Genomic DNA, 72,089 nt, shown 5'->3' on the forward strand with positions numbered 1-72,089 from the left:
TGGGGCCTGCTGCCTGCCCCCAGGGCACCAAACCCCACCTGCCTGCAAGATCTCCCAACGGTACCTGCTCCCAGCTTCTCGTTGGGTTCCAACAGCTGTCAGTTATACCACCTCTTTCTGTAGCCACAGCCTTCAGAGACCTCACTCTGTTTCGCAGAGTGTCCCTGCTCTTAGCAAAGGCCTCTCAGTGTGCTCTCCAGGTGCCTGTCCCGTTCGGGTAGGGACCTCTAGTCCCAGGATCTTATCCTTATGCCCCTTCCCATCTGACAGGTAACCAGGTCATGCAAGCCGTGTCCCCGGACAGGACAGTACAGAGAAATGGCTCTAGTCCTGGCTTTCTACTAATTGGCTAAGTAGCTCCAGGCAAGTCATGTGACCTCCCTGAGCCTCCCTCCTCAACCTCAAAATGGCAAGTACTAAATAAAGCTGCTAAAATGGGGGGCAGGTGGGGAGAGTATCTACAGGTCCCCTGGATCATTTGCAATTTGAGGATTTTTTGAATTCCACATTTACACAATTCATTTATATCATGAATAAGATGGAAGGCCCTTGTTCTCAACACATGAACGCACACAGTGATGGTTAACTTTATGTGTCGACCTGACTGGGCTTAGGGATGCCCAGATGGCTGGCAAAACACTCTTTCTGGGTGCGTCTGCAAGTATGTCTCCAGAGGAGACTAGCATTTGAACAGGTTGTCTGAGTAAAGAAGATTGCCCTCACCACTGGGCATGATCCACTCTGTTGAGGGCCTGAATAGAACAAGAACAATAAAAAACACCAGGAAGGGCAAATTTGCTGTCTCTGATGGAGCAGGGACATCATCTCCTGCCCTTGGACATAGGTGCCCCTAGTTCTTGGGCCTTTGGACCAACTGACCCCCAATTCTCAGCCTCCATAACCACACAAGCCAATTCCCATCACATATTTCTTATCTATCTATCTATCTACCTACCTACCTACGTATCTACTTACCTATCTGCATATATTCTTTCTCTATAAAGAACTTTAATATAACACCCTTGCTTTATGCCCAATTCTGGTGTGTTTAAAATAAAACAGGGCTTCCCTGGTGGCGCAGTGGTTGAGAGTCCGCCTGCCGTTGCAGGGGACATGGGTTCGTGCCCCGGTCCGGGAGGATCCCACATGCTGTGGAACGGCTGGGCCTGTGAGCCACGTCCGCTGAGCCTGCGCGTCCGGAGTCTGTGCTCTGCAGCGGGAGAGGCTGCAACAGTGAGAGGCCCGCATACCGCAAAAAAAAAAGAAAGAGTAAAATAAAACAAAGAAGTTCAGTTGCTATAGCCACGATCATCCTAAGGGAGCCTGAGGCTCAGGAGAAAGGATGCAGCTACATGCGATGGGTGCTCGTCACTCTCTGCCCCACCCAGGTCTGGCCTGAGACTCTTTTTTAACGTGGCCCTCCAGGCAGCCTGGATCAATTTGTTGCAAGATGGAACGTATTGGTCTCCTTCCCTGGAGCAAACTCCTCTGTGTGTAACCATTTCCCACAAATCTATGAACTCAGGTGAAATTCCACGCACGCTAGAGACAGCCTGGGAAAGAGAGACTGGCCCCCAAGGACAAGATGCTACCTGGTGGGGGCCTGGAGAGGACCGGGGCTGCTGCCTTTTGTCCAGCCCCTTCCCCAGGGCTGCGCCTGTAGGAGCTTCGAGCCTTTTCAGGCCTGGCTGACATGGCCCCTCCTGCTCGCCTGTGTTACCTGCACAGTCACACACTGTTTTCTGTTTGACAAGGACAAGTCCTCTCCCAGGCCTTTGGTGTGGCAAACCTCTGCCCTAGGCATATTTCAGGGCAAGGAGAAAGGATTCATCAATAATGAATCTACATGACCTATTCTGGGCATTTTCAAAATAAAATGTTTTGAACTGATTTTACTTCTTACACCTGAATAATTTTATAGATCTCAGTTAATAGACCAGAAGAAGACATAATTTCGTATTTGTAAAAATGAACAAAGTAGGTTTGCTTATAAACATGTATTTCAGTTTCTTTGGCCAGCTATCATATTTGTTATTTGTTCTCTGAATCTGAAAAGCTGAGCTTATCTTTCAAAATCAACAACAACAACAAAACCCTGCCTGTGCCCACCAGGAGCCGGTGGAGGGCTGGATGGATGGACGTGTTGGCAGGTTGGGAAGGCTTCCTGCCTGTGGAGACACAGGCCCTTGGGTCTGTCCCGTCCTAGGCTGCAAGTGTAAGAAGGAAAACATCCCCCTCGTTCACAACAGTCTTGGAAGGTAGTTTGGACAAGTGTTACTCTTATTTTGCAAATGAGGAAATTAAGGCTCAGAGAGGGCTTTTCTGGAGATCTCTTGATTAGCTCTGAATGCAAACACAACTCAGTCCCCTGACTCTGCTGCTCTCGCTGGGACCTGAAGCTACGACAATTCTGCTCTGACATACTTGAGCCCCATCCTTTCTCACCTTCCCTAGAGACACACTTCAGGCCCTGAACATCAATGCACACAGGGAGCCAGCCCCAGAGGAAACTGTTGCCTGAACTAAAAGATTCTCCAGGGAAATGGATACAGGCCCACAGTCACAGCTAATGCAGGAGGGACACAGGGGCCTGTGCAAGGAGTTCATGGAGGGGATGTGACTGCCGGTGGACCCATGACCTGGACCCAGGTGACTGGAGGCTCCTCACCCTGTCCCCGTCCTTAGAATGTGCGTTCAGCTTGCCATCCCTGCTCCCAGAAGCTGCCCCAAGGACACAGCCTTGAGATAATGATGTGGGTTGAGACCATCTGGATGACATATGTGACTGAGCCCAGTGAAGGCTTCTATATAAACTTCTAAGATCTGGTGATGGGCATGGAGACCTACTGTCTTTCAGGGCCCAAGACAAGAGTCCTACATCAGTCCCCTTGCTTATTTTCTTTTCTCTTTCTTTTTTTTTTTAAATTTCCTTTTTATTTTTGGCTGCGTTGGAACTTCGTTGGACCTTCGTTGCTGCGTGGGCTCTCTCTAGTTGCGGCGAGCTAGGGCTACTCTTCGTTGCAGTTTGCAGGCTTCTCATTGTGGTGGCTTCTCTTGTTGCAGAGCACGGGCTCTAGGCATGCGGGCTTCAGTAGTTGTGGCACATGGGCTCAGTAGTTGTGGCGCACAGGCTTAGTTGCTCCGTAGCATGTGGGATCTTCCTGGACCAGGGCTCGAACCTGTGTCCCATGCATTGGCAGGTGGACTCTTAACCACTGCGCCACCAGGGAAGCCCCTCCCCTTAATTATTAAACCTGTCACCCACAGATCGGGAGTGTCTGCCTCTTTCTTCAGTCTCTCCTTGCCCTGCTGAGTACAGGGGCCAGTTTGTAAACCAACAGAGAGAGGTTCTCATCCTCCATGTTGCTAGAACATGCCTATGTACGGAGGGAGGAATCAGACTTAGGACTTCAAATGAGGCGAATATTAAAAGTCCATTCAGATGCCTGTAGGTTCCCACTTCAGTGGTCAATCTGACAGTTTCCTTACCTACCACGCCTTGCTAAGTGACAGCAAATCAAGGAACCTAGACCCCTGGGTTCTGGTAAAATGGGGAAAATAAGAAAACTCACCTCATAGGGTCATTATGAGGGCAAACTGAGACAATTAGCTTTGTAAACAGAGAACTTCTACAGCAAAAACACCATGATTATTAGTAGGTATTTGGAGTGTGGACTATATGCAAATAGCAGGTGGTTTCTGCTTCCTCTTAAAGAGATTGTAATCTAGGAGGAGTACAAACTATATTCACAAGATGCTTTAAAGACAACTGCATTCCTGAAGAACTACACCATTCAAAACTTGTCTAATTCAAGTATAATTTTCTTATAGTTATAATCACAAAATGGGTGGGGGGGAACATGTTCTCAGAGTACACAAATCTATAATCATAGTAACATATTTTTGCTTTAATGATGCTTTAAAAAAATGTCTTAATAATATATCCCTTTTAGTTTGCAGTCTTTCTCCCAAATTAACAGCACTGCGGATCACGGCTAGGGCCTTCTTTATCTCTTGCATCTAACTCCATTTCATAGTAATTTACAGCACATTTTCACCAACAGTACTTTTTTTTTTTATAAAAGTTTAGATGGTACTATCATAGGATAGAAAAGATGTCAAACTCTCAAAACGATGAACGTTAAAATAACATCACTATAGTCACCAAAATCACTCACAAAACCCCCTGTGCTTGATTCACAGAGACAAGGCCCTTGGGGGTTTCTGTTTACCGCTAATGTGGGTTGGCCCCCAGACAAGGGATTTTCCCTAAGTTGGTGTTCTGGATTTGTTATGCCCTTCTGGATCGATCATACAAATCTGAAGGAATTTGCACTATTTCAAATATTTTATTACTATTTTACACAGCATGATTTAAAATTTGCATAATTCAAATTCACATGAAATTTGAGTGCATTGTTTCAATGAGAGCAACTCAGCAAAGAGCATTCAAGTGGCTGCTAAGCCCTCCGAAAGGAATAAAGGTAGGAACAACTGGCTGGGGGGAGGAGGGATGCTGGCTAATCGGGAGATACTTTTTGAAGAAGGAACATTCTGAATACGTTGGATTAAAATATATTTTGAATATGTTTGAATGGAAAATCATTTGGAATGTGTTGAATAGAAGACATGCTCTAATTACTACGATATGCCAATTCTTTGGTCCTCCTGGAAATTGCTCAATTTCAGAATCAATAGTTCTTCTGATTGCTGCACTTTTGAAAAGACCTTGGATCCCTTTCTATTTTGAAAAGCTCTGCCATTATCATTTGGGCTTCACTCAGAATCATGGTAAACACCCAGGGGCAGAGAATGAAGCCACCACTAAAGGATAAGGTGTTCTGCCTCAGATTCCGGGGGTGCGGGGGGGGGGGCAGAATTTAAGTCTACTTCTCAAGTTCAGGGTATGGATCATGTGATATTTCTCAATAACTAAGAGTAACCATGAATATCTGCCTGAAAGAAGTTGAGTGGGAGTTCTAGCTTCGGTTGCCAAAGGATACATTAAATGCTCTTTGGTGCTTATTGGAATAATGGAGTAGATAATTTAGGTTGCTTAGAGCAACACAAAGTTTTTTTTGTTTTTTTTCCCTGAATGGACAATTAGAAACCCTGACTTTATAACAGCAACAAAATTCCTTCTCTGCTTGAACTAGCACATCAACAGATTAATCAACAAATATTTAAGTTCCTGCAATGGAACCTCTGACTTCCTTGTTTAATAACTCTTGACGAATTCTCTAATATTCCGTCAAAGAAAATATCTCTTCTACCAAATCATCTTAAAACATTTTTATTTTTCCGTTTCATCCTTAGACTAGCTAAAAGTGGTTTTGGGTTATTACTGTTCATTTCCCCCCACTCCCACAAAGAGATGGATTAATTCAGTCCTCTGTCTCCTTCCAGTTCTAAGTTCTACAACCTCAGGTCAGGAAAGCAAATTTATGTTTTCATGTTATAAAAGATGAACTCATAGGTTAAGATCACCTTGTCCAGTGGTTCCCAAATCTGGTTGTGCATCAAAATCACGTGGAGACTATACAGACATAGAGACACAGATATGTAACTGAATGGTAGCCAATGTTCCATTCATCTATAGCATTTCACTTAGGAACCACTATTCATCTTACAGGCAAGGAAACTGAAGGTCACAACTTGTGGCGGAGCTGAGCCAAGAGACCCCAAGCTCCCGACTCACAGGCTGTTCAAGTTCTACTGAAGCTTCTGTTACATTCAATAACTACAGGGATTAAAGAGAGAAACATCTCTCAGAGAAATTCCGAATGGATTTTTGGGCATATCTATTTTATCTCTTTCCTCTAGATCTCCACTCTTTATAAGAATATTGGGTCTCAAGTTCCTTACTAGTAAGAACCTTAATTAAAAGTGACTAATAGCACATAATCCTATCCCAAGTGCTATTGGAAACAAAAGGCAAAGGCTCAGTTTCAGCCAATTAGGAGCTCGCTGAATCTATCATTCAGCATTTACTGAAGGCTCATTGTGTGCACGGCTCTATGCTAGACTCTCTGGGGTTATAAAAAATTTTCTTTTTAGTTAAAGAAACAATAAAAGGTGGGTTCCAAAGGAATTTGCAGCTTAAGAGAGGGAACCCAAACATATAAAAAGGTAATGACACCAATGTGTGCAATAGTGATTTCTCTTCTTGGGTGTGTTAGGGCAGGTTGACTGCTGTAACATACAAACTCCCAAATGTTTAATATAAATTCTTGGTAGGTGGGCAGCTTTCCTGCAGGTGGGGACTCAGGCTCTCCATCTTTTTCCCATCTTTTAGCTCCGCCATCTTCACCACCAGTTTCCATGCAGTATCAGCTACCTGTTGATAGTGCTTTCAAATGATTAGAACCATAAAGAAGATTCCTCACTGAATCAGTTATAAGGCGGCTCTTCTGTTTGGGATTCTCTTTAAGCATGAAGGAGCTCACGGCTCAATGTCCCACTCAACCTTTGTAACTCAGCATGACCTCATCACAGGCATCCTGTGCACGAATTTCCCATCTAGTCTCCTCCTTCTGTACTTTTAGTTTCCCTTTGCTCTGATTTCTTTCCTTATTTTTAAAAATTTTATGGAGGTATAAATTTTGGTAAACCCCAAAATACAAATGTAATAAGTAAAATCAAACCTAAGAATATAAACGTTGCTATGCCATCTCAAAGCCTTTCTAATGAAGTACAAACTGCACATGAAGATATGATATCCTGCTACTGAATCCAAAGAGGAAAACATGGCAACTTTGCCAGCTTCTGTGATACTTTTTAATCCAAAGAACGAGTAGCAAAACAGAGAAGGTAAGGTTCTCTTCCTAGACTGTGTGGTGACAGCCCTCGGACCCAGCTCCCTGCCCATGGAACACGCGGAGGGGCAGAGATCTTAAACGGGTCCCCCCTTTGTGGCCGGGATATGGGATCCAACCTCACCAACAGAACTGCTTTTAGCACAAAAGACAACAACAAAAACCTTCCTTTTTGTGGGCGTGGGGCAGGGAAGAGAGGAGATAACTGAGAAAACAGACTCAGCAGAGGAAAGCCCATTTTTAAGGATCATGTAATAATAGGCAAATTTTTCACTGCAAATAGGTACACAGCTACTCCTGCTAATCTTTAACAAGATTACACCCACTCGCCTTCCTGGCACCAGGCTGGGCAGAGAATTCAGGGAGCAGATATTTTCTGAGGATTCCTTTTGGCTCTTCCGTGGGCCCTGCACGATCCTGACACAGGCTACCAGCCAAGGCCAAGTGTAAGATGACTCGGGGTTCTCTGGCCAGATGGACTGGTGCTGGACAGACCATATGAGAAAACAGTATATGTATACACACATCTACATATATATTAAGCTTTCGCACACATATATAAAGTGCTTTTTTCCCCTATTTTGCAATATATACTTACAGTTTAAAAAAAAACCTCATGGAAAATTTAGAAAACAAAAATCATTCCTCACCCATCTCTCAGGGGCAAACTGTACTTTTACATACCTCTTTCCTACTTTCATATATATATACATGTATGTGCTTATGTGTGTATTTATATATATATATATCTCACATAATTGGGTTCATATTATATATGTCATCTTGTAGTCTTTTTTGGATTCAACATTATATCATGAGATTTTTGGTCATCTCACTGAAAAATCTTTAAGGACAGTATCAGTAAAAGCTAATATGACTGGACCATGATTTCCCCCATCATTTCATATTATTGAACATTTCTGCTGTGTCCAGTTTTAAGTGTAACAGAAGGAGAGTTGTGTGTACGTGTGTCACTGGCTGAGCTTCTGTGGCATATCTAAAAGGAGGCATGTGCCCAGACGCCCTCCTTTAACCCCCTTGGGGCGGGGACTGCTAAGGATGGATCTGCTTTCAAATATTGTACATCAGTGGCTGTGTGTTTGGTTTGAGCCCTATTTTAAAGACTGCTGTATCTCACTGCCTCTAGATGAGGACCAGCTCTCTAGCTGGAGCTAGAGTCCCCTCATTCCATCTGCCTTATATCCAACTGGGAGCATATATCCTGATTTACCTGGATGGTCCCAGTTGATGCTGGTTATCCCTGTGCAATTAGTAATAGCTCCCCTTTTCACCCTTAAAAGTGTTTACATCTGGAAGATCAATGATATGGTCACCACCTATACCCTGCCTGCTTCACTCACCTAAGTTCCTGCCATGGAAGCATCTGAGGTGACAACATGCTCCTGTGCTCTCTGGGGTGGTGAAGGAGCAGCAGGGCCTTCTGGATCTCCCTAAAACTTCACCCCAAGAACACTGGCCCTGTGGGTGTGATAAAGCTTTCTACCTTCCAAACACATGCAGCATGTGATAAAAGCATTTCTATTGAGGTTGGTGGAAATTCGATTTTAGATCTTATATTTTTAGGTATATTACATGGATTTATTACAACAACTCAAGAGAATAAATATTTACCCATCTTATTTGTAGTTTTCTAACACAGCATTATGCACACAATAGATGCTCAATTAATGCCACAAATTCACTGTCTTTAAGATTGACATTAAAAAACAAACCTTAATAAAATTTGTGACAATTCTGATGTAGAAAAACTTCCTGCTAGACAAAGCTAGAAGAAGGGACAGTTGAACTGGAATGTTAACAATGTATTTTGAAACAAGCACTAAAGTAGAATACTTTGTTATTTTTTTAATCTGAGTAATCAACCTGGCATCTATTTTTTAAAAACAGAAATAGTTCTATTTTTGTGTAATATGAAAGTAAATATCACCAATAACGCCATCCTCCAAAATGAGCACTGCAAACACTTTGGTTCATATCTTTCCAGATTATGTACTATAAATGCAATCACCAAACAGGTGTGGGATGGGTAGCCCCATCTCCTCTGGGGGCGGGGGGGGGGGGTTGGGCAGCATTCTCTACACAGAGAAGTAACTGGAAACTGGCCACACTTTCTCTCCTGCAAATGTCCCTGCTGGATGACCCTCTGCCATCATGGGTTTCTACCATTGCCCATGTTGCTGTGTGGGACTCTGAGCTGTGGTCCTTCCAGCTGGAACCTGGGCAGAGGTTCTAGGTGAGAGTAGAGGGCTAGGACCTCCTCTATGCCACCTGACCCTTTTCATCTCCACCAGAGTAGCCCACCAGACTGCAAGGTGAGGGCAATTGTAAAAAGGAATTACAATGACTTTCCCACCAATGTTCATAGCAGCACTATTCACAATAGCCAAAAGGCGCAAACAACGCACATGTCCGTCAACAGATGAATGCATAAAATGTGGCATATACTTACAACAGCATAGTATTCATCCTTAAAAGGAGTGAAGTTCTGATGCAGGCTGCAACATACATGAACCTTAAAGACATTATGCTAAGTATGCTAAGTGAAAAAAGTCAGACACAAATGGACAAATACTGTATGATTCCGTTTATATGAGATACCTGGAAGGGGCAAATTCATAGTGACAGACAGCAGAACAGAGATTACCAGGGGCTGGGGAAAGGAGGACTGGGGAGTTGTCGTTTAATGGGTACAAAGTTTCTGTTTGGGATGATGAAATAGTTCTGGAAATTGATAGTGATGATGGTTGCACAACAGTGCGAATATACTTAACGCCACTGAATTCTACACTTAGAAAGGGTTAAAATGGTAAATTTTATGTTATGTATATTTTATTACCAAAAAAAAGAGGCTTTGAAAAAAAGAAGAATTACAATGTGAGAGAGTGAGTGTTAAGGTTCTACACATGGACAGTCGTCCTTGGGGCCCCTGGTGACCTAGTCTCCTGGGGGGGATGCCCAGGGCCCTTCCTACCCCTGCAAACCTGATTTTCTCATCCTCAGTTTGCATCCATGATCCTCTCATTCCAACACAAGCCCCCACTGCTGCCAGTGTCTCTGTTCATAAGTTCACCCCACCCTCTGAAAAACTCCACTCCTTCCCATAGGGTGCACCCTCATTCATGGGTTCTTCTCCCCACTCAGGGCACCAAGAGGGCTGCAGGCCTGTTGGGATTTTTCTAGCTGATCTAGTAAGCAAACACACCTCTTAGAGACAAATGATTATTCTTCCTGGAGACGGTGGAGTTGAACCCATCCTGAGGAGCTCCTCGATTAGCAAGGCACTCGCTCGGCTCCTAAGGCTAGTGGTCTCCAGCCTTAAATGGAGGAGAGTTTGGTTTTTGATGTTCTTCTAAGGAATCTCTTGCTGGAATCACGAAAGGGTCTTTTTCCCCTGTAACATCTGCTCTCTCATCCCCTAGGAGCCATTTCATATAAATGACTCCAGAGCCATTTCATATAAAAGGTGGGGAGAGGGTGGCAGTTTCTCCTGTCACGTAAACATAGAAACTCCAGCAACAGAGTTTTGATTGTGCCAAAGACTCAGATACACTGAAATGGGGAGATGCAGAGACAGTCCAGGTGCCGGGGACAGGCCAAGCTCCTTAAAAATCAAGGGATGTTAAAGGACATGTGAGCAATCATCTAGGCACACCCTTGATTTGCCAGAAGCTCCACGGGAAGGAACTTGTATCCTGTCCAGAGCTGGGATCCCAGTGCACATGGAGAAAATCTGATGGGCTCGGTGGGCCCTGACAGACACGAGGTCCGAGCACCGGGTCCCCAGGAGGCTACCTCCGCACAGGTGAGGAAGGAGGGTTGAAAGAGCCAGACTCAGCAGCAGAATGGGCCTTGGGCTCTGACTCTCCAAGGTCATAGGTGATGTGCCCTGCCTCATTTCTAAGGTGGGGCACAGGCACCCCAGGAAGGAGAGTACTTGTAAAGAAGTAACTAAACTAAATTAAAGGACGATCTTCTTGGGAGCTTAAATCACCGGGATAAGGAACCTGCTCAAAAGGCTAGACTGGAGCAGTGGAAGGGTCTTCCCACAGGCTGGAGACAGCTGAAAGCCAGCAGGGGTGGAGCAGGTGAGGGGAGAACAGACACCCCAGGACCAGCAGAAGTCATGGGCGGCTGGACCACGTGAGCAGCTCAAGAGTCAGGAGGAAGCTGGCCTCACTGGGGGCACCAAGGGCTGTGAGACGGGCAGAGCTGCAGGGGCATCAGCTTGCCTATTTGCGAAAGACCCCTGTCTCCCATCACCATGCTTCCCTTATCCTCAGAGAAGCTGGACGAAGGATATTGCTTCTTTCAGAGGTTAAATGTTGAACCAGGTGTGATCTTGATAAAAACTAAACATCCTTCTGCTCTCTGCTCCACCTGCCCCTTTATCCATCCAAATAAACAAAAGCAAAAGTAAAAGACAATAATAGCAATCAGGTATATGAAAGGCCTGATCTAGACTCTTCTCCAAGGAGAAAGTCTCTTTCAATGGCTACCAATTTCTGTCACCCAGATCACCACCACCTGAGTGCTACCTTCACAAGAAAAGACACCCATTGTCCTCCATGTTTTCATCATTGGGTTATCATGTCACTTCTTTGGGAAGATTACATGATGTTCCTATTTCAATGTGGATTTGAACAAACAGCCCAAGGGGAGAAATAATGTATTCTTTAAGGGGGGGGGGGGTAAGTGTACTTCTTTTCTCAAGCACCTTGAAAACAGACTGCCTTCTGTGTGAGAACTGCCAATAAGCAGCAAGACACACAAGGAAGAATCAAGTAAACAGAAGCCTTTGAACATGCCACACATACTCTGCTCCCAACTGGTCTGACCACAGTGTTACAAGCCACGGCTTGGGCAGCCCTCTCCCCAGTCAGATAAGGGACATGTTAAACCAACAGTGCCAACAGTTTGCAAGAGAGGGAAGAGCACGGAGGGCATGATTTCATCCCAGAATTTCATTGCTCATTAGCCAACCTGCATAGCTGGCATGAGACCCTACCTACAGCAGGCCTGGCTGAGCCACAGGCAGTTTCTAGAAACTCCAGGGTACAGTTATTGTGTTAATTTCTCCCCATACCAATGCCCACGTGGGGCCTCTGCTCTCTGACTTCTCAAACTGGACTGACAGCCAGGGCCCAGAAGTTGGCCAAAGGGGTCATGGGAACAAGTACCTAATACAGTTGATATAAGCTGGTGCACATGGAGCCCATTCACAAGCACATTGGGATCTATTCCATTCCACCATTCAAGACCCCTGCCTTTGACTGGCACTCAGGAGAGAGCATGGCTTCCACCCATGTTTCAGCATCACGTCTCCCATAACCCCTGGGTTGCCAGATGTTGGTGGGTTGCCAGATGTTGGTGTCCTAGTGGAGTTACCCTGATGTCTTAAAAAGGTTTTATTCCTCATTCTAGAGGAGAAAGGGACTGTGGTTATAGGAACAAGAAATGTACCAAGTGGAGAAGGTAGCAGGGGTCCCCAAGAACTGAACAGTGACATCTACTGTGTCAGTACTGGCTACAGAACTTGTATTCATTCATTCATTCACTCATTCACTCATTATTTTATTTTTCTAAATTGTGTATATGTGTGTGCATGTGTGTGTGTGCGCATGTGTTTGCGTGCGTGTGCATGTGTGTGTGTGTGAGGCACAGCGTGCAAAGGTGACTTCTTTCTGCCCTGTTTACCGGTTTACTTGAGGCCGCAAGACTTTAAGTAGATGGATAAGTGGCGAGCTGGACTAAAGGAGTGCTTAAGGCACAGTGGCTTACCTTTGGGCTGAAGACAGAGTTAGGCTTTACTGAACTCTGTTCCAGTGCAGTTTTAGGTAATGCAGATGGAGGAGTGGGCCTAGAAAGGCTGAAAGAGACGTTTTAAAAAGACTGAGGTCAGCCCTAAAAAAGGGTGAAATCCTGCCATTTGCAACAACGTGGATGGACCTCAAGGACATTATGTGAAGTGAAATTTGTGAAGACAAATCCGGACGACCTCACTTATATGGGATATTTAGAAAAAAGAAAAGAAAAAACAAAAAAACCCCAGCTCACAGATGCAGAGAATAGACTGATGGTTGTCAGAGGCGGGGTTGGGGGAATTGGATGAAAATTGTCAGAAGTACAAACTTGCGGTTATAAAATAAATAAGAAACAGGGATATAAGGTACAGCTTGGCAACTATAGTTAATAATATGTAGTGCACATTTGAAAGTTGCTAGTAGTAGATCTTAAAGGTTCTCATCATGGGGAAAAAAATTATACCTATGTATGGTGATGGATATTAACGAGACCTTGTGGTGGGCATTTCACAATATATATAAATATTGAATCATCATGTTGTGCACTAAAATTAATGTAATGTTGTACGTCGATCTTACCTCAATTAAAAATTATTTTTAGCAAGTTATTAAAAAGGAAGAGAGACTGAGGCGGGCACAGCTGCCATAGGGAATGGAAATTTGGGAGAAGAGGGTATGGCTTTTGTGATTCGCAGTTCCCACCTGTGCTGGGGCACTGCCAAGCCTGGGACCATGACCGATCCCAGGTGAGCCCTGTGCTGCCTGGACCCTCTCTCCCACCATGTCTACCCACACCGGTGGTCTACGCCATTTTCAGTGACCATCAGCTGCAGATAGGGATTTTCTGTTCGGAGAAGCCTAGGTTTCTCAGAAGGGTTTTAAGGGGCTTTAGGGATCTGTGGTATTACTCCCTCTTCCACAGGCCCAAGAAACTGCCATTAAAATTCCATGTATTTTACACTGTAACAAAGATATAGACAAGGGGATAGGGCCTACCTCTGACCTGGGGAGTCAGGAAAGACTCAAGAAGCAGCTTTCAAACTTGATCTTGTAGGGTGAGTGGGAATTTTCTAGAAAGAAGAAGATGGGTAGGGAAGTGGGTCTCAAAAGCAAGCCCAGGACAGATGCTGGTGATTAATTTTTTCACTGGCCCGGGAAAAATGAGAAAAATAAGGGCAAGGTAGTAAGTTTTTCAAAATGTAGATTTATTCAATTTGAAGAAATTTTAGTTTGAGATGAGGTTTCTTCCTACTTTTGGAGGGTTGCAGTTTTTCGTTTTCTTATGAAATCAAGATGGTAACAAATTATATCATTATGATTTCAAGCATCTCTTGTTTGGCCCAATAAAAATAACACACATTAAAAAAAAAAAGGTACTGGTCTTTGAAATTCCAAGACCTGAGAAGGGTGGGTAACCGTAGTCCAGGTTGAGGGAATTGATAATGCAGAGGCCGGCCTGCTGAGAAATACCAGGGCGCTTGTGGAGAAGTGGGAGGAGTCCAGCATGTGGTGGACGATGGGGTCAGAGCAGTGGTTTCGGGTTAGATGGGGGAGGGCCTTTTATAAGAAGCTCAGACTTTATCTTTTAGGAAGCAGGAACCAGTAGGGGTTTATAAGTGGAGGAGACAGCTGACTATATATCTTCTGTTGGAAGATGAACAATGCTCCAGTACAGCACATAGACTGCAGAAGAAAGAAATGAGACAGTGATATAATATAAGATGAGGGTGTTAATTATAACCCATAGCCATAGGAATGAGGAAACAGAACAAGACTTTAGAGACTATCCTAGGATGGAATTGGTCTCAAAGACATTCAGGGGAAGGCTATAAAGAATGCTTTAAGGCACGATCAACCAACAGAAATGACCAGTGTATCCGAGCATATCTGAGGATGTCTCAAAGCTGAGTTGTACAGCCTGCAAATAGCCTATCAATCCTCTAGGCTCACAACTCCCAGTTGCTAAACCAACCTGAACAGTTAAGAGCACCAGGGTTACCACAAATCCACACCACCTAAAAAAAGTGTGCTTTTGGGGCCACTGGCCACTGGCCAGGACTTAAATGTGGCATTTTTGAGAATAAGAGATGACAGGTTCAAAAGACTTTGGGGGCCAGGCAAATTTAAGGAGCAGAATGGATTTGTAAGTGCGATGATGAACTACAGCTGACACTAGGTCCCAGTGAAAGGGCTGCAATAGGGAACAGTGGAGACTGTGGCAGACCAGAGCCCACATGCCCTGCCTAAGGCTGGGCAGCTGCTATTCTGCACCAGCCTATCGTTGCAAAGTGGGAAAGAGGTCAGATCTTCTGGTATGTTTTAACAAAGCTGGAAATCTGGATTTTTGTTGTCAGCTAATTCAAGTTTAAAAAATAACCACAACATTATGGGAGTCAAAATCCACTCTGTTTGTAAGCTGAATGTATTCCATTGACCTCCAATCTGAGACCTTTAGACCAGGGATTAGATAACTATTAAGCTAATAGAGATCCACAACAAGACCTCACACAAGAAAGAAAAATGTGAAGCCATTTAGCAATAAGGGTAAGCTCTGAATCATCTGTGGGAAGAAAGAAAAGGATATGAAATATTTTTTAAATTCAGAATTAACAAACAGTAATCTTGATTCTCCACTTCTATTCCCAGTGGACACAACAATGGGTTTTGGAAACTACTTGTAACCTCCAAGCAATGCTAGGCGACTGTCACATTTGTTTTTCACAATTGCTTTCTATGAAGGAAGAACTAATATTATTATTCTCATTTGACTGATGAGAAAACGGAGGCAGGATGAGGTCTGCAGCTGCTCTAAAGCCGCCGAGTATGGTGGGAGCAGAGCTGAGGCCGGAACCTCGTCTACTGTCACTACCCCAGACGTCAGGCTACACAGCCACTCTGATGGGCTCCCCTGGTGTATGGGGATAATCAGGTTTATCCCCTCTCCGAACAGAAAATCCCTATCTGCAGCTGATGGTCGCTGAAAAGTGGCATAGACCATCGGTGTGGGTAGACATGGTGGGAGAGAGGGTCCAGGCAGCACAGAGCTCACCTGGGATCACTCATGGTCCCAGGCTTGGCAGTGCCCCAGCAAAGGTAGGAACCATGAATCATAATCCAGGTGTGTGAAGAGCGACCTCTCTTGTCTGCATCATCCCACAGGGGCTGCCCTGGGGGACTTTCTTTCTTCAGTTCTCTCCACCTGCAGGATGTCAACAGGATTGCTTTCCTGTCCTCAATGCTGTCTTCAGAACTGTTGCAGGGGCTGGATGTAGGCCTGATGGATTTTCTCCTAGGTTCCTAACTCTAGGAACTCTATTTTTTTTAATTAATTAATTTTTTTATTGACATATAGTTGATTTACAATGTTGTGTTAGTTTCAGCAAAGTGATTCAGATATATATATATATGTTATACATATATATATTCTTTTTCAGATTCTTTTCTCATATAGGTTATTACAAAATATTGAGCTAAAGTTCCCTCTGCTATACAGTAGGTCCTTGTTGTCTGTCTATTTTATATATAGTAGTGTGTATATGTAAGGTAACTTATTTTGAAAGTCATTTTGGGGGGTCTATTTTATTTATTTATTTTTAAAATTTATTTATTTAATTTAATTTTGGCTGTGTTGGGTCTTTGTTGCTGCACGCGGGCCTTCTCTAGTTGCGGTGAGTGGGGGCTACTCTTTGTTGCGGTGCACAGGCTTCTCATTGCGGTGGCTTCTCTTTGCTGTAGAGCATGGGCTTTAGGCACGTGGGCTTCAGCAGTTGTGGCATGTGAGCTCAGTAGTTGTGGCACACGGGCTCAGTTGCTCCGTGGCATGTGGGATCTTCCTGGAACAGGGCTCGAACCCGCGTCCCCTGCATTGGCAGGCGGATTCTTAACCACTGCGCCACCAGGGAAGCCCTGGGGGTCTATTTTAAAACTTCCATTCACTTTTGTAAACTAACATGAAAACATATGCAATACTTGGAAAATATGTGTGTAGTTAAGCAGTGATTCATAAATGTACACTTGAGGAAACTTGTATAAAATCTAAGAAATGAATGAGAAATCAAGGGGGCAAAATATTATAGTAGCTTAGAACAGGGATCGTGGAGCCAGGAAGCCTGGGTTTAAATCCTGGCTCTACCCTTTCCTAGAAAGGTTACTGTGGAAACTTACTCCACAAGTTCCCTAATATTTGTATCTACCTCGTAATGTCCTTGGGAGGGTTAAGTGAATGAACGGGTTGACTACCTGGGAAACAGAGTCGGAATGGAGATTAGCGTGCAGGGCTTTGAATGGGGGCTGCTCTCAGAATCAGCTCAGGTGAGGGAAGACGAGGAAGCGAGTCTGGACACAGGGAGACGCTGGATTGTGATGTAGTCTCTTCAAAGGCCTCAGCCAACCCCACAAGGAGCTCTGAACCTCGTAGAACCTTTCAGAGCTGTCCCGAGTTGGGGTAGAGGGCCTAGACCTTTGTACCCCACACGGGTCGGTCAACGGATACAGGCTGCACCAGGGAAGGCAGGATGCCTCAGGCAAAGTGGGGCTCTTCAGCCAAGAACAAGTCCCTGAGAGGGGCTGACACTGGAGAGCTGTCTGCAGGCAACACCCCAGCAGCTGCAGGAGCAAGTCCTTCACTCTGGCATGAAGATCTGAGCCACGCAATGAAGCATCCGCTACAATGAGACCACCCACCCACCAAGGCAAATTCTATCTAAGTGTGGAAAACACAGTAGAAGTGATCAATGCATAACTTTCAAGTATTTAGGTCACTTCCTTATTTTCAAAGCACAAACAAACATAAATATATAATCAGAGAATTACAGTCATAGAAGATAGTGGGCATTTTACTGTTTATCTCCTCCAGTTTCTTTATTTACGGATGAAGCAAATTGAAGAACAGAGAGGTTTAATGATTTCCCCAGGTCATGGCAGAGTCTAGATTTAAATTCAGGTCATTGGACTTCAGGTTCAGTGCCCCTGCCACCATGTCACAATAAGGCACATTGTAACAGGAACAGCAAAGAGACTCCATCTTTCATGCCAACTCTGATGAATTCGTAGTGGCTGCCTGGATGAATATGTTGAGAAGGAGATTTCAAATTAGAGCTTCAACAGAATAATCTCACTAGAGTCCTATTCTGGGTTTTATAACTTCCTTGGCCTAATGATGAACACAAAAATGACAAGCAAGTTAAACATAGGACTTTTAGAGGAAAGTAGACTATTACCCTAGAAAGAAGAATGCCAAATTTGGTTTATTTATAACTTGAAGGTATCTAGCTGGATTACTTTTTTCCCCACAGAAGGTGGTTCCTTAAGTTATATTTCCTCTTTCCTCACTTGCAAAGTGAGGGAGTTGAGCCACCTAATTTTGGAGGCTCTTTTCAGCATCCGGAAATCTCTGTTGGTGAATGACCGGGTTGTCTCTTGGGACCACTGAGAAGGCTGAGGACATTTCCAGCTCCCTGTAGGTGACTGCATGAAGGTGAGCAAGGGTACACATCCTCATTCCTCACAACAATGAGAGGCCTAGGGCTCCAGTGCCAAAGCTTATGGGAATAAAACTTTTTTTAAAATTGTTTTTATTGTGGTAAAATATACATGTCATAAAAGTTAGCATTTTAACCATTTTTATTTTATTGTTTTTTAAAATGTATTTATTTTATTTATTTATTTTTGGCTGCATTGGGTCTTCGTTGCTGCACACGGGCTTTCTCTAGTTGTGGCGAGAGGGGGCTACTGTTTGCTGTGGTGAGCGGGCTTGTCACTGCAGTGGCTTCTCTTGTTGCGGAGCATGGGCTCTAGGTGTGTGGGCTTCAGTAGTTGTGGCACGTGGGCTCAGTAGTTGTGGCACACAGGCTCTAGAGTGCAGACTCAGTAGTTGTGGCACACAGGCTCTAGAGCGCAGGCTCAGTAGTTGTGGCGCACGGGCTTAGTTGCTCTGCAGCATGTGGGATCTTCCCGGACCAGGGCTCGAACCTGTGCCCCTGCGTTGGCAGACGGATTCTTAACCACTGTGCCACCAGGGAAGCCCTTAACCATTTTTAAATGTATAATTCAGTGGCATAAATCCATGCACAGTGTTGCTCAACCATGTACAGAATTGTTTCACCCTCTCATGCTGAAACTCTGTACCCAATCAACACGAACTCCCCTGTCCCTTCTCTCAGCCCCTCATAACCTCCGTTTCACTCTCTGTGTCTATGAGTTTGCCTATTCTAGGTACCCCATTCAATTGGAGTCATATAATATTTTTCCTTTTGTGTCTGGCTTATTTCACTCAGGATGTTTTCAAGATTCATCCATGCTGTAGCATGTGTCAGTACTTCATTCCTTTTTTGGGCCAAATACTATTCTGTTGTATGTCTATGTCACATTTTGTTTATCTTATTGTGTTTGGCTAGTGTGAATAATGCTATCAAACTTGGTGTGGAAATAATACTTTTTGCACCCAGTTCATGCCTGACACCTTAGAATCATGAAATCATTAGGGATTACCTATTGCTCATCTTATAGATAAAGAAACAAAGGCCCAGAAAGACCCACCCCTCACTCATGGCAGCCTTAACAGGAGACACCAGTACCATGAGATCTAAAACTTAGATTCACCATTGGGTGCAATCATGGTAAAATGAGTGCCCTGTTTTTTACAATCTTTGTTTGGTTTATCTGCAGCAGATAGGAGAGGTATGATTTTAAAATAACAGGACTTACTTTAATAGCTATCCAGTACTTGTCATACTAAGTGCTCAACTTACCTACTGTTTTACAACTAGCTTAAATTTAGCAGCACACTATTTTGTTATGTTCACAAATTTGGGGGGTCTGGAATTTAGACAGAGTATGGCAGGGGTTGCCTGTCTCTGCTCCACAATGTCTCGGGCCTCAGTCGGGGAGACTCAAATACCTGGGAGCAACTTGAACAGCTGGGCACTAAAATCATCTGAAATGTCTTTGCTCGTATGTCGGATGCCTGAGCTGGAATGCCTCAAAGGCTGGGCTGTTGACTAGTGCATCTACACTTGACCTCTCCTGGTGTGCTGGGCTTCCTCACAACATGGTGGAACCAGGGTAATCATGCTTCTTACATGGCCGCTCAAGGCTCTAAAAATGCGTATCCAGTCAACAAGGCAGGAACGGCATTTATGCCCTTTCAGGACCTGGCCTTGGTAGTCACATAGTACCACTTCTATTGAATTCTGTTGGTCAGAGAAGTCACAGGACTACTCACTTTCAAGGTAGGGGACACAAACCCCATCTTTCACGGGAAAAGTATCAAAGAAGTTGTGGCCATGATTTAAAACCACTGCAACAATATAAACTATTATATATAGAATGAATAAACAACAAGGTCCTACTGTGTAGTACAGGGAACTACATTCAATATCCTGTGATAAACCATAATGGAAAAGAATATATATATATATACACACATGTATATATATATGTGCATATATATATACATATATATATGTATCTGAATCACTTTGCTGTACAGAAGTTAACACAACGTTGTAAATGCACTATATTTCAATAAAAAAAAACCCACCGCACCTAGTGAATATTGCCCCCTTCAAAGAAGACACCAACTGAATACTGTCTCCATTGGGATACCATGTAACTGACCCAGTGCTGCCGTCCTTGCTTACAGCTTTCTAGGGTGCCCTTTTGGAAATCCAGCTAGACTCTACTGAATATCCTTTTGACTTACTGGTGCTGGTGAGTCTTTAAAGGTGGATTTGATTTGGGGAAAATCCAGTGATGGAGGTGGACGGTTAACTGAAGATTCATCAAACATTTCGTGAACTACCAGTATGTGCTGGGCACTAGGGAGACACATCGATATATAGTTCATTTTTTAGTTAAAAACTACCAGACTTGGAGTGTGACCGCCCGCCCCCCCAAATCTAACCAGATTGATTGTCTCGTATGTCTAGCAAATGCCCATGAAGGTACTGCCCCAAAAGGAGCACATTCAGAACCACTTATATTTTGGGCAGTAGTCGTGCCCCCTCTCCACCCCACGTCTTTGAAGGAAAGCCATCACGTGAAGAGGTAAATTCTGGTGTGTTTGTTTAAAAGATCACGTCCCATTTTCTAAGTCATAATTTTCAGGAGGGTGGTAAGCTAACTGGACGAGAGCTATGACTGCACGCGCCTTTTTCTTCTGGAGTCATCCAAATGGTGGAGCTGTGAAAGGGAAAACAGGAATATGTGTTCTTCTACTCAGGCGATCACACCAGATCTGTTTAGGTCTCCTGTTGACTGTCAGGCAGCCTTCCTGAACATAGCCTTGGGGCTTTCATGTTTCAGATATAAACGTTGTCAGGGAAGGCTTAATCACAGAAAGCCGTCTTCCTACAGACATCGGCCTTGCTGTCCGCTCCTCCTGTCCTAGAGGGCTGTTAGGTTGCCAAGGCAACCAGCAGTCCTCTGTGAAATGTTCCCAGCCTTTCCCATGAATACAGAATTTGAATCTGTAGCTTATCATCTGACTTTTTACGTAAGTGCACAGTAGGTTGAAGAGGGGAATTTCCACCTTGAAAACTAAGTGATAGCCTAGAGACCAGGCCAGTAAACAGGGCACACAGGGATGGCAAACCCTACACTTCCCCACCCTAAAAGTGATTGCCGTCTCTATGGTTTTCAAGGGAGCTCAAGCTCTCTCACATTTTGTATCTGACTTGCCCAAAAACCCATGCCTGTGAAAGAACTGTTTAATGTGGGTATCTCTTCAACTATACCAACTTATCTCCTTCTTTTAAATGCCATAGAGCAGTCCAACTAATGTTCTGAGTATCAGTCCTAAATGAAATGGGGTCACAGAAAACAAAAAACTGGAAGAGCCAAGACATGTGCTTTTCTAAGATGGCGATCTGGCTAGCACATTAGCCTGAGCTCTTGACCTGTATGATGCTTCTAGAAAAAAGGTGTTTCATTGTGCTAAGAGCACTGGGCTAAGAATGAGAGTCCTGGCCTTCTCTTACTGCATGACATTCTCATCCGAACCTCAGACACATCATCAATAAGATGAGAATCATAACATACTTCACAAGGTTGCTTTAAAAGTCCCTTGTAATATTTGATACAGTCTACAGATATTTTTTTAAAACCTCTAAGATTGTTCATTTTAAAAACAGTGTTAACCAAAATTTTCCAAGTATAAAACAAAACAGGAAACCCCCAAATTATTTTTACAACTTAAGTCAAGGACAAGATGGTTGAGATTCTCACAGATCTTGAACAAACTACCATCCTCTGAATATCAGAATCAGAAACTAAAATGCAGAGATTGATCCATAAGAATTAAGTATCTGTGAAACAGAAGGGAAGGAGGCAGGGCACAAGCTTTGAAAGAATGACACAGCCCGAGGACATGACATAAACTGATTAGACCCAAATGGGTCCAAGATGGCGGACAAGTCAACTTCCAGTAGACCTTGAGCCTCAGTATACGCTCACATCAGCAAGCTAAATGACACACCCACAGAAGCCATGACAGTTCCAAGACACCATAAGGATCAAAAGTGGGCGGTGGCCCAATTCCTGGAAATCCCCGCCCCTTCCTAAAATAGCTGGAACACTCCTCCCACTCATTAGCCTATGAAATTACCCGCTCCTATAAAAACTGACAGCCCCATACCCTGGTGCCTGTCTCACCTTCTGAGATGGCCCACACTCTGTCTGTGGAGTGTGTTTCTCTCTAAATAAATCCACTTCTTACCTATCACTTGGTCTCTCAGTGAATTCTTTCTGCAATGAGACATCAAGAACCTGAGCTTCATTAAGTCCTGAAACCAGGTGTGTGATCTCAGTTGGAAGACTGTGGGTTTTGGCCTGCTTTGAGTCCCAGCTGCATGGGTTTGAGTTCCAATCTGAGTTCTGGCCGGGTTTGAGTCCCAGCACGTGGGTTCAAGTCCCAGTCTGAAGTGTACACTTTCATCTGAGCTTTACTTACTATGTGGGGGCAGCCCGGGAGCTGGCTTAGACTTTATTTGGCAATAAGCGAACCAGGTTACATACACCTTTAGACATTGGACACAGAGCACAAACAGAGCAAGGCATGTGTGCAAACCAGACTCCTTAAACAATTTTGAATTAGGTGAACCTATAACACGGTCTGGAAGATCTCAAGCAAATTATTTTCTTTATTTAGGGGAAAAAACTCTGCATAATAAGACTAGTATCACCAGCCTACTTGAATCCACTTAAGAAATACAAATACCTCCTTAAGTCAAAAGAGTCATAGCTGTCCCTTGGATATAGAATGAAAAATTAAAGATTTTTAAAAATTAAGTTCATTTACTATGCAATGTTCTCATGTATATTTTCCCGGCAAGTAAGGTGAGGTCACTTAACGCTCTGACTTCCGGGTTCTTCCTCCTCTCCCCAGCATCTCAATACTGGACTGCCCAAGGGTCTTGGTTCTCCTTCTTTCTCTATATTCTCATTTCCTTGGTGATCTCACATAATCCGTGGCTTTAAATACCGTGCATTTCCCCTATGCTGACAGCATCCAAATGTATATCTCCAGCTCAGACCTCTCTCCTAAATGCCAAGCTGAGATGTATCCACTTGGATGTCAAGGAGAAATTTCAAAGTTCACATGTTTAACACTGCTTCCACCCTTAGCATTCTCACATCCCAGTTAGTGGCAACTCCATGTTCCAAATGCCAAATACATTCTTTTTTTTCATTTTTTTTTTTTTTTTGGCTGTGTCAGGTCTTAGTTGTGGCGCGCGGGCTCAGTTGCCCCACGGCATGTGGGATCTTAGTTCCCCGACCAGGGATCAAACCAACATCCCCTGCACTGGAAGGTGGATTCTTAACCACTGGACCCCACCAGGGAAGCCCCCTGCCAAATATATTCTTGACTCCTTTATCTCACACACATCACGCAGTCATTAGGAAGTCGTGTTGGCTCTACCTTCAAAATATACCACGGATCTAAACACTTCTCACTCCCTTCCCTGTTACCGCTCTAGTTCACGCTACCGCCCTCTGTCTCCTCAAGCACTGCTACAGCTACATCCTCCTCCTGGGTATCCCTGCATCCATCCTTTAGTCTACCATTGACACAGTTTACATTTATTTTCAACACATAAGTTAGATCATGTCACTTCTCTGTTCAAAGTTCTCCAATGGTTCCTCATTTCACACCGAGGAAAACCCAAAGTCTTTACGATTGCTTCCATGTCAGACACTAAGATCGGTTCCCGTGAGCTCCCTGAGCTCATTCCCCCGCCACTAACATCGTCCTCGCACCCGAGGATGCGCCCCTCTTTTCTACGGTGTAAGCTCTGTGAGGCAGGGAGCTTGGTATGTGCTGTTCTCTGTTGCATCCTAAACTAACGTTATGGAGCTTGGCATGGCAGCAGACCGCTGGGTAAGCATTTGCTGAATGGATACGCGAATCAACGAACGCATAAGTCTCAGGCATCCCTTGAAAACAGGGAAGGAGGGTGAATATCCTCACCTCTTTGACTCCAGAGCAGGGCTGGGCAACCTAGAGCCTGCAGGCCCAAATCAAGCCTGCCACCTGTTTTTGCAAATAAAGGTTTACTGTAACCATGGCCAGGCCCATTTGTTTGCATGCTACCTGTGGCTGCTTACCCACACACTATACCAGCAGAGTTGAGCAGTTGCTACGGAAAGTGTATGGTCAACAGAGCCTAAAATATATACTATCTGGTTCTTTACAGAAAAAGTTTGCTGTCCCTTGATCTAGAGGGTGCAAACTGAAAGGGAGAATTCAGCTACTCCTTGCTGTTCATGCAAAAATCCAGCCACCAAACCCAAAGAATGAAACACACTCAGATTTGGGTGAGCCAGTCAGTCGGTAAGTACCATACAAATTCCACAACCTCACTTTGGGGGAATGGCTAGCCTAGAAATGCTCCTATCCCACGCACAGGCAGTATTCGGTCTGTCAAGGCGGCAAAAAGTAGCCCTGTCTGCCCACACACATCACTAATGGGAAGATGAGGCAAGTTAGTCTATTTTTTTACATCTACATCCATTAATGTCTCAAGAGTTGAAAAATTTCCTGTAACTGCCTATTTTTAATCATGTTGCCACAGAAAGGTCATTTGTATCACATGCTTTGACTCAAAGACGCACTTCATTTCCTTAAAATAGAGTCAGCTCTCATCCACCTTGAAGACAGGGCTGCTCAGAACCCTGACTGGCACAGTGGGTGGGCTGGGGGCTCAGCAGGTGCTGCTTCGGGATACAAACATCTGTGCCTGGAAGAGGCGAAGGGGGCCTGTGGGACCCTGTCTGAAATGAGGCCGTCCAGCAGGTGGGCCCTGGCTGGAGGGCTTCCCTGGGAAGTTGTTGGCCACAGGATGACTCAGGTTTGGGACTGCTGTGGGCCTGCCCCGGCTTCCCTGGGGATTCCTGGGATGTGGAAGGACTCTGTATAGAGGAGGCGACTGAGAACTGGGCAAAGTGTAGATTATACCCTTGGTAATGGCTAGAATCACACCAACCATCAGTAGCCGTGACCCCGGACCCATGAAATGTGGAATTTTGCTGCCTTTGCTCTAGTCACTGGGGAAAAACATTCCTACTTCTCCACTTCCCAGGCAGAACTGTCCCATGGGCTGGGGTCCTCCCTTAAGGAGAAAAATAAAAATCTGCGACGTGAATAAGAGAAGGCTGCTGAGAAGTGGAATATTTCCTACCCTATCAGTAAACAAAGGATGTCAGTCAGTCATCAGCAACTGCAGCCCTCCAATGTGAGCTGGTGAGCCCTGAGGGAATTCAGGAAGGAAAGAATACCTGCCATCTAGCAGCCATCAGACTGCAGCCACTCCTTACCATAAGCCCTGAGGAAACACAGGAGGTGAAAACACAGGATACTGGCCCAGATAGCTGAGATACTTATCAAAGGAATGATTTCAGTGAGCCCAGACTCTTGCGTCTTCCCATACATACAAAAGTGCTAAATTCCTTAACTTGGGATATCTGGTTTTCTTTAATTAACAATAATCTTTTGATGTTCCAACTACCTGCCCTTTGCTGCAAAACTCCTACATAACCTGGCTCCCCCCTCACCTCCTCGGAGCAGTCTCTCAGAGTTACTTGAGATGCTGCCCCCTGGGCTTGAAGTCCTAAGAATTCTCACCAAATAAAATATAACTCTCAGCTTTTAGGTTGTGTGTATTTTTTAAGTCGACATTGCGGGGGGGATCAATCAATCAAGTGGTCCCCAAAGACGGTGCCGGTCACTTTGTAAAACAAAACAAAACTCACTAGAATTCAATGCAAGGTGAGGACCTTCATTCAGGGGTAAATTCCACCTGATAGCCAAGGAAAACGCCAGATTGAAAGTTGATTTGAGGAACCCTCAGAATTGTTTGCATACTAGTAAGACAAGCCTTGATCCGCAGCAACCGATTTCTGAGCTCAGGTCCCTCTAGGTGGTGACAGGATTTTTATTCTTTGAAGAATGTTAAGACCTGGTTGGTTCTGTTAAGACTTATCCAAATCCAGAGAGCTGGGTTGTAGAAACCTCTAAACTTCTCTCCATGATTCCAGGAATGATTAAAGTGAAAAGGAAATTCAAGGACAAAGAACAGGCTGAGGGCCCTGGTGGATCTCTAGCCTCAGCCTCCCAGCTCTCTGCCCTGGAGCCTACGTCTCCCCAGGGGACAAATCAAGACCCAAGTGGCTACTGCCATTGTTATTAACAGCATTACTTACCTGGAGACGGCTTATCTTCTACAGGAATGCAGGGGAACCAGAGGTACTTCCGCAGGATATTTCAAAGGCACCTTGGACTAGACCTTTGCCAGGTGGCTGTCTCTTTTCCTCAGCTTGGATGAAGGGAGACGAATGAGGGGAAATAACTCAGTGGACGACTCTTTCTTGGATGCATTACCTGAAAGTCAAGAAGGGAATACTCCTGAGGCTCTGTTCTGACTACTTTTCAGGCTCCACAAGGAAATAATAAGAATCCACAATAATCTACTAATTGATACAAAGGAAAGTTATTTCGTTGTGAGCCTCGACTTAGTATGTGTTAAATAATAGTGAAACCGTGCACCTCAGACTGGGACTTGAACCCACACAGGCGGGACTCGAACCCGGCCAACACCCAGTCTTCCAACTGAGATCACACACCTGGTTTCAGGACTTAATGAAGCTCAGGTTCTTGATGTCTCATCGCAGAAAGAATTCACTGAGAGACCAAGTGATAGGTAAGAAGTGGATTTATTTAGAGAGAAACACACTCCACAGACAGAGTGTGGGCCATCTCAAGGTGAGACAGGCACCAGGGTATGGGGCTGTCAGTTTTTATAGGAGCGGGTAATTTCATAGGCTAATGAGTGGGAGGAGTGTTCCAGCTATTTTAGGAAGGGGCGGGGATTTCCAGGAATTGGGCCACCGCCCACTTTTGATCCTTATGGTGTCTTGGAACTGTCATGGCTCCTGTGGGTGTATCATTTAGCTTGCTGATGTGAGCGAATACTGAGGCTCAAGGTCTACTGGAAGTTGACTTGTCCGCCATCTTGGACCCATTTGGGTCTAATCAGTTTATGTCATGTCCTCGGGCTGTGTCATTCTTTCAAAGGTTGTGCCCTGCCTCCTTCCCTCCTGTTTCTTTTTTTTTTTTTTTTTTTTACCGATACGCGGGCCTCTCACTGTTGTGGCCTCTCCCGTTGCGGAACACAGGCTCCGGACGCGCAGGCTCAGTGGCCATGGCTCACGGGCCCAGCCGCTCCGCGGCATGTGGGAATCTTCCCGGACCGGGGCATGAACCCGTGTCCCCTGCATCGGCAGGCGGACTCTCAACCACTGCGCCACCAGGGAAGCCCCCTCCTGTTTCAATAGAGTTTACAACCTTTACAGAGTAAGTCACCAAACACTGTGAGGGGAGAAAGTAGAAAAGACCCATGAGGGAATACGCACAGGGATACACAGATAATTCTATTTTCCAAAAATATTTATTTATTTATTTGCCTGCACCGGCTCTTAGTTGTGGCACATGGAATCTTTAGTTGCGGCATGTGGGATCTTAGATCCCCGACCAGGGATCGAACCCGGGCCCCCTGCATTGAGAGTGCATAGTCTTAGCCACTGGACCACCAGGGAATTCCCTCTATTTTTAAATAAGGTGTTGAAGTGTCAGTTGCCTTTGACCTCAGGAAAAATACCCATACACAAAGTCACATCGAATTTGGGCCTGAAACTAGGGTCCTCACATGATTACTTGAATGTACCCCATCGCCTTCAACACCACAAGGGCAAGACTGCTACGGACGCTGCTGCCTGTGGGGGGCGCCTCCTCGCTCCTGGGAAGGGCACTGGCCCTCAGAGAAGGCCACCATAGCATTCAACATGAGCATTTTTTAAGGAATGGTGGCCTCTCCTAAAGACATCTCTCCCTGCAGCGCCACCCTGTTTCTGTGCTCCCCCAGGTATTGATATATCTCGTCCAGCCCAGGTGCCAGAACCTTCTCTGGGGAAACCCAGCCCCTCCCCTAACGCGAAGGGAGTCCCTGTCCCTTTGGAATCTGGCAAACACAGCCGCCTGGGGCTGTGGCCACCTACTGGTGTGCTTCTGCTGGCTTCCAGGGGGCTGGGAAGTAACGAAGGAACAGGATGGGGCCTGTGGAGGGCTTACTTCCAAACCAGTCTCTCCACCAACAAACAGTGCTGCTGGCTGCCTCTGAGTTTACCTCATTACCGTGAGAACTGCCTTCTTCGGAAAGTCACACTGTTCAGTCTCACAGGAGGAAGGGACATATCTCTAATTAACTTGACTTCTACCTACTGTGCCCATTTTAATTTCAAAACACACTCCCCTCCATCCAATTATCGGCGGTTCCTCTGAGTCCTCTGAAAGGCAGGCCCCAGCCCAAGATGGTAGGGGCATGTGGTCTCGGTTTTCCCACCACATAGGACTTTCTGTTTATGTCTGGTGTCTCCTGACCACGCCCGGTTTGCCCGGAGTCCTGTGCTGACCTACAGGACGCAGGGCTGCCTGACTTCAGACTGTCTTCCTGGGTCTGGTTCCTGTCGGCTCCGTGCTGAGGTTTCTCCCCTGTGAGGCTGTCAGCTCCACCACTCTCACCGAGAACAAGCCTGCAAACAGTGCAGTGGGCATGCAGACCCTGGATGTGGGTGAGGGCAGGAGAGGCGGGCAGCCGCCTTGGCTAGAGAAGAGCGGAGGTCCCCTCTCACCTCGTCATCTAGGCTGGAGTGGGGCTACCCCCTCCCAGACTCAGATGTGACTGGAATCCTGGTACCTGTGAGCTGGAAGAAAACTTTGCTCATGAGTGAGTAAACCAAAGCCCACAGCTCAGGTCAAAGAGCTGAACTTGGCCTCTTGACTCTCAATCCACACTCTTTCCACTGCAGTGAACTGCCTCAAGCTTTCATTTCTGGTCAATTAATCTCTTCATTCTAAACTCTTCAGGCGCACAGAGGGAGAAAAATCTTCCAGTGGGTCCTCTGGAAGGGGTGGGGGGAGTTGGACAGAGGCAAGGTAGGTTTCTCCCTGCTCTGTGCTAACCCCTGAAGAGCTCTTCTAAAGTCACCATCTCTGAGCCTGGCCCCAGCTGCCTGGCATCTCATACCTACCGTCCTGAGCTGGAGGCCTGGGAGCATTTCCCAGGTCTTGGCCGCTGTCCCAGGAGGAAGTGGGGCTTCATAGCTGGTGAGATAACATCAGTATTAAAAATGCCTTCTTAGTGATACGCTATGTCTGTTTCCTAGAGAATGACCCGTGTGCTCTTGGGGATCTACTAATATTTTCCTTGTCTGTCCTGTGACCCACGACCTTGCGTGAACCTGGCTATGTGTTTCCTGGACTCCTGATTGCCCAGCAGATGACACCTTTGACCCACTGACCCCCTGATCTTCTGTATGTCTCTGGCCTCACTCTGGACACTCATGCTCTGACTGCCCACATCTGGGTCCTCCTCCAGGCCTGCTCTGTACCTGTGTCTGCCTCTAGCACAGCTCTCCCTGCCCTGCCAAGTTCTGAGACCTGGTTGATCTCTATATGGGTTTAAACCAGCCTGACCTTAAATACAGAAGCCTGAGAAACAAGCTCGTTGCTGTTTTGCCCATGATTATGTCACTGTACAGTACCATGGAACCACCCTGCACAAAACTTGACATATGAAATGCAAACTTTCCAAGCAAATACACCAAGAGGTGTTTGAGATTTTTTTACAAAGAGACTGGAAACATTGAAAAGTTAGATTTGGAAGGGACATTAACAATATTTCAGTCCAGCATTTCCCAAAGTGAGTTCTAGGAAAAACAAAGGAATATACGTTCATATATTATTCAATGAAAAAGACTTCTGTGCTCAAATGAATTGGGAAGACACGACATATGACAGCCCTCTCACAGGGATTAAAAATATATGTTAGCAAATTAAAGACTCTGGAAAATCCTCCCTCAGTGAAACCTCTTGAACTTTAACTCAATATTTCCCACGTTAATTTCTATAAAGAACGCTCTCTTCTTCCATACATCTTAATCCTGTAGATCTAGTGTTCTGTGGACGATATGCCAGGAGATATGGCTGAAGTGAGTCCAAACCTTCTTCCAGCAGAGGAAGAGGGGCAGCCTTAATGTGGATTCGGAGACTTGCTCAAGGTCACACACTTAGGACCAGGTAGAACTGTTTCCAGAACAGGACTTCCAAATTCCTATTCCAGTACTCTTTCCTCTAAACCCTGTTGATTCCTTTTTAACAAATGTATTCCTCTGAGAATTCCTCAAAATATTAAGCATTCTCAGTGCTCTTGAAATTAAATTCAAGGATCACAACTGTATTCACACAATGCTTCTGGAATATACATTTTTTATGAAGTGAGAAGAAAGCTTGCTTTTTTATTTAAGGCAACCAGTAGAGACTAGATTAACTATTCTCATTCATCACAGGGACTAGTTGGCAACACTGGTTATCAATCATTTAAAACAGCAGCTAGCTGTCTCCATAATTTGCATTTTTCAGGTTCCTGAGGCCTGGGACGAGGCACTTTTGTGATCTCTTTAGGCTCTTTGGTAAGTGATAATACAAATACAGAAAGTAGGGAAATCAAGGTAATGTTTCTTCAAACTGAGCTTTCTTCTTTTTCTTTTTTTTTTTTTTTTTTGTCGGTATCACTGTTGTGGCCTCTCCCGTTGTGGAGCACAGGCTCCGGACGCGCAGGCTCAGCGGCCATGGCTCACAGGCCCAGCCGCTCCGCGGCATGTGGGATCTTCCCGGACCGGGGCACAAACCTGCGTCCCCTGCATCAGCAGGCGGACTCTCAACCACTGTGCCACCAGGGAAGCCCTCTTTTTTTTTTTTTAATTCAAAATCTATCCTGGCAAATGCAAATTAAAGCAATGAGATACCATAGATACCATTTTGCATCTACTAGAATGGCTAAGGACAACAACAAATACCAAGTGCTGACATGGATGAGGCGCAACTAATTAGAAGCCTCAGACATTGCTGATGCGAATGCAAATGGTGCAGCCTCTTTGGAAAACAGTTTAGTAGTTTCTCATAAGGATAAACATTCACTTACTATATGACTCAGCCATTCCTAAGTATTACCCCAGAGAAATAAAAACTTACGTTCACATAAAAATTCGTAGGCAAACATTTATAGAACCTTTCTTCATAAACTTATGTTCACATAAAAATTCGTATTCAGGGCTTCCCTTGTGGCTCAGTGGTTAAGAATCCACCTGCCAATGCAGGGGACACGGGCTCGAGCCCTGGTCCAGGAAGATCCCACATGCCACGGAACAACCAAGCCTGTGAGCCACAACTACTGAGCCCGCGTGCCACAACTACTGAGCCCGTGTGCCACAACTACTGAAGCCTGTGCACCTAGAGCCCATGCTCCACAACAAGAGAAGCCACCGCAATGAGAAGCCCGCACACGACGATGAAGAGTAGCCCCCGCTCGCTGCAACTAGAGAAAGCCCGCGCACAGCGATAAAGACCCAACACAGCCAAAAATAAATATAAATTAATTAATTAATTAAAAAAATTCGTATGCAAATATTTATAGAACCTTTCTTGATAATTGCCAAACACTGGAAACAACCTAAATGTCTATCAACAGGTGAATGTATAAACAAACTCTCATAAATACATACAATGGAATACACCCCAGTAATAAAAAGGAATGACGTTTTGATAAATGGAACTTCTCCGGGGCTTTGTGCTGAGGGAAAAAACAAAACAAAACAAAACAAAAACTAATCTCCAGAGGTCACGGACTATATGACTCAATTTATACAACTTCTTGAAATGACAAAATTGTAGAGATGGAGAACAGGTTAGTGGTTGCCATGGGTGAGGAATGGTGGGAGGGGGTGGGGGAAGGGGGCGACTATAAAGGAATTGTTCTAGGGAGGTCTCTGTGGTGTTGGGATAGCTCTGTATGTTGGTTGAGGTGGTGGTTACACAACTCTGTGCCTGTGATAAAATGGCAAACATTGTATCAAGTCAGTTTCCTGCTTCTGATCTTGTACTATAGTTTTGCAAGATGCAACCACTGGAGGAAACTGGTTGAGGGTATAGGGGACCCCTTGGCACTATCTTTGCAACTTCCTGTGACCCTATTTCAAAATGAAAAGTTTATACACACACATATATACACACATGCATCCATGCACACACATATATGATACACACAATAACATGGATAAATCTCAAATACATTATGCTAAGCAAAGTAAGGTAGGCACAAAAGGCTGCATGCATTCTGAATGATTTCATTTATATGACATTCTGGAAAAGGCAAAACTTTAGGGTGGAGAACAGATTAGTGGTTTCCAGGGATTACGTGGGAGGCAGCAATGGGGAGTTGGGGATGATGAGACTGTTCTGTATCCTGATTGCTCTGGGGTCACATGAATCTAGACATGTGTTAAAACGTATGGAACTGCACATCAAAAAAATGTTACTGTTTGTAAATTTTTAAATAAACATTAAAAAATAAATTGTCAGTAAAAGACAGAAAATTATAATTTCTATTCCAAGAAACTATTGTAATTGCTTTTGCATAAATTACACATCTGGTTTTCACAATGTAAATGTTCATAGTGACACTACCCAAAGGGGAAACACATTCCCTGAGATTGTGTGATTAAGTAAGGAGTTATCTTTGCATGCATTTAATCTCTTCAGTGTTTTAGATGTTAACAATACAAATGAGAAGCTGTGATGACTTTTGTTTTATTGACCAGCCAGCTCAAATTACAGCTGGATGTTTACCAAAGCTTGAATGATTATACCATGAAATTAAAGTCTGAACAGGGTATGGGAAAGCTAACCTGAAACCAAAAGAGAGTTTTGGGAAAAAAAAGAAAGGAAGGAAGGAAGGAGGGCGGGAGAGAGAGAGAGAAACGAAAGAAAGAAAGAAAGAGAAAGAAAGGAGGGAGGGAGGGAGGGAGAGAGAGAGAGAGAAAGAAAGAAAGAAAGAAATGAAAGAAAAGAAAGAAAGAGAAAGAAAGGAGGGAGGGAGGGGGAGAGAGAGAGAGAAAGAAAGAAAGAAAGAAAGAAAGAAAGAAAGAAAGAAAGAAAGAAAGAAAGAAAGAAAGAAAGAAAGAAAGAAAGGGAAAGAGAAAAAGAAAGAAGGAAGGAAGGAAAGAAAGAAAAAGAGAGAAGGAAAGAACTCAGGTGTACATTCCGTATTTAGCAGTTGATTCTTTGGACTCATTGGGAGATTTGGAATGTAATATGTTTGCTCTCCACCGCACCCCACCCCTGAGAGTCTCTCCCAGCAGGTTTATTTACTCATTGCTTAACTTCTGTGGAATGCTTTCTCACCTGAGTATATCAACAACAGGATAAGACTAGAGGATAGGCAACCAGAGCTGAATCAGTGGGACAGGTGACTGATAGATCAACAACTGTGAATTTCAAGTCACCACTGTTGTGCTCAGGTATTTTCTTCATGTTATTTTTGGCTTGGTTCCACATCAGAAAGTTTAAACGCTGAAGTTTAAACAGCTTTTAAGAAAAATCTTTTGATGTCCAATCATCTTTTCGTAGTTCTCAAGATTTCTTTCTCAGCATCATGACATATAAACATTAAAAACTGAAATCCCCAGCTGGTGTTTAGTCACCAATAAAAATGGAATTTCAACTCTGGCGTGTGCCTTCTCCCACCTCTGGGAAGGTGCTGCTTCCCATTCTCTCTGTGTCTATCACACCAGTGCTAAGCTTCTCTTCACATTTAAAAATGGAAATTTCTGACTCTGAGCTCAAAGTGCCTCAAATGATGTTGGTGGGAACTGAGCTTTAAAATACTTATCACTTAATTTCCTTTACTATTATAGCTCAGAGAGGCATGCCATGTGGGCCTTTTGCTGTTTGTTTACATTTCTAAACTTTTTATTAAAGTAATAAAAGCATGAATTTTAAAGAGTCTAATAGTTCTACAACGTTTGTTTTGACAAACAGTAATTCCCCCACCAACTCTTCTCCAGAAGAAACACTTTCCAGCGTCTGAGCTGAAGCTTTTGGTATTGACCTCTACATCTCTAAATAAGATGCTCACGTATTGCTTTTGAAGGGTAGCAGGATAAAACGCCCCAAAATATGCTGCTTTGGTGTATTTGTTATTTTGAGATGTAAACACTTGAAAAACAGCAATGAAGGGAGGGGCTTTCTCTGAACTCCCTTATCTGCCTAAAGACAGATCCTCCAAAAAGAACCAATGGTCACAGATCCCCTCTGGGAGTTTCATCAACCAGGAAAGAGGGACTCTTATCACCAGAAAGGAGACTAGAAGTTGACACCACACCCAGACACACATCATCACAATCTATCACACCTTCTGTCTACTCTTCCAAAGGCCCATTCATTGTCCTAAATATCACTTACTCTTCCCTCAGAGGCCCACGTCCCCCCTCCCCTTTCCCTATGAAGATGGCAGTTAAGTTTGAATTCTAAGGCACTTCGGGAGTTTCTCAGTTTTCCTGTATATCTTCCACGCAAACATGAGGTACACATATTAATAAACTTCTATTTGTTTTTCTTCGTTCATCTTTTAGAACAGAGGTCTTAGATAACAACTCAGAAGAGTAGAGGAAACATTATTTTTCTTCCCACACGGTTTCCCTGATTTTTCACTTTTAGGCATTATCTATTGACTTACCACTTTGCAAGCTAGGAAGAGATTTGACTCTCTCTCCTCCCCAGACTCCCACGGAACACATACACCCTTCCCATCCCCTTATCTTTCCAGCACAGTAATATCGTAATTTTTGTTAGATCTTTATTCGGTGTTTATATCTTTACAACCACGTAAATGCTACACTGAGCAAAGTCTTGTAATAAACTACAATGACTTTTCCTCTCCTGAACAGCTTTTTATTTCCCTGGATAGTAACTTTGTTATGATGATGATGGTGATTAGTGCTTATCACAAATGCAAACACGAAGTCTCACTGAATTACATAAGCATGCACCCTCTCAAGACATTTGGAACATCACATATTTCATCCATTTGGCCTTCTCAAAGAAATATCTCCCTCATTCTCTGACAGGCTCCAGTCTGAACTGTTTGTTCCCAACAACCGGGGTAGAACCACCATCCAGGGATTTTCCTTCACCATCTTCCTGGGGGTTCCCTTCACTTCACTCTTGTGTTGGATCTCCTGTTTCCTGGATCTTGTGACTTCTTCCTTGGTTTACTCCCTTGTTTTGGCAAAACATATCCTTTAGTAGCTTCCTCATAAAGACACGTGGGAAATACAAGTTTTGAAACATTCTCTTTCTAGAAATGTCCTTATTCAGTCCTCATGCATAATTGATGTTGTGCCTATGCATAGAATTCTAAGGTAGGAGCCATGTTTCTTCAGAGTTTTGAAGGCATTGCTTTATTGTCTTCTAGCCTCTGGTATTACTGCCGAGAAACCTGATGCCGTTTTAATCTGACCCATCCATCCTTTCATCATCTAAGATCTTCTCTTTATCCCAGGAGTTCTAAGGTCTCACCATGACACACCTTGGTTTGTGTCTGTTTTCCTCCCTGCGTGTCAGCCTGGAAACGTACCATTCTAACCTGAAAAACAGTTTTGGATTATTTTGTCCATGATTTCTTCCACTCCAGTTTGTCTGTTCTCTCTTTCTGAATCTCTTATTATTTAGATAATGTGACCTCACATAGGTTTTGGGTTTTTGCTCTACTTTTTGGAAGAGTTCCTCAGTTTTATCTTCCAATTTATAAAATTTCTATTATCATGCTTCAGAATTTGTTTAAAGCTCCTTTTTCTTCAAAAGTTCTGGTTTTATACCATTCAGCTACTGTTTCAAGGTTGAAATATCTTTTCTTGTATCCTGGAAGATACTAACCAACCCTGATTTTTTTTTTTTAAGCTTCTGTTCTTTGAATATCTCTGTTGTTTTCATGTTGCTTTCATGATGTTGGTTTGTCTTGGTCTGGATCTTTCACATCAGGGTTCTCCTCACATGTGGTAAATCTTGACCATATGCTCATTAGGGTGATATGTGGCAGGGGCTTATCAACAGTGAACTTCACCCTAGAGTGGTCTGGCTGAGTTGTTTCATTGGGAAACTCATCATCAGTATCTCTAAGATTTGCTTCTTGGGCTGGTCAGATTCCCAGAGGACTTTTCCAGTCTCATACCTGGAGGACAAAGGCCTGGCTGCCAGTATGCTCAAATATCATCAAATGAATGATAGAGTAATCCTTCAGAAAACATTATGGTGTCTATAAATTAGGCAGCCTGATGTAGTAGAGCTCTGGATTGAGAGTTTGAAGTCTGGGTTCTACTAACATTTTGGCTATAATCTATCTGGTGACCTTAAGCAAATCCCTTTATATCTTGGAGGCTCAATTTTCTCATCTAAAAAATGAGTGCCACTTCTCAACTTTAATGTACATGAAAATTGACATTACTGTGTTCTGGGTCCCACCTCCAGCGACTCTAATTTGGTTCTTCTGAGATGAGGCCAAGAACCTGCATCTCTAAGAAGCAACTTGAGTGATTCTGATACAAGTGGGCTGGCGACCACACCAAATGGAGCATCGATTTAGACCTTTGTTTATGTATCCAACGAACATTTACTGAGCACCTCCTATATGTTTTAGGAGCTGGAGAAGCAAGAAGGGCCCTGCTCTCTGGAGTTTACACTCTCGTGGGGGAGACAGCCAAAAATACATAAATAAATAGATAAATAGCACCATACAATACTAAGTGATAACTACTGCGTAGAAAAAGAAATGAAGCCTAGGGACAGAGAAGGGTTGGAACGAGCAGTCGAGCCTTCCAGCTGAAAGACGATCGACTCATCTAGCACGTGTACACCACAGTGTCCAAACAGCAAGTTGTATTAGACACTTGTCCTGGCCCGATTGCTTCTAGAGGCCACGGATGACACCAGAGAAGTGTGGCGTGCAGCTGCCTGCTTATTCTTCAGCAAAGAATGTCACTGGCAAGCAAGCAGCAAACAGTTCCAGAAAATGTGCAATTATGTGCCCCACAGTGTGGTGCTGATTCTAAGTGCAGTGGAAGTTTTCCAAGGATGGGGATCAGCCTGGGCTGAAGTGGATAAAGAAGCTTCTTGGAAGACGGTTCTGAGACAGCGCTCAGAAGATGTGTTGGTTTGAGAGATGGAAACCAGTACCCCAGTGGGCTTTATAAAGATTTTTAGGTTGTTGATGAGGTTGGCAAAGATGTTCAAACCTAGAGAGGTTTGATACCTGCAGCTGTCAAAGGAGAAGCACAACCCTGGAGGAAAAGTAGGGATGTAATCTACAAATGATAAATGTAATTAACACTGCTGTATGTTATATATGAAAATTGTTAAGAGAGCAAATCCGGGCTTCCCTGGTGGCGCAGTGGTTGAGAGTCCGCCTGCCGATGCAGAGGACACGGGTTCGTGCCCCGGTTTGGGAAGATCCCACATGCCGCGGAGCGGCTGGGCCTGTGAGCCATGGCCGCTGAACCTGCGTGTCCGGAGCCTGTGCTCCGCAACGGGAGAGGCCACAACATTGAGAGGCCCGCGTACCGCAAAAAAAAAAAAAAAAAAAAAAAAGAGAGAGCAAATCCTATAAGTTCTCATAACAAGGAAGAAAATTTCTTTTCTTTTTCTTGAATTTTATATCTATATGAGATGATGGATGTTCACTAAACTTATTGTGGTAATTACTTCATGATGTATGCAAGTCAAATCATTATGTTATTCACCTTAAACTTAACCAGTGCTGTATGTCAATTAGATCTCAATAAAGCTGGAAGAAAAAAATTTTAATAAATAAATAAAAGTTTAATAAATAAATAAAATTTTAAAAGGAGAAGCACAACCTTGGAGAAAAAGCAGGGGACACAAGCTCTCACCTTGCCTTAGCCACAGATTAATTTTAGGGCCTTGGACATATCATTTAATCTCTCTGAGCTTTAATTTCTTCACTCATAAGAGAGGGATAATAACTTACGTCAACCTCTTCCACGGGCATAGAGTAAGCGGAAAAAGGAGCTGATAGCTGGGAAGACAGTTAGGATAATAAAGAATAGTTGGAAGAAGGCTATTAGTAAGTATGATCTTCAGGATTTTACAGCTCACAATTGGAAATCTCTCTGTAACTGCACCATGGAGAGTCTCGAAGCTATGAACTCCCTGTGGGCGCCTTACCTTCAAACCCATCAGATTCCATGGATACTAAACCCAGTTTTTATGGTTTTATCTTCCACTATATAGATTTAATATTCACCACTGGCTTAGATCCCTGTATCTCCTTCCAAGCAGCCCCTGACTCACTGCTTGGGGTGGCCTAGGCACACAGGAGAATAGCGACCCAAGATCCCTGCTCTGACTTAAGCTACATAAAAATGGAATACATGGCACACTTTAAAATCAAATTTCTCATATTTTGAGCGAAAGATCAAATCCGTAATTTGTGATCAGCCCAGGGCTCTGGGTCTCCAACTGGCCCATGAGGAGTGGGTGGGTGGAGGGCCACACGCGGCACGTCTTCCATGAGCATCAGCTCTGGTTCATGGAAAGGAACTTTAAATCTCATTGTCATATTAAGTCAAACATGCTTAACTTGGTATCTTTGGTCTCACAAGCCTGTGTCTAAAAAGGAAATTCTAATCCTCTTTTAATACTAAAATTACGATGTCATGAGCTCACACCAGGCTGCTCACTGGAATTTCTAAGAATTCCCAACGGCACTGCCTCACATATTCTAGGACATATTACTTTGCTTTTGCTACCCTTACCCTTTGTTTCTTCAAGTTGTTGCCATAATGGAGTCTCTGATCTCTACAGTTCCGGGAGCTATCTGCCCCTTTGGGCCCAGCTGTCCTTAGCTGGTGACCACCACTGCCACCCACACTCAGCCTCATGGAAAGGACAGTCCCCTCTCTCAATCCCTGCAGCTCAACTGAGCTGGTGTGCTGTGAGCCTAGGGGTAACTGAAGGGCCATACAGAGGTGACGCACCTGCACTGGAAGGGTTTAGCGGTCGCCCCCCCACCCCGTCTTGGTCACCCTCACGATCACCATTCTGCCCTCAACAGGCTTCGTGGGGCACAGGGCGCCATATCACCACCCACTGCTCACAGCCCACCAGTTAGAATCCCCATGTAGCTCCATACCTTGGAATCGAAGCCAAATAAACCCCAGAGGAAAAAAATCCTACTTCCCCCAGTCTCAGTTCCCCTCTTTTCCTACTCTGGGATTAAGCTTTTTTCAGGATGACCAACGGTAGGAACGTCCATTTGTTCAGAAGAAAACACTCACTCCCACCCACAAGGTCTGGTCACCACCGGCCAATACCACTCAGTAGAGTAATTAACAATGCATTTCACAAAATCCAGCCCAGTCAGTTTCTGGCGCGGTCAAGAATCAGTCCAAGAGGACAAATATTGTGTGATTTCACATACAAGGTTCCTAGAGTGGTCAAATTCCTAGGGATAGAGAATAGAATGAGGGTTGCCAGGGGCTGGGGGAGGGGGCATGAGGTGTTAAGATGTAATGGGCATGAGAGTTTCACTGGGAGGAGCTAAAGCTGTTCCGAATGGCGGGGATGGCTGCACAATAATGTGAATGTACTTAATGCCACATTTTACAAAACGGTTAAAATGATAATTTTTTTTGGAATTTTAGAATTTTATTTATTTTTTTATACAGCAGGTTCTTATTAGTTAGCCATTTTATACATATTAGCGTATATATGTCAATCCCAATCTCCCAATAAAATGATAATTTTTATGTTATGTATATTTTACCACAATTTAAAAAGAATCAGCTCAGGCTGCACTGTGCCAGTCGGCCAGTTCTTGTCACCGGTTTCCTTCCGGCGTGAGGTGACATGGAGACCAGGCCCTCGGGGCAGAGCCCAGCTCTCCTGTGCGCATGACTGGACTGAAAGGCGTACAACCATTTCCCAAGAACAACAGATTTTTCCTGCTCAGGCTAAATCCACATTTGGAGAGAAAAAAATTTTTCTTCTAACTCTTCAGGGGTGCAGTTGGCTGGTACTCACAACTGCCCTCAGGGCATCGGGGGCTCCCTGAGAACATTGAGCTTGTGCGTGCTTCATGGTTCTGTGACCCAAAGGCCCCTCTGGAATGACTTTCTCAAAACAGAAAAGTCTCTCCAGGGTATGTAGAGCCTCAGCTTCCGGTGCAGAACACTGCTGGCAACTTTTAAATGGCAGAGAGTAAACTAGCCAGGCTCTATAAGCACCTGTTTGCACACAGGGAGACACTGGTGCGTGATCAAAATTTGCACGGATTTGACAGTGCAAACTTGAGTTCAAAGACATTTTAGTCTTCCCTCTGGCTACACCCTCCTTCCTTTTTGGATTATTTGTTCTCTGGCTCTCAGCCCTCAGGAGCGTTTTTATGGAAAGGTTTGGGAATCCCGATCCAGTTGTAGCTTTGGCTGGAACTGCCTGCTTCAAGGAAGTCCCAGGTTGAAGCCCTCCTGGATGGAGGACCCACCCAGACACCTGGGAAACACACACTGTTGAACAGCATAATATTCTCCACGGGTACGCATTGTGATTACAGGGACTGTAAAGGGAGTTTACACAGGAGGAAGGAAAAAAGAACTACTTTTTGTGCTTCAGTGAAATCTCCCAAGAATTCCCCAGTGTGGTTTACAGGCCCCCCCTGGAAGAGTGTACTGCACACCCGTCTGGCCCGGGAATGCCAAACCCCTCATCAGCTCTCGGTAGGCCTCAGTGGGGCTCTGGAGTCCAACACACTCACCCAAGAAAAACAGAATTCCAAGATGTCGCTATGAATTACCCTAAAGTGGTCATAACAGGTTCTCTTAAGATAGGATTCTGTTCAGCAAGAAAAAATATTTGAGTGCCGATCAAACCTGGACCTAAGCTGATAGATTTTGTTTACTACCATTAAAAAGGCTGTCTGCTGCCCCCACTTTCTGAGAAGTTTTGTAAGGAAATTCACTGTTATTCTGCTTGTCTGCCCAGCATCTAAACTTTGCATTTCAGAAACCTCCCCACCCCACCCCCTTACTGAGGCAAAGTTTGCCTTACACGACAAAGGAAGAAAATGCCAGAGACTCACTTCCCCAGACTCCCTTGAAGGTCAGGTAGTGACCTAGTCTCTGCCCATCAGAGGGCCCCAGCCCAGGTTTTCCACTAGAAGCTACTGATGTGAAGGAAGAGGCAGAGGCAGCACCCGCAGTGATGCTGGGTGGAGGCAGCCGCAGGAGCTCTAGGAGCACCAGCCAGCACTCCTGGTAGCCTCTAGTCCTACCAGAGGCAGCAGGGTTTCTGCGTGTGCTTTCGGCAGTTGTTCCTGGCTGTGCAGTCCCCAAGCCTAATTCTCCAGCCTTCCTGGCCATTCTATCAGCTATGCAATATCCTTTTTCAGAAAATCCCTTTCTAGTAAAATAAACCAGAGTCACTTCCTGCTACTTAAAGCTAAAATTCCCAAATGAAGTATTCTGTTTGCATTATACACAGTGTTGTGTAAAAGAGAATCTTCGTTTTGTTTTATTTTATTCTTTAAAGATTTTTTGATGTGGACCATTTTTAAAGTCTTTCATTGAATTTGTTACAATGTTGCTTCTGTTTTATGTTTCGTTTTTTTTGGCCCCAAGCCATGTGGGATCTTAGCTCCTAGACCAGAGATCGAACCTGCACCCTCTGCATTGGAAGGTGAAGTCTTAACCACTGAACCACCAGGGAAGTCCCACCTTTGTTTTATTTTAGATTAAACCCTCATTTTGACACAAAACATGGAACATAGCAGGGTGCTTTTAAATTGATACTCAATTCTCTAAAAACATCAGCAGTAAGGCTATATTTCCTAAAGCACAGGTCTTTATAGAGGAGAGGATAGGCAGAGGAATGGACATTATAAAGAATCTGTAGTGCACAAAATATTTCCCAGTGGTCTGAGGAATCCATGTACCTAACAAAGATACCTAAAACTCCAAGAGTGCCAGATAGTAGGAAGCTCCTAGGCCAGGGCATGCAGGACCCAGAGGGAGGATCAAGAAGGAAGAGGCTCCTGGTTCTCCTTCTTTCTCCCTCATCCATCCTCTCCCAGTGTTCCCAGGGCAGTACATTACCCATCAGTATAAAAAGAGCAGTGGGGCCCTTGCTGACCCCTGCATGGACTCGTGGGAACAAGGCAGAGAGCGATGCATAGGACTTGCTTTCAAAACCTTTGGCCCTATGCAGCCACTATAGAAAACAGTATGGAGGTTCCTCAGAAAACTAAAAATAAAATTACCATATGATCCAGCAATCCCACTCCTGGGTATACATCCAGACAAAACTATAATTCAAAAAGATATATGCACCCCCAAGTTCATAGCAGCACTATTCATAACAGCTGACAAGGAAACAACCTAAATGTCCATCGACAGATGAATGGATAAGGAAGGTGTGGTACATATATACAATGGAATACTACTCAGCCATAAAAAAGAATGAAATAATGCCATCTGCAGCAACGTGGACGCAACTAGAGATTATCATACTAAGTGAAATAAGTCAGAAAGAGAAAGACAAATACCATATGATATCACTTATATGTGGAATCTAAAATATGGCACAAATGATCCTGTCTACAGAACAGAAACAGGCTCACAGACATAGAGAACAGACTTGTGGTTGCCAAGAGGGGGCAGAGAGGGGGAGGGATCGACTGGGAGTTTGGGGTTGGTAGATGCAAACTATTACATTTAGAATGGATAAACAACAAGGTCCTACTGTAGAGCACAGGGAATTACATCTAATCTCCTGGGATAAAACATAATGGAAAAGAATATAGAAAAGAATGTGTATATATGTATAACTGAGTCACTCTGCTGTACAGAAGAAATTAACACAACATTGTAAAACAACTATATTTCAGTTAAAGAAAACAAAACAAAACTTTGGCCCTAAGCAGGGCTGTTCCCAGCTGTGAGCTGGTTCCTGTGATTGGTTCATGCTCATGGTCATGTGGGGCTTCGGGTTCCTCACTTGTAAAATGGGGGGAGGGGTGTGAGTTAAATCAGTGGTTCTCAAATCCCAGCTCCAGAACTGGTTCTGGACTGGGAAGAAGTCTTCGTTTTTCACAGGTCCATGTAGAAATGAGAAAACACTCCCTAAAAATCTAATGAGTTTTTCATAAAGCTAATTTATTTCTATCAAAACACTAAGTTATATTTCGTTTAATGTATAATTATAGTATGTAATGTAATTATAATATATAACGTAACAGGGTGACAGTGAATAATAGGTGCTTTAAATTATTTTATTTGAATAAATTAAAAGTTGGCAACTCTGTACAGGTCTTCCAAATCCTTTTTAGGAATTTTATCAGTCTGTGAAATCCAAATATCTGGAAACTGTTAGGTTAACTAAACTCTAGTTTCCCTCCTGCTCTAAACTTCTTTGTGTCTATGCATTTGACTCAGTGAAATACCTGGGGAGTAAATAGTTGAGAGTCAGATTTTAATTTAATATTAAACTGAGCGTAATACTCATGCAATAATATATTCCTTTTATTTAAGAGATTTTATTCATTTTATTTTATTTATTTATTTTCGACTGCGTTGGGTCTTTGTTGCTGCGCGCGGGCTTTCTCTCAGTTGCGGCAAGCGGGGTCTACTCTTCCTTCTGTTATGTGGGCTTCTTGTTGCAGTAGCTTCTCTTGTTGCGGAGCACAGGCTCTAGGTGCGTGGGCTTCAGTAGTTGTGGCACGCAGACTCAGTAGTTGTGGTGCACGGGCTTAGTTGCTCCGTGGCATGTGGGATCTTCCCAGACCAGGGCTCAAACCCGTGTCCCCTGTGTTGGCATGCGGATTCTTAACCACTGCGCCACCAGGGAAGCCCAATAATATATTCTTATGGCATTGGTTGAATTTAATTAATACCCCTGCCTTAGTCCCTAATATCTACTATAAATGGATTTCAGCAAAGACTGTATGCCTCCCTTTAGCCAGTGGTGAACAGTTAACTCTGACTGCAGCTAGCCGCCTGCCTCCTTTCAGAAAACCTTGAGCGAAGGACAATATTCTGACCTTTTACCTAGTTAGCAGTCAGCATTCGCACTATTACTAGTTCTGCCCACTGCTTCCCAGGCATGACTTGCTGCCAAAACTGGGCCCATGCTCAGCACGTGTCACCTGGATCCATTTCAGAAACAGTTGGGGGGTGACTTCGACTGGCAGGGCCCTACACAGGTGAGTCTGTGCTTTGAGAACAGCTGGTTATTTCTAAGTCTCAGTCTGTGAGTTGCTTAGAGTGTTGATTTCCATTCACCCCAGGACGTGCTGGGGATAGAAATGGCAGGAATCTTAATTTATGCTGGTATTTAACTATCACTATGCTTACAATATGAAGCTTTACTAACTGAAAAGTAGCTCTATTGTTTAGTTTCTCGTTTTTGCCCGAGTATCCCAGTTCCCACTCAAGGTATAAAAATACCCAACCTCTTCCTGAGTCCTACTCTAAGCTAGGTTCTTTTTTTTCATGAAATTGTGTCCCTTTCATCCTGAGGCCTTATCTCAATCTGTAAAGGGATATAATTACAGTTGGCCTCCATACCTGTGAGTTCTGCATCTGCAGACTCAACCTCCTTGGATACAGATGGCCTACTGGACCACCCCATATTACATAAGGGACTTGAGCATCTGTGGGTTTTGGTACCAAGGGCGACCTGGAACCAATTCCCCACGGATACCAAGGGAGGACTGTACATGTTTATTTGTGTGATTATTTGAATAACAGCCACCATTTGCTCTGGGTGCAAAATACTAAGAGATCCAGGATCAGGTACAATTTTGTTTACCATTTTACACCCAGCACCATATGCCCAGCACACAGCAGGCATTCAGTAAATGTTTACTGACTGAATAAGCAAGATGAAGTGCCCTGGAACGTGTCTCTGCTTAAGGGCAAGTTGTCAAAAAATACTTGTTCATTCTCAACAACCAACTTTCTGCTACTCTGTGGCTTTGAATCTAATGACTTGGGCTTCCCTGGTGGCGCAATGGTTGAGAGTCCGCCTGCCGATGCAGGGGATACGGGTTCGCGCCCCGGTCCGGGAAGATCGCACATGCTGCGGAGCGGCTGGGCGGGTGAGCTATGGCCGCTGAGCCTGCGCATCCGGAGCCTGTGCTCAGCAACGGGAGAGGCCACAACAGTGAGAGGCCCGCGTGCAGCAAAAAAAAAAAAAAAAAAAAAATCTAATGACTTTAAGTATATACTAAAACCAAGTCAAAGTGCTGATACTAACCACTTGGAAGCTGATTCTTGGGGGAAAATCAACTGACAATAGTGGCTATGCTCCCTGTGTTGTACAATATATCCTTGTAGCTTATTTTATACCTAATACTTTGTCCTTAATCCCCTACCCCTATATTGCCCCCCCTTCCCTCTCCCCACTGGCAACCACTAGTTTGTTCTCTATATCTGTGAGCCTGCTTCTTTTTTGTTACATTCAGTAGTTTGTTGTATTTTTAAAATTCCACACATAAGTGGTATCATACAGTATCTGTCTTTCTCTGTCTGGTTTAATCCACTTAGCATAATGGGTAGGCTCCTTTTAGAACCATAGGCTGGAGGAGGAGGTGCCTCCTTTGTCCTGCAAGCAAGGAGCAGCCCTATGCCAGGGACAAGAAGGTTCTGGGAACAGGCGCAAAGGTTCTTCCAGGTCCCTGAGCAGTCAGGTGCTAAAACAAGTCCTGGCACTGGCTTGGTCTTAGGGTACAGAGTATGTGCTAACCAAAGGAGATGATTTCTAGCGCAAAGCAACTTGTCCTCCAGGTCATGAGGACCTCGTGGCCGGCCATGACTCGGCTGGGAATTTAGCTTTCCCTTCAAGTGCTGGCATGAGGGCCCCATTCCAGAGTTCGAAGTGGCGAAGCTGCCCCGGGCACACCTTGTCAAGGACACCTTCTCCTTAGCTGCCTCAGGACAGGATGGAGCCAGACCACCCCCCCTGGGCTTGACAGTCTGAAGGCACGAGGGGTCACCCCAGGTACCTGACATCATTATGGGACTCGGGGAGACTCTTCTTGTCCCTGTGCACGTTATCAAAGTCTCGTGCTCCCACCTGGTCTTTCCCCATTAGCGATGGGGTACAGCCCAGCAGGTAAACAATCGGGGAGTTTGATTTGGTTTGCTGTTTGTTGTTTTGAGGGAGAAGTGAACTGACACTGGGGTTCCCTCACCACCTCTTTCCCCCTCTCTCCACTGAAATGGGGCACTTCCGAATTGTCTATCCTTTGCCCTGTTTGTCACACAGAAGGCTCATATACTCGGGACTTCTTTGGTGCCCCTCCCCCCATTTATACCACCTGCGGGGGCTCCATCCCACATCTGCTGAGTACTTCCTCCCAGTGTGCCCCATCACCTCAGACTCAAGTTCAAAGCTTACTTCTTCATCTGTCCTCCAACAACCTTCCCCTGTGGAATCCTGTATTTCCCTCACTGATGCTAATATTCCCTCATCACCCAGGCTGAAAGTCACCTGCCTCCGACCTGTGCCCCTGCCATCAGTGACAGGCCTTCCCAGTCTTCCTCTGCAGCCCCTCTTGTCTACCCTCTCCTTCCACTGCAGACCCTGGGCGACACCTCTATGACCCAATGACCCCCCATCACCAGCACATCCTGAATGGTCTCACCTCCATCCTCTCCATTCTTTAACCTATGGGCCCATGGATTGGGCCTCCCGAGTCTCCCAGGGAACTTGTTAGAACACGGAGGCCTGAACCTCACTGCAGCCTGACTAAAATGGAACCTTTGGAGGTGGGACAGTGGCATCTGCCTTCAAACTGAAAGCCTGACACTCAATCATATTCTGAACTCATCCGGGATGTCATGGTGATGACACAGACTTTGGAGTCACACGCTCCTTGGGTTCAGATCCCAGGTTGATCACTTACTGGTTTTGTGATCTTTAACAAACTATTTAACCTCTTGCTGCCTCAGTTTCCTCCTCTGTAGAATGGGGGTCGACGTGAGGATTAAATGTCATGATACATGAGACACACCTAGATCAGCAGAAACACTATTTACGGTTAAGATTCTCCCACCTAGTACACCAGCCATGGATGAACCTTCCACTTCAAAGCACCACTTTCATTAAGTCACTGTCCTTACTCAAAAACGTCCAACATTTGCTTTCAAAGAGTAGAGTTTGGAAAGCAGGAAAAAATAATTTTATGGTGAAGAAACCTGACAAAGAGTAGCTTGGCCAGGGGGTCGAGAATAACATCAACCATGATGTCACGTTGACAGTATGTGGCCCCTAATAGGGTGAGATTACAGGGCGTTTTACCTCTGTGGTCTCCCTCCAAAAACCCAGATCCCCAGTGTAACCACGAGGAAAATATCAGACAAACCCAAATTAAGGGACCGTCTACAAAATACCTGACCAGTACTCCTCAGAACTGTCTGGGTCACCAATCTCAAGGAAAGTCTGAGAAACTGTCACAACCAAGAGGCACTTAAGGAGATATGACATCTAAATGTAATGTGTCCTGATATGATTCTGGAATAGGAAAAGGACACTAGGTAAAAATTAAGGAAATCTGAATACAGCAGGGACTTCAGTTAACAGTAATGTATCAACATTTGTTCATTAATTATAATAAGTGTACCATACTAACATAAGATATCAGTAATCAGGGAAACAATGTCAAGTTTGTGAGAACCCTCTGTACTATCTTTGCGCTTTTGGATGGGTACAGATTTGGATGGGTATCATGATGGAATGAATCATGGATGAGAAAAGGGGCATTAGGGGAAATCTGAGTAAAGAGTGGACTTCAGTTAAAAATAACGTATCAGTGTTGGCTCACTAATTGTGACAAATACACCATAGTAATATAACATCTTAACATCGGGGAAACTGGGTGAGGGCTATATGGGAACTCTTTGTATTGTCTTTGCAACTTTTTGGTAAATCTAAAACTATTCTAAAATTAAAAATTTATTCAAATAAAAAAGGAAAGTCCAATGACTCCCACCGTCTACACCACCAGCTCATTAGTCTGACATCCAACCCCGTCTCCCACCGCTCTCAATGGGAACCCTCCACTCTACCTCGCTGGGTCTTCCAGGGACTCACCACCCAACCCCCAGCAAGCACTGTGCTCTGAGCCCCTACCATGCGGAGCTCGGCCTCACTCCCACCTCCTTTCAATACTCAAGATCCTACCAGACTTTTTGGGCCCAGGTGGGGTGGCCCTTCTTCACAATTCCTGCCGTGACCCAGACTGCTTCCTCCTCTGAATTCTTACACTGCTTCCTTCTTTCCCTCCCTCTGTATTTGCATTTTGCCTGGTAGTGTGGTTGAATCCATCTCTCCCCCACCAAATGAGACAGCACTCAGTGGCAGGACTACCTGGCCTTTCTCTGTGTCCCTGTGTTACCTATCATGTTCCTCTAACCCTCCAGACCACTCTCCTCCTCCTAAGAGAGTCTTTGCAAGTGCTTTTTAAAAAACTGTGGTAAAATATACACAACATAAAATTTACCATTTTAGCCATTTTTAAGTATACAATCTGAGGCATGAAGCATATCCACATTGCTGTGCAACCATCAATACCATCCATCTTCAGAACTTTCATCTTCTCAAACTGAAACTCTATCCCATTAAACACCCACCTTTCCCATTGAGTCCTCCCTCCGGCCCCTGACCTTTGTGTTATATTTGCCAACATCCGTTTACAGACATAAGTAACACCAGCATCAATAATCAGATTAAAAAGCTCTTGGCCAAGCCTCAGATGGATTAATATATAAAGGTGACTACCGTATCCACCTCTCGTCCATCCTCTGCAGATGTTATAAGCTTGCTCTTTGCTCCAAAGAAAGGAGAATCAAGGAAATCAAGCATTCTACATGTGATAATGTTAATAGTATCCACTGGAGGATAGCCCATTCCTCCCATTTGGCCCCCAACAATATCAATTTCTACCTGGCTGACTGAAATCTAAGCCTTAGTTTACATTTCCTCTGACCACATATTTATTAGTAATAGTGTTGCTGCTGTCATATGCTATTGGAAATAACACTTGATTGTATTGGTCAGAGTAAGCAAAGGTAACAGCCCTAAGGACAAATCCTTAAATCCCAATAGCTTAATACAGCTAAGATTTATTTCTTGCCCTTGTAAGTCAGGTGGCTCTCCTGCATGGCACTCCTCCAAAAGGTGACTCAGAGTCACCTTCCTTCTTGTGATTCCACTGTCTTGGAGTCCTTTTCTTCTAGCCATGCATGTAAATGGCAGAGAGAGAAAAAGCAGAGAAGGAACCCTGATCTAAACAGCCTCAGACTGGAAATGACGTTTCACTTCTGTCCACATTCCATTAGTAAGAACCAGTCATATGACACCACGTGCAAGCGGGGAACATACCCTTCCTGTGTGCCAGGAGGAAAAGAAAATGGTTTGATGATCGCATAGCATTGTCTCAGCTATAATAACATCACAGATACCTTGAGCTTGGTGATCCTCTTTGAGACCAGTAAGGTCTTTGGTTAATTCTCTGGAGAGATTTGTCCAGAAAATTCTGTTGTCGGGCTTCATGATAATAATACCCATCATTTACTGAAAGGTTACTGCACGTGAGACAACAAACTAAATGTTTTACATGCATCACTCTACTTAATCCTGTAGCTACTTTAGAAGCAAATATAATTGTTCAGATTCTTATTTTACACATGAGATAAATAGTTTTGGTCCCCTGTACTAGTTTAGCTTGCCGATGGCCGCCTTCTCGTTGCGTCTTCACATGGTTTTCCTGTGTGCATATGCATATCTGTGTCCATATTCCTTCTTATTATAAGGACACCAGTCATCATATTAGGGCTCACCCTAGAGACCTTATTTTAACTTAGTTACCTCTTTAAATGATTTGTCTCCAAATACAGTTACATTCTGAGGTACTAGAGGTTAGGACTTCAACATATAAATTTTGGGAGGACACAATTCAGTCCCTAACATCTCCCAAGTTTTCTTATGTGAATTTATCCTATAAAAATAATGAAGAATGTATGTAAAAATTTCACAAGTTGTTTTGTGCAACCTTGCTTCTAATAACAAAAATGTTCAGCTGCAATGAACAGAAAACCCAACTTAAAGTGGCTTAAACATAACAAGGAGTTCGGATGTAGGTGGTTATTGATATTGGGTTAAAGGCTCTCTGAAACCCTATTACTGTTTTCTTATGCCCATCACCTGATGGTTACATAATGGCTACTGCAGCTCCAGACATCGTGTCTGTGTTTAAGGTAGGGGAAAAGGGAAAGAAGAATTGCATTTTCTATCTCTTTTCATCAGGAAAGAAAAACTCCCAGAAATCTCCACAGTAAACTTTCTCTAATGTTTCCTGGGTTAGAACTGGGTCCCTTATCTAGCTCTAGCTGAACAAGGAAGAGAGAGAGCTTTAGGGTGAGTTTAGAGTGTATAAAGCTCCAGGGTGCCAGGTTGGAGAGAAGGAAAATCTGCATCAGGGCCACTGAGGCTCCCTTTTAAGGATTAACATTACTAGAACATTCTGGGTGAATCAGGACTGCTCCACTTCATTGGGGAAGAAGTTAGGATCATTGATGTGGGCTCAGCAAGTAGTTCCATGATATATGGCTGACACTCACCCAGGGTGTGGCTCCAGCGGGTCTCCCTTACAGACTTAGCACCCTCTTTTGGAAGCAGTGGTTAAGTTTATGAGCATAAGCTTATAAACTTGGAAATCTGATTGTAGGCATCACTGTTGCTTGTGTGGCAATCTAGCGCACAAGAGGCAAACCAATTTTCTACAAGGGCACTATGGCTGGTAAGAGAACAAAGCCAGTGAATCACCCAGGATCTGGAGGGCTGTGTAGCCTCTCCATCATCGTCTCCAGTTGCATTTAGAATAAGAACCAAGCCTTCTGGACACCTGGGATTATTAGACAATTGAGGGGCAGGGAGGCCCAACCGCTATGAGCAAGGTTTCCATTAACTGGAAGAATAAAAGGAGAGTCTGTGACTGCAGGCCAGGTGGGTCATAAACACCCCGAGTAGCTTATTTTTTCTAAAACGTCTACAATGAATATGTTCTAGTTTTGTAACTAGGGAACAAAACATAATAAAATGGTCTTAAAAAGAATAAAGATAGGTATTACTATTGACCAAAAAAAAAAAAAAGCCAAATTCTTAATTATTTCAAGGTATATTTTACATAATAGCAAAAAAATTGTAAACAATCCAAATGCATAATGTACTGTCATACATTCATCTGAAAGAATATAGAGCCATTAAAACAGTAAATATATGGACTGTGTCAACACACGGAAAGTGCACAGGAATAAAAAGAACAAAGGCACACACGATCATTGAATGCTGCCATGGAAAGTCATGTTTAGACAGTGATAAGAATGAAAAATAATAGAGTTAGGTCAATAGTTGGCGTTTTCAAGCAAAAAGATTCTTTGTGTTTAGGAGAGGTGTGAGGTATAAGTCTCCATAGAAAGATTTTTCTTTTTTAAATAGCAAATCTAGTTGATATGGTCTCTGTTAGGGACAGTGTGACCACATTTTCCCTGGGGTTCACGTGTTCAGGGCTGTCTCAGGCAAAAGAAGAATGTACATTTATGCCCCAGCCCTCTTGCCTAGCTTTGCCCGACTCAGGGCTCCTCTCTCTCCTGCTCTCTCTCTGTCTCTGTCTCTGTCTCTCTCTCTCTCTCTCTTTCTCTCTCTGTCTATCTCTATCTCTCTCTTTAATCTCTCTATCTCTTTCCCTATCTCTCTGCCTATCTTTCTGTCTCTCTATCTCTCTATCTTTATCTCTCTCTTTATCTCTCTATCTCTCTATCTCTATGTCTCTCTTTATCTCTCTCTATCTCTCTTTCTATCTCTCTCCTTCTCTCTCTCTCTCTCTCTCTCTCTACCTGTATATCTCTTTCTCTGTCTCTGTCTCTTGCCAAAGACCAAATTCGTTAAGTCCATTCGCTCAGGCCTTGCCCTTTGCTCCTTGGTAGGCAGCCAATGTGGACGAATTAACCTCTGCTTATATATAATCAGTTGGGACACAGCAGAATGTTTCCCTTCTTAGAAAACAGTTTTTTTTCTATACAATATTATTTTCTACTCCCCCTTTCCTCCGATTAAAAAAGTAACAGGTACCCATTACAACAAATTTCTAAAGTTTACAAATTATATTGGGGAACACTGTTATGTTTGTGGGGCCTGCCACATTCACAGCCGTTCCTAGGGGTTCCTTACCCACAGCTGGCCGTGCTGTGTGCTGTGTGGCTCTGCCCTCCGCCCCCACCCCAGCCACGGCTGGCTGGACCACGGTGGATACCGGGCTCAAGGGCAGCCAAACCACGGGCTGGCCGCGGTCCACGGGGTGGGCTCCTGTGAAAGCCTTCCCCTGGTTTCACCGTGACTCACTGAGCCCATCAGGTCCTCTCTTGGGGAGTTTAAATGGGAGGCACACAGGAGTGGAAAGTGTGTAGGAGGAACGTTAGTCTGAGGACATTCGGAGAGAGAAGGAAGGAAGCGAAAGCTGGAGGAAGCGGACTCGCACACAGACAGGAGGCATGGAGGACAGGCGGAGTTTAGCTGGTGGTAGGAGAAGAGAGAGAGAGACTAAGGCAACGTTAGACTCCTGGCTTCATGAGGGAAGGGAGCACGTTTGTATTCTGTCTGGAGAGAAACAGGGCCTGGCACATGGAAGTCATCCAGTGAGAGTCTGGATTGACTGACAGGATGAGAGACGAAGACAGGGAGGGGCAGATGGACGTCTGAGGGCAGCAACCTGCTGCCTCTGCAGACCTCTGAGCAGGCGACTGCCTCCATCTCACCCCCAAGGTCCCCATTCCAGTCTCCCCTGTGGACAAGGTCTTCTGTATTGCCTTACAGTTCCTCACAGTAAACCTCATCCTTCCAGTTCTTAGAAGCTCAGAGAGGCCAACAGAGAAATGTACAACAAAGAACAAAACAAAACTCCTCCATGAGCCAGGGGTGATCACTGTTCACTCTCATCCTGAAAACCTATTTTGTGTTCCATTATTTTAATATTAAACAAGTGAAATATCTCCACACCACAAATAATCCTCTCAAAACATGGTTTCAGTGGCTGCACTTAGTCCCTTCACTCTAAGGAGTATTAGGTGTTAGGTGTCAGACACTGAGGCTATTTCTGACAGCTTGCTTCGTGAATAACGCCCTGCTGTCCACACAGAGTCTTGTACGTGAATGTTTGTAGCAGCTTTATTCCTAGTGTCTGCCAAACACTAGAAACAACCCAAACACACAACAACAGGAACATGGATAAACAAACTATGGTACATCCATATGGTGGGATACTACCCAGCAACACAAAGGTACAAACGACTGATGGGCACAATACCATGGATGCATCTCAGAAACACCATGCCAAGTGAAGTAGCCAGACAGAAAAGGCTACACACTTGTGTGATTCCACTTATATGATCTTCATGGAAAGGCAAAACTATAGGATGAAAAGCACATCAGCGGTTGCCAGGGGCTGGGGCTTGCGGGAGGGAACTGATGACAAAGGGCAGCACAGGTGAACTTCTTGGAATGATGGAAAAACTTTTGGTTGTGCTGGTGTTTACAGGACTATATACATTGACATAACTCATCCAGCTGTATACCTAATAAGAGTAAATTTTATGGTATGTAAATGATACCCGCAATAAATATGACCTCCCAAAAGTAATAGTGTCATGAAGAAAGTCCCTTCTACAGGTCTCTTTGAATAGCTATGAGTTTATCCTTTGGATAGATTTCCAGAAGCAGACTCACTGGGTCAAAGTGTATGCACATTTTAACTTTAGTTAATTAACAATTAAATTTAAATAGCCACGTGAGGCTAGTGGCTACCGTGTGGGCCAGCACAACTCTAGAGCACATCTGGTCCCTCACTGCAGGAGCAATGGCACCAGCGTCCAGTCGGCCTCACTGCAGGGCCCAGGCCTGATTACTCTCTGCCTCCTACTCCAGAGTCAGGACACAGGGTCCTGTTTTGCTCCTGGTGCTGGAGTACCTGCCTCTGTGCACTCCCTGGATTCTCTCCCCCGCTCCTGGGCGCCTGCCCTACTCGACACAGCCCTCTGGGGACTAGAATCCTGCACTCAGCACCTTGGCAGGTGGATGCCAGGGCTTCAGGTACCACGCTCTATTCACCTGCATCTACCTCCAACCCTCCTAGGCTGTCTGTCTTCCTACCTGTCTGGGCTTCTGCCTTGTTTACTGCTAGGACTTGCCTCTCTAGAAGCCTGGCTCATCCATGGTCATCACTGGAAGGAGAATCTTGATAATCTTTTTTTTTTTGCGGTACGCGGGCCTCTCACTGTTGTGGCCTCTCCCGTTGTGGAGCACAGGCTCCAGACGCGCAGGCTCAGCGGCCATGGCTCACAGGCCCAGCCGCTCCGCGGCATGTGGGATCTTCCCGGACCGGGGCACGAACCTGAGTCCCCTGCCTCGGCAGGCGGACTCTCAACCACTGCGCCACCAGGGAAGCCCTCTTTTTTTTTCTTAATTTATTTAGTTGGTTGCGCCGGGTCTTAGTTGCGCTAGGCAGGCTCCTTAGTTGCGGCAGGCAGGCTCCTTAGTTGCAGCTTGCCGGCTCCTTAGTTGTAGCATGCAAACTCTTAGTTGTGGCATGTATGTGGGATCTAGTTCCCTGACCAGGGATCGAACCTGGGCCCCCTGCAGTGGGAGTGTGGAGTCTTAACCACCGTGCTGCCAGGGAAGTCCTTATTGTCTTTTTTATGATCTCTCTCTCTCTGTCTCTCTCTTTTATCTTTTATTCCGAGTCTCAGCACTTATCTTTGAAAACTGACCTTGCCCTTGGAATCTCCTCCTAAATACTGGTGCCATCCACGTCCAGGTGTGTCAGAGGGCTGGGTGGAGAGAGGGGAAGCATGTGGAGATCAGCAGCTGTACACACAATGCTCTCCTTCATCCCCACCGAAGCCAGGCTTTGCTAAAAGGGAAACATGAACAGATGCACCTGGATGCTCTGGTTTAAAAGGTATACCTTAGTCATATCAGTGTGGAGTCCCCCAGAGGCACCTCCCTGCCCAGCTCCCAGCCTGCCTTCCCCACAACAGGGGCCATCAGTCCCCAATCCCTGGGCACATGGTCAGAATCCTCAAGAGAGAGGGAGGGAGGGCTTCCCTGGTGGCGCAGTGGTTTAGAATCCGCCTGCCAATGCAGGAGACACGGGTTCGAGCTCTGGTCCAGGAAGATCCCACATGCCGCGGAGCAACTAAGCCCATGTGCCACAACTACTGAGCCTGTGCTCTAGAGCCCACGAGCCACAACTACTGAAGCCCGCACACCTAGAGCCTGTGCTCTGCAACAAGAGAAGCCACCGCAATGAGAAGCCCGCGCACCGCAACGAAGAGTAGCCCCTGCTGGCCGCAACCAGAGAAAAACCTGCACACAGCAACAAAGACCCAACGCAGCCAAAAGTAAAATAAATTTTTAAAAATTAATTAATTTTTAAAAATTAAAAAAGAGAGAGAGAGAGGGAGGGAGAGGCTCCCTTTCCTAACTCGGCCAAGGTCAACACCCACCTTCAGAGCTTCGTTTCTGACAGAGGGCATGGGTCTTCCCCAGATGATAACACTGGAAAAGCCCCCTTCCTCAGAGAAGACCAGCTCTGCCCACAGGCTGTGACCTTGCCTCGTAGTCTCTCCAGTACAAGGCAACAGAGCACAACGGTCACCTCCCATCCCTAGGAGAATTGGGATACCCTTGGGGTTGGGGTGTGGGTGGGATATGAATGGGGGCCATTTGCTCACACTGCCTCAGTCCCACCCTGTCCCCCTGGACCACAGCCTCCCTGGTTCTGCTCTTCCAACGTCAGCTGAGCCGAACTGGGCAGGAGGCCTCTCATTCCTCTGTGTCAGGACGTCTAAGTTATCCGACAGGCAGAAGCACATCTGGGGCAGGAAAGGAGATGTGGCTCTTGTCCTACACAAGCAGTCTCCCAAAATGACAAGACATGTCAACGATTGTAGAGATAACATATTTCACTGCTGACACGGCCAATATGGTGAACAGACACTGGAAGAAGCAGCACGGGGTGTGTACTGGAGCAGGGCGTTGGGACGCACACAGCACTAGAGGGGTGCCTTGTGTACACACTTGTTTTCCCACACCCAGTGCTGTCCCTGCCCTCAGCACACACCGTGAGCCGCCAGCGGTGCCCCTCGGGTTGCACAGAGGAGAGTGAATTCATAATAATGGGGGGGAAAGAAAGGCGATTGTCTGGAAAACCTAATGCTCTGTTAAAGGGGTTTCTAAATGGCAGCCACAAAAGTATTTTGTGAGTCTATCATCTGCCTGGTCCCTTAGCAACTCAGCAATCAGTGTCAGACCTTTGACGGGATTAGCTCAAATGTGATCGACTATACATGTGGTATTTTATATGCATACTCCCCTGATGTCCATTGCCATCGAAAGATGTTTAATATTCAGACTGGTATTTATTTTACCAGTAAAATGTGGCATCTTTGGTTTAGCTATATAATATGTAACACAACGTGATTGCAGAACAGGAGGCTCTGAACGAGTTCATCTTCCAGTTACAGGATCCATCATGCCCTTCAGACACAGCCCGTAATCAGGGTATTGAGGACTGGAAGGGATTGGAGAAAGAGGTCACCGATCTTCCATGAGCTTCAAGGCAAAACAAATGATCGTTGATGCTGAAATTTTCTGGTCATTGTTCAGTCTTCCTCTGTTGATTCGGAGGGTTTATGAGGTTCTCGCAGAGACACCCTGAGGATACCAGCCCAGGGCTGCAGAGGACACAGGTGTCCAGGCTGATTCTAATGATGGACTCTAGAAACTGTGCACGTTGGCCTCTGTCCTGTGGAGGTGTAGCACATATTGCGCAGAGTATTTGGTTCCATAAGCTGAAAAGTTTGGATTTTAGTTGAAATTTTAGAGATTAGTAAAAGGACATCCCATCAGCCTTATGAAGCAGATGGTAAGTACTGTACTTATGACCATTCTTTGCAATTTATTGCACCTTATTATACCTTGCACAGAGGTGCTAAGATCCGGTGCGCAGTTCAGACTTGAAAAAACTCACACAGTTTTTAAAAGGTCTGAGCGATTTGAATGATTTAACCCAATACGAGAGCTTCAGCTACTCCACAGCCCCCAGTAATTCCCCACATCTCTTGCAGAGCCTAAGCTCCACCTCGCCACTTCCACAGTTCCCTGGACACCCGACCTGGGTCTCCCACAAGCATCTCCAGCTCACTTGCCTCAACTCTGGCCTCTCATCTCCCTCAGAAGCACCTGTGTAACCCCCCAAGCTGGGAGCTCAGAGGCATCCCTCCTCTCTGCTCCCCTTTATCCCCGGCCGCCTGGCCCCCAAGCCCGTAGATGCTGGGTAAGAAACACCGCTCCGCTGCTCCCCGTCTGTTTCCGGGTTCCTCCTCCCACAGGCTCACTGCAGCAATCCTCCAACTGGTCCCCCTGCCTCCAGGCTCCACCCCTCCCACCTCCACCTTGTCTAAGAGCCATTCTTCTTGAGACAGATCTGCTTAAAAGCTTCCAAAAGATCAAACTGAAACTCTGCAGAGGGGTGAACAAAGCCTTTCAGCGTCTGCCCTCCAGGCTGACCTGAAAGTCCTTTCTCCTCCCAGCCCCCAGACTCCCAACTCACAGCCACACTGAGCTGTGCTCCAGGCCCTGACCACGTGCAAGCGCCCACCTCATGTTCCCTCTGCCTGGCACACACCCGCTATCCATCTGGTACACTCACTCACCCTTCGAGACCCTCCTATGAAACATTGCCAACTCCCCAGCAGCTACACCTCTTAGAGTCCTTAAATAATTTTTTGTTTTCATGTGTGCCTCTGTGTGTGTGTGTGTGTGTCCCACTAGATTACAACCTCCTGGGGGGCAGGGGGCAGGTAACTCACGCCCAGGGCACACCGTCTAGCACAGAGTGGAGGCAGTTCTCGTCCATACAGATTTGAGCAGTTCCATTACGGCTGAGACAGGGCTCGAGAAAAGTGATTTTTTATAACCACTGAAGAGGTACAAGGGTAGTGACCCCTTGTCCAAAGAGCCTCTTAATCCTAGACATCACTTATGAAGCATTTATACTAGGGGTCAGATTCTGCACCAGACACTTCCCTCATTGTTTCAGCAAATCCTCACTATCATGCTATGCAGACAGAGGCAGTACTACATTTTATAGGAAACTAGATTCTACAGCACAGGAGCCTCCGAGAGGCTAAGCCACAGGCCCAAGGCCTGGACTCAGCTACCGCACTGGCGAAGCAGCAGCTCCAGAATGTGTCCTTTCCTATCCGACAGTGGTGGAGTGGATTCTGCTCCAGGCAGGTGTCCTTGAGGAACTTGCTAGGGTTTAAGGGTGGCTGTGGGAAGGAGAAGGATGCTGGCTGGGTCGGAAAACTCAGGGAGACGTTTCACTTGTAGTGGCTTCTGATTGGTTGGACACAGTTTCTTTCCATCTGAGCTTGATCTGTTGCTCACCAAGTGCATTCTAAGTGCCCTCAAAGTCCACCAACAAAGCAGAGACATCCAGGACCCTGGTGATCCAGCCGATGGACCTGTGATTAAGTGCGGCGGGGCAGTGGGGACTGCAGCTCCCAGGGAACCCCAGAATAAAAGCGACTTTGGCTTGCTTAGGTAGGAATCCATCCAAAAAGAAATGTATCATCTGTTTCTCTCCAACATCTGCAAAGGACCTTCCACAGATTGGGCCCACGTGTGGGTCTGGGGCAGCTCCTTGCCAGATGTGTGCCAACTTGCCCTCTCTCCAGAGGCCCAACCTGGGGTTAATCGTCTCCGTATCTATTCTCAGCCACATTCATTTCCCATGGTGGAAATTAGGTTTTGACAGTGTTCCTTTCACATTTAATCTGTTGATTCTAATGACAACCAGACCAACAGCTCAATGATGACTCTTTCTCTGTATTAAACAGATGGTTCCCCCAGAACACAAGGCCCCTTCAGAAAGCCCCTCCCTCCCCCTACTTCAGCCCCTCCTCGTGAGACAGGAAAGCATCCTATTTGTTCAGCTCTTTACCTTTATTCCAAAAAGGAAGTGCAGGGAAGCAGCATCCTAGATAGAGCTTGCTAGCCAGGGGGACACCTAGTGATGAGAGTGATGAAATACAACAAGGAGGGGTTAAGAATAGTCTTTTTTTTTTAACAGCTTTACTGAGGTATGACTGACATACAAACATTGAATACATTTAAAGTGTACAACTTGATCTTTTGACACAGTACATCATGAAACGATCACCAAATCAAGCTAATTAATATATCCATTGTCTCCATATAGCTACTGTCGACAAAAATATCAAACAACATTCAAGCTAAGAAGAAAGAAAAGAGAACTTCATTCAAGTCAAACTGAGGATTATAACCCGGAAACATTCTCAGAAGCTCTGAGAACTGCTCTATTGATCAGGAGTTAGAAATGGAGATTTGTACATTTTAGAGACAAAGAAGTTATGTATCATACTGACAGGTTAGCATTGTGTACACAGTTCATCAAAGATTTTTTTTCCAATTATGCATGTAGAGACAAGCTTTTGGCCAATGCAACCCCTTGTATGAGATGAAAAAGAAATATATTAATCATAGAATTACAATGCTGGCATCTGAAGAAAGGGGCCAACTTTTTCTCAAGGTTTGATTTCATCTTCATGCTTTGAGGAGGTCTGGTTAATGTATAATGTAGGTACACATTGCACATTGGGAAAGGCCTGCCACAAAGGGGGCATGGCATTTGTTTTTTTTGTTTATATGTTTGGTTTTCTTTCTGTCTTAGTTTGATTGTCCTGCCATAGATAATTTATGATTTTCCTCATCACTACCATTTTCTTTTGGGTTTTTTGGGGGGGGGTTGGGGAGTGGGGAGGGTGTTTGTGTGTGTGCGGTGAGAAGACTTAATGCAAGATCTACTCTGTTAGCAAATTTCAATTATACAAAACAGTAATTGTTAACTATAACCACCACGCTGTACGTTAGATCTCAAGACTTATTCATCTTGCATAACTGAAACTTTGTACCCTTTGAGGTTAAGAATATTCTTTTGAGTCTTTCCTTTTTTTTTTTTTTAGGATTTGTAAATTGTATCACTTAAGATGGAATGCTACAGGTCAGAACCTCACCACATTTTTAAAATCTGGCATTTCTAGGGAAATTGTCATTGGTCACCCTTTCCACTGCATTGGGTCCATGAGCGTATATTTTAAAACAAAACAAAACTCTTACTTTCAAAGCTCTTTGTCATCCCCCCCAAAGTATTTTCAGGCATCTCATAATTTGGGGGGCAGAGTTAGCAAAAACAGAGGCAACAAGAGAGAGAGAGCCTCAGCCAGTGTGCAGGGGACAGGATTCTGGTCCCTGCTCTGTCCCAGTGAGTGTAGGGCAAGTCACTGACCTCTCTGAGCCTCAGTTTCCTTAGCAAGGTTGAACTACAGGATCTTTAGGGTTCCTTCCAGCTTTAAAATTACTTAAATGTATGATATATAATCATGCAATGGATAATTATTTAGACCTGTTGGGGGCTAGAGGCTGAAGGCGGAAGAAAACTAGCCTCTGTCCTTGGTAACCTTTCTGGTACTAGGCACTAGTCATGTAGGTCATAGGGGAAGGGGCCAAAGGGTCCTCCACTCCCATTTTACAAGCCCACTTATGAATTATTCATGTCTTACACACAGGCCTAAGGGGGTGGGAGGGTGGTTAGGATTAGGGTTAGGTAATTGCTGGTTTGACCTCTGAGAGGAGATAAACTGGGGAAAAGGAATGTTGTTTGCTAAGAGCAGGTAGAGCACGGGCTTTTCAGACGGAAAGGGAACTTACAGATTATCTAGTCCACAACCACCTACTTCCAGGCCAACAAACTCCAATTGCCCTAAGTGACTGGATCAAGATCATAGAGCTAGTTAGTTGCAGAGTCAAAACAGTCCACTGCAAGGAAAATCTGTTCTGAATAGCAAGAAACTCATGGTATTCATAACCCCACACATCCAATGGTAGAGAGGCTGGTTTCCACATTAATGATCACAGGAGTCACAGAATACAGCATAAAACTGTGACATATGTTAAAAGTCATCACTCTGTGCATGCATTAATCACAAGCAGACCCCCAGATGCCCTTGAGAGAGCAGAAGAGAGAGGTGGTCCCCAGGAGAGGGAAGGGACAACTCTTAGGAGGCTATTTGTTTCTTGGATACAGAATCTGATCAAAGACAAAGGCCTCTTCCTCCGGAAGCTTGAGCCAAGTACAAAATATTCCATTTAAAACATTTTAAATATTGTTTTTGAACGTGAAGAATTAATTACTGCTGAATTTCTTCCCTGAGGTTTTGCATATTGGAAAGAGGTCAGTTTGACCAGCCTCATCTCTTTTTCACTCTCCTCCTCCCTGACTCTCCTCCAACCACACTGATGGCCTCCGTCCTGGTCCCTGAACCCGGCAGTCACCCTCCTGCCTCAGACCCACGCACAGGCTGCCTGGAATGATCATCTCCCATAGTCCGCCTGACTCACACCTTCTCCTTCAAGTCTCCACTCAAATGTCATCTTCACAGAGGCACTCGCTGACCACCCTATAATTTAGGCAACAGTCCCACTCCTGGTCCCCTTTGCTCAGCTCTATTCCCTTCAACACTCTATATTGTTTACCTGTCTCCCCTCTAGTGTGGAAGCTTCAGGAGGGCAAGGCCTTGATGTTTTGCTCCCTGTGGTGCCTGGGGCCCTACAACAGTGTCTGGCACGTGGGAAGCACTTAATCAATATTTTTAGAGTGCATGCAAGCTCTTACTCACTTCCTGGTTTTGCCCCTGCTTGCCTCAGCCTTCAGACTGTAGCCTCTTTCTCAGATCGGCTCAAGTCCCAGCCCACAACTGGAAACAGTTCACCTTCTGAGCAGAGACAGGATAGTCTTGATGCTGAAAGCTCAGCCACTGTACACTGGTGCCAAATCGAATCTCAGAGACAGGATTTGGGGTGAAGTACAAAAGAATAGCTTTATTGCTTTGCCAGGCAAAGGGGGACATAGCGGGCTCCTGCCCTCGAAAACTATGTGTTCCAACCCAGGGGAGTTTGGTGAGGAGTTTTATGGCAAAGGGTCAAGGGTGAGGTTGCTGATAAGGTTAGGGTGTGTGCAGGGCCTACATTCCTTTAATCTTGTCTCAGGTAATATTCTTCTTCTTTTTTATTTTTATAAATTTACTTATTTTATTTATTTATTTTTGGCTGTGTTGGGTCTTCGTTGCTGCGTGCAGGCTTTCTCTAGTTGCAGTGAGCAGGGGCTACCCCAAGTTTTTTGGGGAAAATACTTGGTTTTAATCCCCACTTCAGGTTTATGCTTCCCCGTGTCTTTCAGGGAACAGGGCAACAATCACTCTGACTACTTCCTGCTGAAATGGGGCATAGTCCTGTCTAAATTTCAGGGAATAGATACCGAATTAGAAATATTTGAGTTCCAAGTCCTGGATCCGAGGCTTATATGATTAAGATCTCAATCCCTTAGGAATAAGCTTGAAACCATTCCGGACCTGGCACTTCAGACAGACTGGTAGTCAGTTGTTTTCAAACCATTCCCTGTAAGGGGAAGACTGACCAAGGCAATCCTCAGGACCCTGAAGTAGGAAGTTGATCATATATCCAGCAGTCAGAATTATCGAAAGAATCAGCATATGAACCCATAGTTTCATGGGGAAAGGTAAAAGGTATGAGAAAGGATAAGAGAACAGAATTCTCATTTTGCTTGTCAGAAAAAATACTTAAGGTCTCCCAAAGGGTAAGATGCCCACTTCTCGGGAGTCTGCTTGCTGGCTATAGGCAGGCTTGGCTGGTCAGTCTCTGGTAATCTTCTTACTCTAGGTACCTGAGGCTTTGCTCCATCCAAATTTATTTTTTTAATTAATTTATTTTTTATTTATTTATTTTTGGCTGCATTGGGTCTTCATTGCTGTGCGTGGCTCTCTCTAGTTGCGGTGAGCCGGGGCTACTCTTTGTTGCGGTGCACGTGTTCCTCACTGTGGTGTCTTCTCTTGTTGCGGAGCACGGGCTCTAGGCACACAGGCTTCAGTTGTTGTGGTGCACAGGCTTAGTTGCTCCACAGCATGTGGGATCTTCCCAGACCAGGGATCGAACCCGTGTCCCCTCCACTGTGCTACCAGGGAAGTCCTCCATGCAATTTTAGAGAGGCATGGGTTTTAAGAAGTACATTACAGGACCCCTTCCATTTCTCTTCAAGCTGCTGCTCAGGTCCTTGCTCTTGTCATACTTTCAGCAGCAGCTGCAGCTGAAGGTATGCAAGAGAGCTTCCAGGCAAGGGAGAGACATGTGGGACACAAATTCATGCATAGCAGTTAACACTTGACCAATCTGTTGTATATACTGTTTAATTTTTACCTCCTGTGTTAGAAGTGTTTCTCTTCTCTTTGTTTACTCTTAGGAGTGAAGAATGGTCTCTCATATATAATTTTGTAGGGCTCAATCCTAGCCCGCTTCTAGGGGCAACCTGTATACAGAGGAGAGCAATTGGCAAGATCTTGTTCCATTTTAGATGTGTTTCTTGGCATAGCTTTCCGAGAGTTTTCTTCAGAGTGTGATTCATCTTCTCAGCCTTTCCCGTAGATTGGGGTCTCCATGCTGAGTGAAGTTTCCATTTTATACCTAAAGCTTTGTTTACTGTTTGTCTTATGTCTGCAATGAAAGCAGGTCCATTGTCACTCTGAATAGTAGAGGGAAGGCCATACCTAGGAATAATGTCCTTAAGAAGGGCTTTTGTCACTTCTGATACTTTTTCTGTTCTGGTTGGAAAGGCCTCTACTCAAACTTGAACCAGGTGTAATCCTCTTAAATCTTTAGCCAAAATCTCATTGAAGAGGGTGGGAGAATTTTTAAATCCTTGTGGCATCCCAAGTCTGACATACCTCAGAAAATTCAAGTTCACAATAAGAATGTGTCTGAAATCACATCCACAGTGGTCACCTAGTCTTACCATAATTACTCCATTTTGACTTTCAAATGCATTCCCCTCCTCAATGTCAAAGCAGATGTAAAATGCATGTCTAAAAGGCCACAAAACAGGCTGCTTTTTTTGGTTTTTGATTTTTGTTTTTTTTTTGCGGTACGCAGGCCTCTCACTGTTGTGGCCTCTCCCGTTGTGGAGCACAGGCTCCAGACGCACAGGCTCAGCGGCCATGGCTCCCAGCCCCAGCCGCTCCGCGGCATGTGGGATCTTCCTGGACCGGGGCACGAACCCACGTCCCCTGCATCGGCAGGCGGACTCCCAACCACTGCACAGGCTGCTTTTTTAAAAAGTTAAACCATATATAGGCCAGAGTGACTTCCTCATATCTCAATACATGCACATTTTTCATCATTTCCCCTTTTGATTGCAAATAATTCAATAGAAAACACTGATGATCCAAATATCTGTCCCTTGACGCCAGGGTGAGTCAGCTGTTTGCCCCAGGTGTCAATAATGTTCCTCGGTGCTAGGCCTCCTTTATATTTGCTTAGTTAATCCACACTGGGGGAAAACTGATCAGGTATCATGAACAAACTCAGTGGTATGTTTATGAGGAAATGCTTCATAGGCCATATATTTTATCATTTATATCCAGTTGTCACACAAGCATTGTACATGTGCTTTAGCAGTAGACCTAAAGCAAACAGTGATACATCATGAGTAATTACACTCTAATAACTTCACTAGGTAATTTTCCTTTCCTCCTAAAGATCAGGGCAAAAATGTGGTTAACACAGTAACTTTCATAATTGCAGACTTCAATTAACAGAACTAGAATTTCATATCTATTGAAACATAACCTTTTTTTCTAAAATTATCCTCATCTCCATAACTCAAGAGTCTCCAATTTCTGGAGGGACCAGGCAGAGAGAAAAGAAAAATATTTCAATTTTACATACAGAGGTGTAATTTACCCAATTGCTCTAAGTCCTAAGTAGCCTAAGTACATCTGGAAAACCATAAACATTATTTACCAGTTCACCCAGTAACTAATCCTTTTGTTAACTTTTTATGAAGCCATCAGATTCTCCATTAAGATTTTTTTTAAATTTCATACCCAGTTCAGCAGCATATGAAATTTATCAGAGACTTGTCTTTGTCAACAGGTCATTTGCATAAATTTTCTTGAAGATGAAGACCTTTGCAAAAGCATCAGAGTACAACAGTAACTGTCTATAAATCAAGGAAAGGCTTAAAGAGTCATGGTTAAACATTTGATCACAATGTAATTGACAAGAGAAACTTAGTTATTACTGTGACATGCAACATTTTAAAATAGCCAGAATTATGACATAATATTTTACCAGGACATACATAGGTCACTGTGAGACAATAGTTATTCACTTAGCTGAAGTGACAATTAAAAATTTCAAAGGCAATATAGAACAGATCACTTGGAAGGTAAAGAAACTTACAAGCTGTTATCAAAAGCAGTATTACAAAAAAACTTTGGAGGGAGAAAGCAAATCCCTCTTATTTATCAAAGATGTCTCAACCAGTCAATGGAAGTACTGACACACATACATACAAACCACAGACATGGTCCCACAAACAAAATATCAGACAAGGTGGAGCCCAAAGGTTTCATTTCCACTCCCAGACAGAGGACGCAAAGTGGCTCAAAACGAACAGGCAGAATTTTCCCACCCTGCCCAAGCCAGAGTGGCTCACCCCAAAACAATACACACAAAAACACAAATGACAGATAAGCTATAGTCACACAGACAGAAAATCAGAGGAGGTATAGTCTAAAAATTCCACTTCCACTCCCAGACATAGGCCTCCAAACAGATTGGCTCAGTTCTTGAAAGAGAACAAATCCAGAGTTGGTTCTCAGGGAGCCCAGATTGGCTAGCCCAGATGGACTGGAGAGAATTCCCAGTCTTTCTATTCCTGTGACAAAACAGCTCTAGCTGGAGAATAGTATAATAATTTAGGCTACCAATGAAAGACTGCCTTTCCCATTTTCAAGAATGTGCATTGGCCAGACAAGATTATAATAGAATCTCATTCCTTTTTCTTAGTCACAGGTTTATAGCTGTAGGTCGACCAGTTTGCCTTGCCGGGGGCGGGTGGGGTGGGGGGCGGGGGCTATCAGATGGAATTAAAGAAGCGCCTCCCATATTCAATCGAAAAACACTCACGTGTGGACTGAAAACAAACCAGAACCCTTGCCAGCAGCCGGAAGGCTTACGCCAGAAAAAAACAGACAGCACAAAGCTCAGAGTGGCTGCTTCCAAGTTCCACTTAGCTCATTACATTAGTCCAAGCGGCGCCTTACGGATCGGATTTCCGAAAAGGAAAATCACAGATGGGAACCGAATGTTCCCCAGATGGAACCAAAAGTTCTTCAGAGGGACAAAGTCGAAGCGGCCTTGGAGTGCACGCCAGGGGACTTATCCAGATTCTGGCAGAGGTGTTGCAATGCCAGATGCTATCTTTTCTGCTTGCCCAAAATAATTCCTCAGAGTGTGAAGTCCAGGGTGGCCCAGGCGGAGGAAGAGAAGAATGTCCTCAAGGCAAAGAGGGCCCCGGCAGCTGCCAGGGCAGTCCCTCTCCTGCTGTCTACTCCTGCCTTGGAGTTCCAGCTGCCTGGATGGCAGATGGGGTATGACTGGAGCTCAACCTTTCCAGGCAAGAGTCCCAAGCGATCTGGCCTCTAAAGGAATTCTCCAACCCTCCACTCTCTCGAAAGGGGCTGACGTGGAGAAAGCCTTGAAGCATCCAATGAAGCCAGGGGACGTCCCTCTACCCCAGGACTGTCCCCAAGTCGGCCCCATGTTGGGCACCAAAATTGATGCCTGGATTATCTGGGTGGACCCTACATGTAGGGTCACAAGTATCCTTGTAAGAGGAAAGCAGAGGAAGATCTGACTACAGAAGAGGAGAAGGCACGAAGATAGCAATGAGGTCAGAGGAAGGGGCTGCAAGTCCAGGAATACAACTGGCCACTAGAGGCTGAAAATGGTGAGGAGACAGATACTCCCATGGAGGCTTCAGAAGGACCCAGAACTTGACATCAGCCCAGTGAAAATGATTTCAGACTTCTGACCTCCAGAACTATAAAGAATGAACCTGTGTTGTTTTATTACACTAAGCTTGTGGTGATTTGTTACAGTAGCAAAAGCACCACAATTTATAGTTGACTTTATAAACTGCTATATTTATTGCATTTTTACAAATGCTTAAAAAATTTTACTCCCGGACTTCAGACTATACTACAAAGCTACAGTAATCAAGACAGTATGGTACTGGCACAAAAACAAAACTATAGATCAATGGAACAGGATAGAAAGCCCACAGATAAACTCACGCACATGTGGTCACCTTATCTTTGGTAAAGGAGGTAAGAATATACAATGAAGAAAAGACAGCCTCTTCAGTAAGTGGTGCTGGGAAAACTGGACAGCTACATGTAAAAGAATGAAATTAGAACACTCCCTAACACCATACACAAAAATAAACTCAAAATGGATTAAAGACCTAAATGTAAGGCCAGCCACTATAAAACCCTTAGAGGAAAACATAGGCAGAACACTCTATGGCATAAATCACAGCAAGATCCTTTTTGACCGACCTCCTAGAGAAATGGAAATAAAAACAAAAATAAACAAATCAGACCTAATGAAACTTAAAAGCTTTTGAACAACAAAGGAAACCATAAACAAGACGAAAAGACAACTCTCAGAATGGGAGAAAATATTTGCAAATGAAGCAACTGACAAAGGATTAATCTCCAAAATATACAAGCAGCTCATGAAGCTCAATATCAAAAAAACAAAGAACCCAATCCAAAAATGGGCAGAAGACCTAAATCAACATTTCTCCAAAGAAGATTTACAGATTGCCAACAAACACATGAAAGAATGCTCAACATCATTAATCATTAGAGAAATGCAAATCAAAACTACAATGAGATATCATCTCACATCGGTCAGAATGGACATCCTCAAAAAATCTACAAACAACAAATGCTGGAAAGGGTGTGGAGAAAAGGGAACCCTCTTGTACTGTTGGTGGGAATGTAAATTGATACAGCCACTATGGAGAACAGTATGGAGGTTCCTTAAAAAACTAAAAATAGAACTACCATAGGACCCAGCAATCCCACTACCGGGCATATACCCTGAGAAAACCATAATTCAAAAAGAGTCATGTACCAAAATGTTCATTGCAGCTCTATTTACAATAGCCGGGACATGGAAGCAATGTAAGTGTCCATCGACAGATGAATGGATAAAGAAGATGTGGCACATATATACAATGGAATATTAGCCATTAAAAGAAATGAAATTGAGTTATTTGTAGTGAGGTGGATGGACCTAGAGTCTGAAATACAGAGTGAAGTAAGTCAGAAAGAGAAAAACAAATACCATATGCTAACACATATATATGAAATAAAAAAAAAAAAAGGTTCTGAATAACCTAGGGGCAGGACAGGAATAAAGACGCAGACATAGAGAATGGACTTGAGGACACGGGGAGGGGGAAGGGTAAGCTGGGACAAAGTGAGAGAGTGGCATGGACATATATACACTACCAAATGTAAAATAGATAGCTAGTGGGAAGCAGCCGCATAGCACAGGGAGATCAGCTTAGTGCTTTGTGACCACCTAGAGGGGTGGGATAGGGAGGGTGGGAGGGAGACGCAACAGGGAGGAGATATGGGGAAATATGTGTATGTATAGCTGATTCACTTTGTTATAAAACAGAAACTAACACACCATTGTAAAGCAATTATACTCCAATAAAGATGTTAAAAAAATGTTTTTAAATGCTAGCATTTTGGTTTCTAACGGGGAACAATAGAGATATACAGATTTGGTGGTGGTTTTCAGAAAGATCCAATGTGAATGGTAAAATCTTTCAAAGTGGTGGTGCCCTAAGGTATTACTATAAATGTATGATGAGTGCTTCAAACATATCTAGGGACTTCCCTGGTGGTCCAGTGGCTAAAGCCTCCACACTCCCAATGCAGGGGGCCCAAGTTCAATCCCATCAGGGAACTAGATCCCATCTGCCGCAACTAAGAGTTTGCACGCTGCAGCTAAAGATCCCGTGTGCCACAACTGAAGATCTCACACGTGGCAACGAAGATCCTGCATGCTGCAACTAAGGCCCCACGCAGCCAAATAAATAAATAAATTTTAAAATTTAACATATCTACACCATTATTACAAAAATGTGAATGAAGAATAAAAAGTAAAATGGTAAAATAAATGTGGATACAATAAAAACATCTAGGAATAGGAAAAACTATATAATATAGTAAAATTTGGCTTAGTGGTTAGAAATTACCAATGAAGTTTAATAGAGTACTTAAGAAATTGGAAAAAGAATCCTAAAACTACTATCCAAAGAAAGTCAAATAAAAATTGATATCCTAGCAGAAAAGCTTTCATATAAAACACTGAAATTTGGGTCCCTGGTGATAGAGTATGATTTACTGGATCCTAAGTTTATTTATTCATAAGAGGACTATATTACCCTATGATTGTTAGCTTTCAAGAAATTGAACATTACTTTCAATACCGCTAGACAAAACTGAAACCAGTTAACTGAATCTTTCCAGAAAACTGTTTGCTATTAAAGTCATTCTTATTCAATATGAATGATAAATTTGGTAAATCCGCAAATGTGGTCAATTCAATGAATTCATCATTAGCCAAGTTTCATTTCCACAAAGTCAAATTTTAGTCAATCAGCTTTTATTACATTTACCTAAAATCAACCAAAATCCACTCCATCTCTTACAAACAAGAGATAACTGATTACAGCGGGGCATCACTGGCAAAAGACCAATCATTTTTTGTATGAATTGACCATAATTTACAATTTGCCCCCAGTTCAGCCCTGAGTTCTAGTGCATTAGTTATTACTAATGCCTCCTTCACATGGCGGGAGCTGAACTACTGAAAAATTAATGAGACACAGCCATGGAAAAGGCCAAAACTGAGCCCCCGTGTCACCCTTATCAGAAGAATGTGGCCTCAGATATTAATTTTCTGCCCATACTAGTTTCCTAGGACTGCCGTTACAAATTACCACACACTGGGTAAGACAACAGAAATTAACTCTCTCAGTTCTGGAGGCTAGAAGTCCAAAATCGAGGTGTCAGCAAGGCCGTGCTCTAATCTGCTCTACATGTTGCCTGCTGTCCTGGGCCTGCAGCTGCGTGACTCCAACCTCTGTCTCTGCTGTTACATGTCTTCCTCTCTGTGTCTTCATACCATCTTCTTATAAGGACAACAGTCATGTTGAATTAAGGGCCCACCAGTCTGACCTCATGTTAATTAATTATATCTGCAGTGACCTTGTTTCCAAATAACGTCAGTCCTTGGGGGTTAGGACTTCAACACATCTTTTTGGAAGACACAGTTTTAACACCGTCTTTGCCCTCACCGCCCAGGCACTTATGGTCAATGACAGTTATATTTTAGGCATTTCTCTCTCATGTTCCTTGTCCTTTCTCTTTTTCTAAGTTATCTGAAAATATTTTTAAGTGATAAATTGTACAGACCAACATGCTTGACTAATACAAAAGCAGTTTTGGTTAAATTAAGCTTTGTAAATAAAGTCTCTTACTGAAAAACCTGGCTAAAATAGAGTATATAATTTCCCCCCTTTTCTATTCCTCTTATTTTTCTACAACTGCTTCACTTGCCTCAGCAAACTTTCAGTCCATATTTTCTAGAACAATTCAAATTTAGTGTAACTTTTCAATAAAATTGGTAAAGAGATCAATTTAATGCAATGTAATTGCAATGTTTCTTCAGGCTTATCAAGCAAATAAATCCACAAATGAGAAAATCTCCTTTGTCAAGCATCCCAGTTTGGGGATCAGAAAATCTCACTAACCAGTGGAGATAAACAGAGGCTGATGGAAACTTGGGCAGGGGGGTATGTAGGAGGGCACTGATGTCTGAAGAGAAGGCCAGGGTATGAGGGTAAAAGCAGGAATGGGCAGGAGGTACATCCCACCTGTCTCCCTGTAAGTGCCACACCACTGACAGGAAGGACACCATGATTTCATAATAATTTCATTTTTAGCAGAAATACGTCCCTCCCCCTTTTCTTCCTGGTAAGTAAATGTCTGAAGAAGGAACTTGAAGCCAAGACTAGAAAAGGAAACAGTGCAAGAGTTGGAACTGGAAAACAAAAGCTGAGATGAAGCCAGTAAGGAGAGCAGAACCAGGCCAGAAAACGTCACAGTCCTGGTGTCAGGTTCCTCTTCTGGCCCATCACGAGAGCTGGGACCTGGTCAGAGGGCTTCAGAGTCCATTTTCACAGGGTAAGGTAGGTGTCAAGAGGATAGAAAATGAAGGAAAATTCAAGATATGACAGAGAGGATAGTTTTCTCTGAACAGAGAGACTGGAGTGAAGAAAGGTGGGTAATAAAGAGATGAGAAGGGAGAGGAACAGATCTGTGATGTGAGACAGCTACTCTGCGACCCTGACATGGAAGCTGCATTTGCAACAGAAAAAGAGGGAACAGCTACTAAGGGGTTTAGGGGTCACAATAATCCCAGCAAATACCTGCTGAGCATAAGCTAGGTGCCAGGCACTGCATTAGAAACCTGGATATGGATGGGAACAGATGTGGTATCTGCTGTCAAGGAGTTTACTGTCAGACTTGCATCTGTGTGATGATACTACAAGATAATTACCATATTGGAGGTATGACCAAAGGGCAGTGAGAGAGGTATGCCGAGCATCTCCTGGGTGCCTCTCAGAAGGCACGTCCGAGCTGAGTCCCTATGGAAAGCAGTTGCTGCATGGCTGTAGAGAGGACGGGTGTTCTCAGCAGAGAACACAGCAAGCAGGTCGGTGTTGCGAGAGCAGCCCAGCTGGGACCTCTGTGAAAGACTTGGGCGCCGCGGAAGAGGCTTTAAACTTTGTCCTTTGTCCCAGTGCGGAGCCACTGGCAAATTCTGATGAGGAAGGCAACGTTATCTGATTTG

At 44.4% G+C, this 72,089-nt stretch overlaps 1 long non-coding RNA gene across 1 annotated transcript; it reads right to left on the reverse strand.

Moving 5' to 3' along the window:
* Nucleotides 1-17,492: 17,492 nt before the first annotated feature.
* On the reverse strand, nt 17,493-26,892 carry LOC309838993. Its single transcript, XR_014298440.1, has 3 exons — nt 26,756-26,892; nt 26,336-26,513; nt 17,493-17,696 (listed from the first exon to the last, which is right to left on the reverse strand). It is a non-coding gene; the product is annotated as an uncharacterized lncRNA (long non-coding RNA).
* Nucleotides 26,893-72,089: the final 45,197 nt, after the last annotated feature.

The sequence above is a fragment of the Grampus griseus genome, assembly GCF_964374135.1.
Source record: "Grampus griseus genome assembly, chromosome: 21".
Taxonomy (NCBI): Eukaryota; Metazoa; Chordata; class Mammalia; order Artiodactyla; family Delphinidae; genus Grampus; species Grampus griseus.